At 46.4% G+C, this 72089-nt stretch overlaps 2 protein-coding genes and 1 pseudogene across 5 annotated transcripts; 1 reads left to right on the forward strand and 2 right to left on the reverse strand.

The window, feature by feature from the left end:
- Positions 1-25302: 25302 nt before the first annotated feature.
- Positions 25303-36968, reverse strand: LOC119165636 (uncharacterized). Of its 3 annotated transcripts, none has more exons than XM_075873575.1 (4): positions 36564-36968; positions 36446-36463; positions 36233-36319; positions 25303-27839 (listed from the first exon to the last, which is right to left on the reverse strand). In XM_075873575.1, the coding sequence occupies exons 1-4, from the start codon at positions 36629-36631 to the stop codon at positions 27623-27625; spliced, it is 390 nt and encodes a 129-aa protein (XP_075729690.1). In that variant the 5' UTR covers positions 36632-36968; the 3' UTR covers positions 25303-27622. The 3 variants fall into 3 exon arrangements, with proteins under 3 accessions (XP_075729690.1, XP_075729692.1, XP_075729691.1); XM_075873577.1 differs by lacking the exon at positions 25303-27839 and adding an exon at positions 30858-31004; XM_075873576.1 differs by lacking the exon at positions 25303-27839 and adding an exon at positions 35352-35509.
- Positions 36969-40136: 3168 nt separating this feature from the next.
- Positions 40137-41181, forward strand: LOC119165013 (pyridoxal phosphate homeostasis protein-like; annotated as a pseudogene).
- Positions 41182-42065: 884 nt separating this feature from the next.
- On the reverse strand, positions 42066-58208 carry LOC119163775 (uncharacterized). 2 transcript variants are annotated; one of them, XM_075873578.1, is made up of 4 exons: positions 57879-58207; positions 51117-51251; positions 50761-50833; positions 42066-42365 (listed from the first exon to the last, which is right to left on the reverse strand). In XM_075873578.1, the coding sequence occupies exons 1-4, from the start codon at positions 58117-58119 to the stop codon at positions 42152-42154; spliced, it is 663 nt and encodes a 220-aa protein (XP_075729693.1). In that variant the 5' UTR covers positions 58120-58207; the 3' UTR covers positions 42066-42151. The 2 variants fall into 2 exon arrangements, with proteins under 2 accessions (XP_075729693.1, XP_075729694.1); XM_075873579.1 differs by lacking the exon at positions 50761-50833 and having other exon boundaries at positions 57879-58208.
- Between the last annotated feature and the right edge of the window lie 13881 nt (positions 58209-72089).

Consider the following 72089-nt stretch of genomic DNA (forward strand, 5'->3'; position numbering starts at 1 on the left):
CTAGGCTACAGTAGAGAGGCCCCACACATGAGAAGCTTCAGTAAGACCTATTGTCATCAATTACAGAACTAAATATACGTCAATTCAAAACAGAAACATGTACGAAAGCTACATGTTCCATGCAGTCACAAAGAAGCATGTGCAGGCACACTATTTCGTTGCATAACTACATCGCCTTGACTGAGATGGCTCCGTAAAATTTGGCGTTTTGCGGTGCTTTCTTCTAGGCTACAGTAGAACTTTTCCGAATAGCGTCACGATAATGTAGAGCGCAGCTGTTAAACGACCGTTCTTGCGTTTAGCGGCGTCGGCGTCGTCAAAAGCGGCAAAGCGAACGAGGGCGAAAGATAGCGAAAGAGAGACTGCCCCGAGGAGTTCTCACCATGAGGGCTGGCGAGCCACTGGGCTAGCGTCTGCAATGCTTCGTACCTGCTCGCGCTTCTTGTGACAACGAATCGAATGTCTCTCGCGCACGCGCGCGAGAAAGTACATTGACCTGCGATGCTTGGGAGAAGACGTGCGTTGATGAAAGGCGCACTGTGTGTAGAGTGCTCTAGCTCAGTCATAGACACGTCATCTAGATTTCCTGACAGAAGTTTGCTCACAATAAAGTTTTAGAGCACAGCTCTTATGTCCTGACCAAACGTAGGCGTCGCAACGTGGCAGCACGTGGCTTTTTGGCGCGGTGCCATGCCCTCTTTCCCTGTGGAGAGGGGGCACGTGACTACGCGAAAGGTGCATTCAGACGACGAACCGAATCCGGATTTGTCGTGGACTCGGACAGCTAATCCGCGGATGGTCCGCCTGCAGGCACATCCACACGACTGACGGTGTCCTAGGGGAAAACAGCCGGATTACCCTCGACAGCAGATTCGGCGCTCACCTGCGCCCGCTGAAAGCAGACCGGTTTGAGAGTATTCAACATGGATGCCCGCAGTAGTGTTAGTCTTTCAGGAGAAAAGGGAGTTGCTAGCAGGATATTCTTTCAACTACATTATTCCCCACTTGTAGAACTTCTAAACGTGTCTCCCGGCTTTTTTTTTTTTAGAAGCGGCACGTCGCCGGTTGCAGAAGTTGGAAAATTTCGCCACCATGACGGCTAAGAATCTCGCGTGTTAAGCGATGGCGGCGACATTTCCCGAACCACCAAAAGATATTTCTGCATAGTTAATCACCTGAGAACAAAGTCTCCGGAAACTAAGTAAACAATGCTCAAGCGTAGATGATGCCGACCAGTCATGCAGCTGTCCGCGAGCCATGGAGGACATGCCGCGAGCAGACGAAAAGTGTACTGTTTGCCACCGACCCCAAGTTATTCCGCTGAAGTACCGGCTCTCCCCCGCCAGAATCCCGATGTGAGAAACAGGTTGGGTTCATCCGTCCGCGAGCCGCGCGGACGAGTCGCGGACGAGGGGAATCGCTGATGTGAGGTCACGTGACGCGCCGTCCGTCCCGCCACATCGGTATTCGATCCGTCGTCTGAATGCACCAGAAGCTGCGTCTCTTCCTCTCTCTGTCCATAGGGAGAAGGTGCGGCGACGCGTCAAGAAGCCGCGCGCTGACACGCTGCGACGCGTACGTGTGGCCAGGGATTGAAGCGCTCGTTTCTGCGTTGAGTGGCACCGGTGTCGTCGTAGCTGGCAAAGCGAACGAGGACGAAAGAGGGCGGAAGCTTAGCGCAGTGGAGGATGAAAGACAGCGGTAGCGAGGTGTTGAGGACTGGTTCGGTGGAACAGTCGCGATACGGTGCTCGGCTGCTGACGCAAAGGTCACGCGTTCGATCTCGGTCGCGGCGGTCGCATTTCGATGGAGGGGAAATGGTAGAGGCGCGTATAATGTGCGCTATCAGTGCAAGTTAGAGAGCCCCAGATTGTCAAAACTTCTGGAGCTCTCCACATAATGGCCTCTCTCATAATTATACGGTGGTTTTGGGACGTGGAACCTCCTACAATATAGTGATTCGAGTTGCTATCACACTTCGTACACTCGTTCGTCTAGCAACTAGCGCAAAATAGAAAACGCAGTCTAACTTACAGAATCGTGCGCAGTAAGGAACACCTCGCGATGGAGGTTCTTGTGCTTGTTCACCTTCTTCTATGGCTAACACCCACTTTGGGTGTGAGAAATAAAGGGAATCGAGGGACTGACCAAGAATCGTGTGGCAGTGTGATTTGAAAAAAAACAGGGAGGGATGGGTTGTGATAACATTTCATGGAATTTTAGATTAATCTTACCTTTCTTCCTTTTCGCAAGCAGCGATAGATAAGGGGTGATAGTTAATTCACATATTTCAATTCTGAGCACTAATTGGAGTGCGAATATAGGTATCAGATTACGCGTATATATCGCCCTAAGGAAGAAAGAAAAACGCAATGCATAATTTGGTGGCAAGACCACAAGAAAGTTAAAAGATTAGGTGTTCATGAAAATTATGAATAAGACTGAATCATTAACTCAAATGAAAAAGGCAAGACAATTACAAAGTGCGTAGAAATGAAATATATACAGAAACCTAAAGTAGTATGTTCAATCTGCTCACTTTAAGTAAAAGCTGTAGAAAGTAGCGCGACAAGACACCATACAGCGAAATCGTGGCGTCAATAAACCCAAACGATTGTGCAGCTGGGTCACATTATTATTTTTCCTCATCCGTGGTTTGCCATTTTCACCTATAGCATGCGCACATTATAGGATTCGCCCCTTTGTGGTGAACCTCTGGCGGTGTCACTGTTTGGCCGGCGGAACAGAGCACAGCGCTTGGCTGCTTTGTCGTCACCGAGGGCATTTTCAAAGCGAATTCGCTGTTTAGTGCGTCGGTTTCAGTTTCGTCTGCTAAATTGAGCAGATTTCATCGCGGCGTGATGATTACCAGAGGCCACCTTTCAAAAATTTTCAAAATGGCTATGGACTATTCGCAGGAAGGGCTTGAATTCGTTCATTGGACTCGGTAGGCTGGTTCCGATGGTTAGAAAAAATAATCGTTTTATTTCCATGATTGCAGCAGTATGATTGTTTGTGCGTATCTAAAGATGCCTTATTTGGTAGTTAAGAGAACGCCGCAAAAAGCGGCACACAGATGCCTCGTTTTTGCACTTTTTTTAAATATTATTGGACACATTTATTGACACGCCTTGCATATATGCAGTTGTATAACGACGTCGCTTGTGCTTGCGAGGATGGTAGCTCTGGCCAACTTCATTCAGTGGATGGCACCTGGGTACACAAACTGCGTTAACCCTACAAAACTCCTGTATCATGCATGTACATGTATGTTTGTAAAGTTAAATAACCGGATCTTGCAGTCACAATCGATGTAGCACCTGCATTACACCTTTATTGGGTCTTTGTACAATGCTCTTTCAAGACGTGGTGTGGCTCTGTAGTAGAGTGAACCTGACTGCCCCCTAGAATGCTTTGGTTCGATTCCATGCTGAGATACTGTCCTTGCATTCCTCGGATCAAGGCTATACCGATGTCACTTTTTCTTGAAGCTGTCACTTTTGAAATGCCAATGTATATTCTGACCGTTCTTGGGTAAATATAATGTGCACTGTCAATAGCCTGTGGCGCATACTTACGTATTTCGGCGCGTGCATCGTAAACGGCATGGGCGTGCAAGAGGGGCCCCTGTCCCTCCTCAAGCCACACCAGAGCTTGCCCCGCACTCAAAATATACCAATGACTTTCCTCTACCCAAGCCACGATGTAAAACGGTTTTGCATCTACCGAGACAATATTCTGGGGAGACTCATGGTATACGGGCATATGTACCACTGGTGTCTGAATAAGACAGGATATGATGGGGTAGGCGAGAAGATTTTCATTTTATTCATCTCATGGCCAGACAGTCATACTCATCGCGCTCGCTCACTTTGCACCAAAATCGATCGAGAATGTATATATATATATATATATATATATATATATATATATATATATATATATATATATATATATATATATATATATATATATATATATATATATATATATATAGTGTTCAAATAGCAATACACCCTTTTTGTAATAAACGACTGCAAACTAAGCGAAAAAATGTTAAGGTCAAATTTCTGCATTTTTATTAAAAAATCTACTAGACTATGTATAGACTCGAAATATAATTGAACGTAAGGGAAAGTACCTCTATATTTACTAAATAGTTTAGGTACTAGCGTTAACATATATATTTTGTAATTTATTGTCAAATTAAACAACAACAAAGCAGGTAAGCGTGGCACTCCACCTTTTCTTCATTGATTGACTGTGCTTGTCAAACAATTTTCACAGCAAAACCGATTGTGGGTCTCTTCTTTCCACTGATGAGGCAGCAATAATTAAAATTTTGAAGGAAATTCAAGAGGTCGGCCAGTCATGCATTGTTCGATCTTGCATGTAACCACCCGCTTAAGGTTTGATCACTCAAGCTTTGCGGTTTACCTGTCGATAGTGCTCAGAAAGGTATTCTCCACATGTGAACACTGTACCATGAATGGTTATGTGCAGTCTATCCACCGTGACGTCGGGTATACGTTGTGTATCTAAAAGCAGGTGCGTCGCATGTTGCCATGATTTACAAGTTGCTGGATTTAGATTACAGCTTTGATACAAGCCATGAATGATCCCCGAGGTTCGTGTATTTCTACCAGCCCTTGCCCCACCAAAGATGACGTACCCAGTAGACCACCCCAGAAGTATTTTGCCTGCTGGAGCCACTACGCTCCTCCTTTTGCCACTACGTTCTCTTAATAAACCTTTACTCGGCAATCTGCAGCGTAATTAAGCCCACGTTGAACTATAGAGCTGCAAAGGTAGAAGTCAAACAAGGAAAGACTCAACTCAGCTTGTTGGCGAAAAATGCAGACGCGTATGCATATATCTAGGCTGAGATCGCACATGCTCTACAGTAATTGAGAGTACTAGAAAAGAAAGAACCTAGAAAAATACCAACAGTATGCAACAGAAAGTGCGAAACGACCACATATTATAGAAGAAAGCGAATTCGCGGGTTAATTATTTCAGGGGCTCACTTCATACCTGCATCCCTCTTCATGTAAAAAGCTTTGGTTATAAGATCGCACGCTAATAAACAGTTGAGTCAGTGCTTGTCTTCTTTCATTTAGTCTGTTAACTGTATGCATTCTGACTTTGCATGATTTTTCTTAAATATCCAACTTTTCTATACGTTTATGAGAGTAATGTCCGAAAATTGAGATGCGAAATATCGGGGTTAAGCAGTGCACAAATATCAGTTTCAAGTCCTCTTGTACCACACAGGTGAGATATTGTTGTGAGCACCAGTCAATATTACCTGTAGTAGCCGTACATTCTTCATCGCATCATGCAGTTACTATAGCAGTTGCACATGCTAGTTGCAATATGCCTAAAGGTTTTGAGGTCTTTTCAACCCAGGAGCATTGGACATCGATCAACCAACAAGACGGTGGCTGACTTTTCCTTCCAACTTGCCAATCTTCGCACTTGGCACACGCAAGTGACGATCCCGCAGGTCCTTGTTCACCATCCAGCCCTTGCTCCATGGAAGATGTTCCCCAGGAGGCAGCGCCTTAACTTCCTGCTAGAAACTACGGCGTTCTTATGGACCTTTGCTCGAAAATATGCAATGACTCGTGTAAGAATATGTACTGTACCCGCTGGTTCAAAGGGTACAGTCTAGGGCTAAGTACCACACATTATTGTTTCCGAAGTCCTCAGTTTCCATCTTACAGGCGTAATTTCGACTCCAACACGTACATCGGCGCCAACAGTATCATTGCAGACCAGATTTGTCACGACATGACGTGGTTATCATAAGTAACCAGTTTTTATACTGAAAAAAAAAAAACTTCATGCCGCCATGTGACTTTGAGTAGCGTACATTGAGTAACAGCGCTCACTGAATACACAGCAATATCGGGCTAAGTAATGAGTTTCAGGAGCCTTAGGTTCGTGATAAGTTTACGTTATTTCAACGAGAGCCCTTGCGTTAGCATTGCCTTTAAAAGCCAGATTCAAAGTGAACTGATATTGTTATCTCAAGCAGTGTTCCAATTGAAACGAAGCAGCAGCTTAGCAAAGCTGTAGATGCCATTACATTCGTCAGGGTGAAAGCATAGTACATGGTAGGCATAGGTGTGCACCCGAGGGGGACGGGGAAGAAGGGAGGGGGCCCTCACCCCTTAGTCGCCTAAAAGGAAGGGCGCAGTCTGCCCCATAAATTGAAAAAAAAAATGACAGCATATCCACGGAGTGAATGATGGAGAGTGGGGCGAAGCATCCGTCCGTCCATTCCTTCTTGCTTCCGTCCGTCCATGCGTCCGTCAGTGTGACCGTCCATGCGTCCATCAGCCCGTCCGTGCGTGCGTCTGTTCGTGCGTCCGTCCCTGCGTTCGTCCATGCAGCCGCCCCTGCGTCCGTTCATGCGTCCATCCATGCATCTGTCTATGTGTCCGTTCGTCCATCTATTCAACACTCCAAGTACCACCACCTCGCATCTTTTCATCATATATTCCCCATATAGAAGCACCGCCATCCAGTGGACATTCCAAGGACTAAACGAGAGGTGGAACACGCACACTTTCTTACGGCTTGCGCTTCGGGTCCACTTCCCACCTTTAACCACCTCGAGTTCATGGTATATACTAGTTCACTGTATTCATGGCACTGCGGCCGAACGCTCGCTAAACCTTTCGAAAACCAAGGAGGTTACGCCCAGCGAGTATGACGTAGCAAACTTTTTTCAGTCAGATAGTGCTCAATGTACATGCCAATGGCTGCTAATAAGAAATGAGAGGCGGAGAATTCGGCTTTTACTTTCTTACGGCTTGCGCTTCGTATCTACTTCCCATTTTTAACCACCTCGAGTTCATTCATGGTATATACAAGTTCATTGTATTCATGGCACTGCGCCTCAACGCTCGCTAAAGCTTTCTAAAGCTAAGGAGGTTACACCCAGCGAGTATAACGTAGCAACCCTTTCTTGTGAGATAGTGCTCAATGTACATGCCAATGGCTGCTAATGGTGATCGCAGCCTGCGCGTTAACTAAAAGCCGAATGCCCCTGTCTCTCATTCCCCATTAGCAGCCATTGACATATACATTGAGCACTATTTTTTATTGTTCAACAACGCACAGAAGTCTCTCACCGGCAGCACGTTGGAGGTCAAAATGTTATACTTGTTACATACTACGGGGGACGAACGGGTGCCGCTATAAAGAGCTTCGCCCCTAAAAAAAAAGAAAGAGGGGGAGTTAGGAGCACTGTGACTTTGGTTCCTCGGGCGCGCGCATCAAGGAACCCTAGCATCTATGGCTCCCTCTCCCCCCTCCCCCCCCTCCCACCACCACCACCACCAAAAGAGTACTCTGCACTTGCTTGAGTGCTGGGGACTGATTTTAATCAAGCGCAGAATCGAAATGGGCAGACCACTTCTATTCTAGAGACGGGCTTAGCCTCTTGGTAAAAGTTTTATCGATGTACTGTACTACCAAGTGCAACATTTAACACAGCATATATTTTTGTAATGAATAGTACTAATGCAGCAATTGAATCTCCTTTCCCCTCGTATTTTCAGTCCGCTATCTATTGAATACAACTGCAGTCTTGCTCCTTTGCAATGTATGAGAGCATATGTAATTGATCTCGCTTAGCCGCATGATGGTGTTCCAAACTTGGTGTTTTGAACACCACCAGATGCGTGTCTATCAATAGATGTCAGTGTCTATGTGCAAATTTGTAAAACAGGTGCATCATGTCACGCGATTAATATATGCGGCTCTATTTTCTCTTCTAGCTTTCCAATCATGGCGTCTGGTTCGTGCAACTGACAGTCTCGCCCGTCCCTTGCATACATCGCCAGCCTTTGCTTTCGAACCTTGTCGGTCGAACGTCCTTCATAAGAGCATTTGGCCACTTTGCTTGGCGGCCTGCAGTGACTCGGGCAAGTGGATTTCTTTTTCTGGTGATTGCTTTCGTAGGTTGTGTTTGCATAACCCCGATCATTGGGGAGCCATCAAGCAATCAAACATTCTGCAGCAATTGGTATTATCATATCTTGGAATCACACCTTAGAATATCATGTTGAAGACGAATTGCGGAAATTTGGTGGTCTGCGCAAGCCTAGACACTTGCAGCATTGTGGTAGGGGTGGGATCGAAGGCATGCACATGGGGGGGGGGGGCAAAGGGTGGCAGTTTTACAGGTACCTTAGGAGAGGGGGTTGCGTGAAGTCTACCATCATACATTGACTTAATCGTGGAAGGGTGCGCCGCACCCCCCCTTCCCCCCACCTGAAAGGGAAACCTGCGCACGCCTATGGGTGAGTTGTTAAAACTTCCCGGTGTGAAAGCGGCACCGAGAATGGTTCGAAATAGTAATTAGGCGCAAAGAAGGCGACGAACGAAAAGGGACACGCACGGCACCTCCCTTTTCGTGGGTGCCGCACTATTATGTCGTCTTCTTTGCGCCTTCTATTTCAAGTCATGCAATACAACATGCCCAGTTGTTCACTGTTGCACTGATAACGGACATCGAAAGCATGTGCGTGTGTCGACAAGAAGACGTCCACGCGTTTGCATACCTGTACCCGCTGTTTGCTGCCTGCACTACTCATCATCATCATCATCATCATCATCATCATCATCATCATCATCATCATCAGCCTGACTAAGTCCACTGCAGGACAAAGGCCTCTCCCATGTTCCACCAGTTAACCCGGTCCTGTGCTTGCTGCTGCCAATTTATACCCGCAAACTTCTTAATCTCATGTGCCCACCTAACCTTCTGTCTCCCCTTACCCGCTTGACTTATCTGGAAATCCAGTTAGTTACCCTTAATGACCAGCGGTTATCCTGTCTACGCGCTACATGCCCGGCCCATGTCCATTTCCTCTTCTTTATTTCAACTATGATATCCTTAACCCCCGTTCGCCCCCTAATCCACTCTGCTCTCTTCTTGTCTCTTAAGGTTACACCTACCATTTTTCTTTCCATTGCTCGCTGCATCGTCCTCAATTTAAGCTGAACCCTCTTTGTAAGTCTCCAGGTTTCTGCTCCGTAGCTAAGTACCGGCAAGATACAGCTGTTATATACCTTCCTCTTGAGGGATAGTGGCAATCTACCTGTCACAATTTGAGAGTGCTTGCCGAATGTGCTCCACCCCATTCTTATTCTTCTAGTTACTTCAGTCTCGTGGTTCGGCTCTGCGGTTATTACCTGCCCTAAGTAGACATAGTCTTTTAAAACTTCAAGTGCACTATTATCTATCTCAAAGCGCTGCTCTTTTCCGAGGTTGTTGTACATTACTTTCGTTTTCTGCAGATTAATTTTAAGACCCACCTTTCTGCTCTCTTTGTCTAACTCCGTAATCATGAGTTGCAATTCGTCCCCTGAGTTACTCAGCAATGCAATGTCATCGGCGAAGCGTAGGTTATTAAGGTATTCTCCAATAACTCTTATCCTGCACTACTCGGTGTATGTTTAACATAATGTGAGTGGGTGTGGTAAACATCACTTGTCAAAATTTGAAATGGTTTCGTTGCTACAAGGCGATCGCGTTGGCAGCAGTGTCCCGTTGCCCAAAGGCTCACTGAAAGTCGGCTGCCGCGACTTGTCACAGACAGCCGGCAAAATAGTGGGGAAAACATCGAAATTGACCTTTCAGATTTGAGCTTTTGCAACAGGAAGAAGAGCGCCAGAATCGCATCGCGGCTGATGCATTTCTGATTGGAACTTTAAGATAAGCCCGAAAGACGAGTTTCAACGATGATCCAGCCATTTAACATCCGTAGTCTCGAAATAACAGCAGAGAATCGGAGCGAATTGGCAAAACTAAAACATTTTGTGCAGTCATTCAGTTACATTACTTTTACATCACTGATATCATCAGCCGAAGGAAATACATCACTAGAGATTAACACTCTAAACACAACCTCAATATTCCAATACGCTCAATAAACATGATGACAAACATAACGTGAAGGCAGCGCCGCCGATGAGCAGCCCTGTTTCGCGCGTGGCGGCTTGCGTGGATTGTTGTCTTCTGATGGGGTCCCGCGAACCGTCTCCCGTGGATCCCGTCGTGGCGAGTCGGACATCGGCGACACCCGTCGCGTTACCTTGTGTTTGTTATGTTCATTGCGTGTATTACAGTATCGTACGAGCGTGTTTATCACTATAGTGATGTATTTCATTAGGCACGACGATATCATCGGTGTAAAGTAATTGAATAAATGTACACGACCTGTTTGCTTAGCCGACCGTGCCTGACAGGTCTGTTTGCTCCGTGAGCGAGCTATCATTTCGAGACCTCACACTTGTTAATCAGCGACACTTATACATGGTACCTGTCTTTCGGGAGCCGTAGGAGCATATAAATTGTATTAGCAGTGGCGTATCTATGCCACTGCCAATAGAATCTTTAGAAGACGTTTTTTTGGTGCGTAAGGGGAGTTTACTCAATGAGGCCTAGGTCACGGGATGCACGCAAGACAACCTGATGACACGATGATGTTCTTTATATCGAACGAGGGCACGATCACACACGAAGGAATCTCAGAACGACACATGGAAAGTCTACAATAAAGTTCCTTCCACGCGAGACGAAAGTCTGTCGTTATAGTCAGCGTGCTTCATTCCCGCGATACCAAGTCTATGCCCACACTCACGCGTACCGTCGTTGCGGTGATCGTAGCACCGGCCAACGTGCCGTCCTGGTAGCATCTATGGTGCAAAGACGTCTTGAAGTGTCTCACCGGCTGTAATTCGATGTAGATGTCTCGCACTCATGAAATCTTGCGGCCGTCCAGGTCACGCTCGACCGGGGCGAGCGCACGAGGTCGAAAGCCCCGACAACCATTGAAGCTGGTCGCACACGCAGCATGAACCGTCGTTTTCTCCCGTTTTAAGTGTGAATACACTTTATAAGCGACCCCAAACCATCCACCTCCGTCGGCGGCGTCCGCAGTCTTTTCTCTATCTTTAAAAGAAAGAGGACTTGGCAGGCCGCAGCGCGACGCTCTACCGATACCCCTCCCCCTTCGCTCTCTCCTCCGCTCTCCTCGCTCGCTGCAGCTGCGCGCGCACCCCTCTCTCTCGCGCGCCCGCTTTCTCTCTCAGTCTCCCGTCGAGAGTGGGTCGTGCGATGGATGTCCTGGAGGCAACGCTACCATCAACAACGAATGCAGTACAACCGAATGCCAGCACTGCACCCGTTGTTGGAGGTGACGGTAGGTACCGCGGTGGTTTCGCCGACGTTGGAAAACAAGGCGGCGCTGCGAAGGGCTCGTGAGACCGAACGTAAGCGGGCGAAGCGTGCAGCGGATGCCGAACTGCGTGCTCGCGAGGCCGAGTGCAAGCGGGCGAAGCGTGCAGCGGATGCCGAACTGCGCGCTCGCGAGGCCGAGGACAAGCGGGCGAAGCGTGCAGAGGATGCCGAACTTCGCGTTCACGAGGCCGAGGACAAGCGGGCGAAGCGTGCAGCGGGTGGTGAACTGCGCGCTCGCGAGGCCGAGATGAGGCGTCAGCATCGAGCTGCGAACGCGGCCCCAGAAGCGGAACGACAACGCAAGCGTCAGGCTGAGAAGGGCGATCAAGGCCGGCGTCAAGACGCCGCTCGCAGTCGTCAACGGCGAGTGGACGTTCCCGAAGCCGTTCGAGCCAGTGAACGTGCCGCGCGGGAGAGGGTGCGAGCCCTGGACTTTGCTCGTCCGGGGCTCGCATGCTATGAGGGGGAGTAAAGTTAAAATCCGTTGGCATTCGCCAGTGAGTTAACGTAAACTCCCCCATGTGATCAAACTGCGATTCCCAGGAACCATTACACCATAAAGGCACCATAGTGTGAATAATAAATATAATAGTGCGAATTAATAAATACCCCTCATAGCATTACCGCATGCATTCGCACTTAACCATGTTCACCCTCGGGGAAATGCTTGGGAATTTTTCGTTTTAACGGCGCGCTCAGGGTTTGCACCTACGGCTCGCTCATCACAGTCGTAACATTCTTCCCCCATTTTTTGAGAAAGTTGCACGCACTTTGCTTTCTGCTGTTGAAGTAGTTCACCAAGTGTGCAACTTGACGATGCCGAATGATGTGGAGCTGCTTTTAGATTGACACTGTGGTTGCAGCCATTCATCTGCTTCAAAGTCCATTGACGCTCAGACGCACACGTTAGAAACAGAGTCGCAGCAATGTGGGAGGCTAGAATGTCGAAGTGTTTCACGGACACTTATGGAACACTCCCATATACACTCTAAGATTTGCCGCTATTGCAGCGCATTAATTGCAGCATTTGTTCCGGTGTTACATTGAATATTCTCTCTGTTTCACCAAGGAGCATGTCGTGCATGAATTTGACGCGAGCCTATCTCAAAAATGAAGAGCGATGCAACTATTTGTGTTGTCATATGACATGTAACGATATCCAAGAGGCGCAAATGAGCATCTCAAGTTTATAGGCTGATTCTTCTTTCTTCCAAGTTCTCGCGCAGAACCAGCATTCTTCTTTTCGGCTAGCTTCTGGGTAACGCTGAGCCTTGTAGATGTTGCTGATATCCAGCCCCTAGCACTGAACCATGAAATCTGTACTTGAGTTCCCAGCTGGGTGGTACCCACAACACAAGCTTCATCTTGGTCGATGCCAATTTTTTCTGGAATGATACCGATAGCCGTACATTGGGCCCAAGGCGTTCCTAACTGCGCTAGTGCTTTGGGGGTTCAGTTTTTTTTTGCCCGACATTTGTCCTTGCGGCTCTATTTTAGGAATGTTGACAGGCATGCCTTAACTTGAGCTTTTGAACGATCATGTAAGCCGGCAAGACAGTTGTCTGGCTTGGGCCTAGCATGCATTGGCACGCTTTCGCGGTAAAACCAAGCTTCGCGTAGCTAAACAGTACCATGGTTACTGGCTGCGCTTTCCTTGACATCACTCCTGCTACCACGACCACTTGGCAGATCTGAAGTCAGACTGAGATCTGTTTGCAACCACAAACCGCCGCAAGCTGTGTTGTCGTCACATGCCCGCTGAGCACATGTAGTTGCAGACTGTGTATATGGCGCAACAACGTCAAGATGTTTATCATTCGTGTTTTTACGTTTGCCGGGCCAAATTTCGCCAAAATATGCGATATGTCTCGTATTGGTGAGGGTGAACCCTATCCACCTGATCAGCCTCGTTACGCGCTGCCTTACGTTTTGCAATCTTTTGTATGTTTGAGACAGCCGTACTTATCTGACACTATCTTTTCTCCTTCCCGTCTCACACGCTCACAGTCATTGTAATTTTTGCATATGTACTGCAGTTCGAAACCAATCCTCTCACGTAGCTCTTCAAGATCCTCTCTCAACATTCACTCTAAATCGGAGCAAAACCAACCGCCCTCCTCTCCAAAACGATGTAGTACTTGCATGTTAACAGGCATCTTGAGTGTGTGTGATTTTTGGCGGGAAGATGGTAAGTGCCGATCCTGGCAAGTTACGACCCGTAAATGAACTTTGAACCGAATGAATGTCAGCAACCAAAGTGTCACTGTAACCGCACCTCGATCTACATCCTTCGGAATCGTCGAGTTGCACGTTCTGGGGACTACTTCAACAGCAGCAACTCAAGTGCGTCCAACTTTCTGAAACAGGGGGAGAAGGTTACGACTGTGACGAGCGAGTTAAAGGTGCAAACCCTGAGCACGCCATTGAAACAAGCACGCGCGAGAGAAAAAGATGGTTCTTGCAGTGCGCGGCCGGCTTCGATGGTTGTCGAGGCTGTCGGTCCCGTGTCCTGGGCACTCGCCCCGGTCGAGCATGACTTGTACGTCAGCAAGACGTCGTGGTGCGAGGCATCCGCTTCAAATTAAACCGGTGAGACACGGCACGACGACTTTGCACCATGGATGCTACCAGGACGGCACGTTGGCCGGTGCTACGGCCACCGCAACGACGGTGCACGAGTGAGGGCATGTAGACTTGGTGCCGCAGGAGTGAAGTATGCTGACTGTAACGACAGACTTTCGTCTCGAGCGGAAAGAACTTTATTATAGACTTTCCATGTATCATTGTGAGATTCCTTGATGTGTGATCCTGTCCTCGTCCGATATAAAGAACGTATTTGTGTAATCAGGTTGTCTTGACTGCGTCCCATGACCTAGTCCCATTGAGCATACTCCCCTTACTCACCACAGTTGGAAAAGGACAGCAAAAAAGTAGGCCTTAAAATTAATCAGCAGAAAACGAAAGTAATTTACAACTACCTCGGAAGAAAACAACGCTTTGAGATTGATAAAAGTGCTGTTGAAGTTGTAAAAGACTGTCTACTTAGGACAACTAAAAACCACGGAGCCTAACCACGAGACTGAAGCAACTAGAAGAATAAGAATGGGTTAGAGCACATTTGGTAAGCACTCTCAAATTATGACAGGTAGATTGCCATTATCCCTCAAGAGGAAGGTATATAACACCTGCATCTTGCCGATACTTAGCTATGGAGCAGAAACATGGAGACTTACAAAGAGGGTTCATCTTAAATTGAGGGTGACGCAGCGAGCAATGGAATGGAAAATGGTAGGTGTAACCTTAAGAGACAAGAAGAGAGCAGAGTGGATTAGAGAACAAACCGGGGTTAAGGATATCATAGTTGAAATCAAGAAGAGGAAATGGACATAAGCCGGGAATGTAGCACGTAGACAAGATAACCGCTGGTCATTAAGGGTAACTGACTGGATTCCCAGATAAGGGAGGCGGGTTAGGAGGAGACAGAAGGTTAGGTGGGCAGATGAGATTAAGACGTTTGCGGGTATAAATTGGCAGCAGCAAGTACAGGACCGAGTTTACTGGCGGAACATGGGAGAGACCTTTGTCCTGCAGTGGACGTAGTCAGGCTGATGATGATGACTCACCACAACGGTGTATATGCCCCCATCCGAACCTTAATATCCTCTGATTGGGTCAAATCAGTTCATTAACGATTCCAGCCTCCCCACTTCATGGACTCATTTCTACTCCTGCACTTTATATTCAAGTACCTTACTCGATTTGTACTACCAGCAACTACACTGAAATGTACATAAGATCAAGCCAAGTGCAAATGCACGCTTTTAGCCTGTAGAATAATTTCTAAGTATACATGCGCTCAGCACTATCATTGCACTTAGTGTTCCATAGGTGCAACTTCTCATACGAAATCCGTGTAACTGGTAATTTACCCACTGGACTATATCGTCGCAATTGAGTGCACACTGGTGCAGACACATACTGATGAGACTCTGACTCTGAATTTGTTCTGCTGAATAATTGAGTTGCGGAAGCTTAAAAAGACTGAATATAGCTACTATTTCTAGGCTAAACACATTTGGCTTTTGTCTTATAGTATTCCCCGTAAATTTGTGTGTGCCTTACCAAACAAATTAACAGAGAAGCCAAGGAAAGCATAGCCGTCATTATTTGCTCAACTTCAGTGCAGTAATGTAAATAGGACAGAATTAGAGTGGACGAAAGAGCACCCATTCCCTTTGTTGGACATGACTTTACAACCTTCAAAGTACGTCTGACGCTCTACCAATCTAACTTATCTGAGTGCGTCCCCATTAACTTAGTCGGTTATCTCTGGAGGTGTTTCCAGGTTATCTCCAGAGGTTGTGAGCTGCCTTCACAAAAACAAATACAACCCTCACTGGATTGACCGACAGTGCCGAATGCGACCTCTGTGACACTGAAGACGACATCGACCATCTCCTATGCCGTAGACCTTGATTTGCCTCCGAGAGACAACAGCTTTCTGACGCAATGCGACGATTGACAATAGGCCACTCTCTGTGCAAATGCTGCCGGAGCGCCGTCCTGGTCCTTAGTCGGCTCAAAAGGTATTAAGTCGTTTTGCCGTTTTTGAGGACTACAGGCCTATGTGAACGCCTCTAACTTATTGTGTAGTGTCACCACTGCATATTCGTCAGCCTATTGACTGCCTTTTTCTTTTCCCGCTTTCTTTCATCTTTATACTCCCCTTTCCCATTTTCTCAGCGTAGGATAGCAAACCAGGTATATGCCTGGTTAACGTCCCTGCCTTCTTTCTTGTTCTTGCCCTTCCTTCCTTCCTTCCTTCGTTCTTTCCTTCCAGAAGTGTTATCCAGTGCCAATTGTAGCCAAGTTGGACAGTGAGGAAAGTTTTCGCCAGAGGGTGTCACGTGGCATTTGCATCTAGCGGCTCATATGACTACTGTGCTAACCTAAGCTGTTAATTCTTTTGTTCATCCGTAGTGGCAACCTCGACCTTGTAGATTCGTTTTCATTGTGGCTCATTTCATTGTTAGACGTAACCAAATCTGACGATGAGACCAAAAAAAAGCATAGTGGACACTGCCTTTAATTGTCGTGTGTTGCAATTATGACATCTATTGAAGCAAATGAAGGCAGACAAGGAATCCCCCTTTCTGTCTGTACGCTTCAAACCAACTTCTGAGTATCACCTCTGATGCTGTACCGGTTGTGGAAAAATCTTCAATCGTGCATTCCTAGGCAAAGCAGAAATTCGGAATTGTCTCAGATATTGCGTCCCCCGCGATCTTGCGCATCTGTATGGCATATAAACATTAATTTCTAGTGTTTGCAGCTTTTCGACCTCTGTTGGAGACTGTGGCCATTCCATCCCTTCGTCTACAACGAGTTCCTGCCTCTTGCTTGCCTTCTTGGGAAGGCGTGGTGCAGCAAAGCCTGTCAACGTGGCCTGCCCTTCAGTCTTCACTTCGTTAATGGACTCCCTTCTATGCAGCTGCTCATCACTGCACTGTCTACAAAGGCGGATAAAGAATGATTGACGGAATGGATCTGGTCTTGCTTCCGCGAGGCATGCCACCAAACTCCGGACCAACCAGCTGCCCTAGAAGTGCTGTGAAACAATCTCACGTGCGCTTACGTCAATGTTATCGTACAGTGCTGCGCCAGTTATAATCTCAAAGCTTAGATTAGCTCTAAATTTTATGCTGTTTGGCCGCCACATGTAGAAAGTATAGTGTTTAGCGACTGTCAATAATGTTGGACCCATATTGTTGATTAAATTACCCAATAAGCGCGACGTTTCTCGCAACGCTTCGCCATGTTTGTATTTCACCACCATATTTCACTGCAGTACATTTGGTCAACCTCGCTGACGTTTTTCTTGGCCATGATAGACATCCATTCACATTGTTCAATGTACTGGCATATTGATGCTCTTTTGCTTTATTCTGCATCGAAAGCGGAGCAACTTGGCTAAATTCATCTGTCAATCTGTGTTACAGGGAGGTTATCTTCTATGTGTGCATGTGCATGCTCGCGTTAGTGGCGCATCTTACGCTCTTCCATTCCACCCAGTAACTACTGAACTCGGAGATCCCTTGATTCCGTCTTGATGATATTGTGTGGACGAGCTCGGCAGGTTCTCGTTTGCCCAATCAAGAGATTCAGCTGAAGTATCGTCATGTGTGTGTGGGTAATGGACTTCATTTCTTTGGAATCTGTTTTCTTCTGGTATCCCGGTTAGAGAGCGTCTGCAGCATTTGTATATGGTCCGTTGCTAACACTTAGTCGCCTGGCTATGGTCCACGAGCTTTGCCCAACTACATGTAACATCCTTCAATCTGTTTCTACTGGTATTGACTTTCAAAAACGGCAGTGCGCTTTGCATGAATTGGTCTTGCTTTGCCGTGCCAGTAAACATGCAAGAGCATCAATATGCCAAAAAGAGCACAATGCGACTGGAGGGTTATATGGGGGTGGGCCATAAATACGGCAAACAAAAACAACTTGCAGTATTATGAGAATCTGTTTCGACATGTATGGTACGTAATGCTTGTCATTGTTATTCCGTCTGTTACAGTAGTGTTCCTCTGTATTCTTTTTGTAGAAAACACACGCGCCCGAGGACAATATGCACTGTGGGTGCGTATGCACTTTTTGAGTAAATTTTTTCTCGGGAAAGTTCTAGAATGTTAATTGTCAATCAGGGGATCGTAAGTACGTGCTTCTTAGTGCCTGTGAATGTCTTGAAGGAGGCTTTTTTTCGGTTAGCCTATAGGATGTTATGTGTCTGGTGGATCTAGCCTTGCATAATTAAGACACAATTGCCCCACCCGGTTGGGTTTTCCAAGCTATACATGTTCGCCATTGTTAGTGTAATAAAAATAAACGGGGTGAATACATTTTCTTAAATCAATTGATCACTATGTAGTCGGATGACACTAAATGACGAGAGAAGTGCCGCCCAGGTAACTGAAACACGGCCTGACTAAAGAAAGTCCTGTTCATGCGCCTGGCAATGTCCTCGAACGAAGTGACCGGTTGTTAACAGCCGGAGTACATACCCATTGGTGCAGGCTTGCGTGCGTCCGCCTTTGAGGAGGAAATTCTGTTGAGTTGTATCGGTCCAGTAATAGGCAAAGTTTTCTTTGAGGTTCTTATTAGTGCGGCATTCTTATGTTCACAAATATTGATTGCATAATTTATTATTATGCTGATCTGCACGTTTGCGGTTGTACAATGTCTTCTATTGTTGCACATTTACCAAGTACTTTTAGGTCTCTACTATTTTAGCACTTTTCTTCCATCTTCTGCCTAAGAGATATTCTTGCTATATAACGCTTGTTCGATCCATAGCATGTAACAGTATACAATATGTGGTCCATTTTAATTCATATAGTACTACCAGATGCCGTCTTTACACAGTAAAGTGTGAATTCTTATATAGAGCTGCCATATCTGTGACCTGATTATTTGTACTGGTTTGTGAACAGAATCTTTGTAAACGAACACAACGCGGGTCGCTTGACATTCTTTGTTTCAAATTTTATGGTTGCTGCGATTCATCCAATTAAAACGTATTGTGTGTTAAGTTTTCTTATTTAGCGCTCTCTGGTACTCAGCCAGTTGTGCTCCTGTGCTACCTTGACTACTACGCCAAGCCTGATGGCTTAAAGAGCATTACTCTGTGAGTCGTTCATGAAACAGTTCGCCAGACTTTGGAACGATAGGTTCTCAAATGCAACGACATATTCACAAAATAGAAAGCCAGACCAGATGTTCAGAAGATGGAGACTTCGAGACACAAGTATTCAACACTGGGTGTGGCTGGCGTTGTTTCGACCAGTGGTGGTATCTTCATAGAGAAGGAGGGGGGACTTGACAAGACTGCTTGTTGGAACATTGCTTCCAGCGATGCCCAGTGTTCAATACTGTCCCGCTGCGGTGGCGTAGTGGCTAAGGTACTCGGCTGCTGACCCGCAGGTCGCGGTTTCGTATCTCGGCTGCAGCGGCTGCATTTCCGATGGAGGCGAAAATGTTGTAGGCCCGTGTGCTCAAATTTGGGTGCACGTTAAAGAACCCCAGGTGGTCGAAATTTCGGGAGCCCTCCACTACGGCGTCTCTCATAATCATATGGTGGTTTTGGGACGTTAAACCCCACATATCAATCGGTGTTCAATACTATTGATCTCTCAAAATAGAACACTCAAGGTAAGCAAAATATTTTGTTCGGCCTGCGCATTCCTTTTTGTGGACACGTCAAGCTCTTTACCTATTGTTTAAAGTACCGATTGTATATTGTCCGATACAGATGTACTGTGGACAATTAAGTCTACAACTTGAGGTTTATTCAGTCTCGCCACTTTTAATCAACATGTATACTGTGATGAGGTCTGATATCCCACTACGGTAAGCTGTCCTACTATGGCAAGCAATCCTACTATGGCAAGCAATCCCACTATGACAAGCAATCGTGCTTTGACCGGTTGGGTGTAAGCACGCACACTTCAAATCCAAAGTTGGGGAGGGTGCGACGGACAGATACATTCATGCACTCACGAATACGTCATAGAATGCAGCCTAGTCATAACGGAGAGGAATGGCCGGTGAGCCAAGAACCAGGAACACTAGAACACATTGTAGGACTATACATTGATCCAAAAGCACCCGCCACTACTCCTCCCTCAGCCCACCCCCAATTACCTACCCTTGAACTGTCCCACCTTTTATAGGTAGTCATGAAAGATCTTGCTGTGCGCCCTGGAAGACCAGTAGTGCCTCGTTACGAGGGGCCAGGTGGAGAGAAGCGCATATGACTTCCCCTCAAGAGGGGACTGCTTCCTTCCGGTGTAACAGCCGGATAACTCCGTAATAATGTTTTTCCTTTGTTTATTTAAATCTATAGTGGCGTGTTCACATCACACGAGCTCGCTAGACGTCGTACAGAGGTCACCCTGCCGAAGTTAGCGAAGCGGTGGCCGAGTGCCAGCGCAGAATCCGAAATGCGCGTTCGTGAAGCTGGGGACAGACGGCAAGAGATGGTTCATGGTACTACTGAGGGCACCAAGGGTCGCTGCAAGGAATGCCGCAAGGAAATCGTGGCGCATACAGACTTTTGGTGTGAATGGGCCATAGACTTTCTCCCTCTGCATCTCTTTTAGTCATGAGTACAGCTGCCGCATGATAAATGTGTGGCACGTCTACCGCAATTGAAGCCAGTTGCAGAAACCACGGTGCAGCCCTGCCACAAACTGACATCGCTCGTACAGTAACACAAGACGCACAATCAGTTGTTAAGGCACGTTTATTTCGAGTGGCCAATGTGACATATCCTTCCGGGCAATCGACTCATCGGCTTTTTTACATAATATACCTTACCACGGTGGTTGCCAGAACACATCATTTACTAATGAAGTGTTCTGCTGACCACAAGGTCGCAGAATCGAACCCCGGTCGCGGTCACCGCATTTTAACGGAGGCGGAAGGTTAAGATGACATTCATAGTGTTTCTTCCTAAACAGTTTCCAGCAATGACGAGGCTCTGTTGTCGAACGCCTGCTTGACATGCGGAGGGCCTGTGTTCGATACTCACTTGAAACGAAATATATTTTATTACATATTTATTTGAACCTTTCTGAGGTTTTTGCTCATATCCAATGGCGCCGACAACGGAATTTAATGTTTCATGCATTTACTAACAGTGACGTGGGCGTTACGTGACAGAGGGATGTGCGGGCTGCCAATTTTCTCGTCGACATTGTGCAGAAAGTGTTATTATTATTATTATTATTATTATTATTATTATATTTGTTTCATCAGTACAGTGCAGTTGCGTGGCTAAGATGCAATCGTGCTTTGAAGGTGTCGGCGTATAGCGTATCGGTTATGATCGTCACCTTCAGAGAGCAGGGGCTATGTTCGACTCCTAACTCTGCATGGGATTTTATTTTTCATCAGTTCAGAAATAAACAGTATACTTTCTAGTTTTTTATTGTTTAAGTTCGTTCTATGTAACATAAACACGGACGGACAAGCAAGCTTTGCCGATGATTGCGTTATGTGCTGACGCTATGCGCATCTACGCTGAAAAACGACAGACCGTACTACAAGGTTTTCAGCATAGTGAAAGTATGCGTTAATGTGCCCAGTTCGTTTGATAAAACAAACGTTCCACCATGCACCATTGCATAGGATCTTCCGGTCAAAGGCGTTTTCAGTTGGAGGAATCAGAGGCAAGGGCTCCCATGATGCGTTGGCTTGCCCGCAACAGATGATCAATACCAGTGAAAAAAGTTGAGGTCCTTATCACCCTTGATAAGGTTAAACCTTTGTCTGACGTCACGCCTTGTCACGTGGGCGTACTGTATGGTTGTTTCGAGGTAAAGTACTCCCTTAGATGTTGGTACCCACAGTGCACCGTCAAAACCAGTGAAAAAAGTTGAGGCCCTCATCACCCAGAGTAAGGCTTAACTTTTGTTTGACGTCACACCTTGTCACGTGGGCGTACTGTACGGTTGTTTCGAGGTAAAGTACTCCCTTAGATGTTGGCACCCGCAATGCATCGTCAAAACCAGCGGAAAAAGTTTAACCTTATCAAGGGTGATTAGGGCCTCAACATTTTTCGCTGGTTTTGACGATGCATTGCGGGTGCCAACATTTAAGGGAGTACTTCACCTCGAAACAAACGTACAGTACGCTCACGGGAGAAGTTATGATGTCAGACAAAAGTTGAGCCTTACTCTGGGTGATGAGGGCCTCAACTTTTTTCACTGGTTTTGACGGTGCACTGTGGGTACCAACATCTAAGGGAGTACTTTACCTCGAAACAACCATACAGTACGCCCACGTGACAAGGCGTGACGTCAGAAAAAAGTTGAAGCTTATCAGGGGTGATAAGGGCATAAATGTTTTTCGCTGGTTTTGACAATGCGTTGCGGGGAAGTCAACTTCTCAAGGGAATCTTTAGCTTGAAAGAAACGTACAATACGCCCACGAGACAAGGCGTGACGTCAGACAAATGTTTAGCCTTATCAGGGGTGATAAGGGCCTCAACTTTTTTCGCAGGTTACGACCATGCATTGCGGAGAAGTCAGCTTCTCAAATGAACCTTTAGCTCGAAACAAACGTACAGTACGCCCACGTGAGAAGTGTCGACGTCAGACAAAAGTTGAGCCTTATCAGGAGTGATAAGGGCATCAACTTTTTTTTTTGGTTTTCACCATCTGTTGTCGGCAAGCCAGAGCATCAGGGGAACCCTTGCCTCTGATTTCTCTTACTAAAAGCACATTTGACCCGAAGATTCTAAGCGATGGGGTATGGTCAGGCGTTTGCTTGATCAAACGAACTGGGCACATTATCGCGTACTTTCACTACGTTTAAAACCTTCTAAAATGGTCTACCGTTCTACAGCGATGATGTGCAGAACGAAAGCGCCCAATGTAATCAACGACTAAAATTGCGTGTCTGTCCGTGTTTGTCACCTAGAATGGATATAAACAATAAAAAAAACTATAAAACTTACTTTGTAATGTTTAATAAAAAAATAAAATCTCATACAGTGTTCGAAGTTGAACCTACCTCCTCCTTTCAAAAGGCAAGCGTCTTAAGCGTTAAGGTATGCGCCAGCATCTGTAGAGCGCGAGCCAGTAAGCCAGGTAACTGCACCGTACTGATAATAATATACTTCCTACGGCTTCTTTGTGCGTCTTGTGCTACTGTACAGGCGACGCGAGTGGGCCAGCCAAGATGCACCAGGGTTTCTGCAACTGTTTTTAATTGCAGTAGCCGTGCTATAGCTTAACCATGCTACACCTCTACTCATGACTCGAAAGAAAAAGAGATGCCGAGGGGAAAGTCTATGGCCCATTCACAGCAAGGAAATAGCCGTACACCGAAGCTGTCCATGAGTGATGATCTCCTTGCGGCATTCCTTGCAGCCCCCCTTGGTGCCCTCAGTAGTACCATGAACCCTTTCTTACCGTGTTGCCTCGGCTTCGTGACCTTGCATTTCGGAGCCTCCGCTTCCATCAACACTGCATCTTTGACACGATGACGTTCATACGGTGTCTAGCGAGCTCGTGTGATGTCCTGAATACACCACTATAGATTTAAATGAAGGAATGAAAAAAAAAACTTTATTGATGAGCTCTCCGGCGAACGCGCTGGAAGGAAGTGGTCTCCCCTTCACGGGAATTCACATGCGTTTCTCGCCGCCTGGCGCCTCGTCACGAGCAGCAGCTGGTCTTCTAAGGCGGAGCTGCAAAGCAACATCTTCCACTGCTCTCCAGGGGACGGGACAGCGTGGAGGAGCATGCAAGGGGTGGGGAGAGAGAGGAGCAGTGGCGGGTGCTTTTGGTTGAAGTTACGTACTCCTGTCTTCTAGTGTTCCCCGTTCGTGGCACACTGGCCATTCCTGGCTGTGTGCCAGGAATGGCCCGTGTGCCACGAACGGGGGCTGCTGCATGAATGGCTCGGCTGCATTCTTTAAAGTATTCTGGAGTGCAGAATGTCTTTGTTTCTATCTCAGTATTGCTCCCGTTTTTCTAACTGTCTATTGTTGTCTCTATTGCTCACGCTTAAGCACGTGTACGGCATGCACACTTCACATGTGCGCCCTGTCCCTTCATACATAAACGCGACGTGACGCCGTATCCACACGCCACACATGCTGACGCGTTGTAACGCGTACGTGTGGTTAGAGCTTAAGACCGCTAGGCTATAAAAAAGATTCACCTGTGCCTCCCCGGCAATGGAAGAGAATAACTGGAAATCTGCTACACTGTACCTTAATAACAGCGATACTTGAAAGTAGCATAAATGAATTTCGCTGCAAATAATTACACTTTACAAGCTCCATGCCGACGGAACTTCGTTTTCCGGTTTCCTCGAAGTGGCGTCACCGACTTAAGAGGGGACGAGGGGGGGGAGGGGTTCCGGCACACTAAATATAATTTGCTTAGGACTAAAGTTCTTGTGTTGTCACAAATGTAACTTATTAACAGTAATTTTTCCTTCGCGTAACATGACAAGAGTATTTTTTTATTGGGTGGGTTGGGGAACCCGCTTCAAGAGAGTTCATACGGGGGGGGGGGGGGGGGGTTGAGCGGAGACAGGTAGCTTGGGAACTTATTCTGTGTTTTGAGCGTGTTTCTATAGGGGGAGGGGGGTTAGTGGCAAGGGGAGGCAGGCAGTAATATTAGGGGGGCAGCTACTTCTCCAATGGCAGTGCCCCTGATTGGTAACATCTTGTATGAGAGGCGAAGATCACCTTTGCTACGGCTTTGCCGGGACATTCGACAATGGATTCGAAAGATTCTGGGGCATTCCAGCCCACGAAACATTACTTCCAGCACCTTAACTGCTTCTTAACTACTCTAACTACCATTAACGTTGATTCCTTACGAACTTCAGATCCTTACGAATGCCTGAACCAGCATCAACTTCGCTCTCCAACCCAAGATGCTCCATTCGATAATTTCAGCAGGTATATAAGAGCGGCGCGACATCAAACAAGGCCCGAAAAATCCAAGTATTCAGGTACGCCTTGACCAAAAACAGTTTTTTTACTGCTTTACATGCAACCACTGTTTTATACCAGAAAAATGACGGGATCGCATCTGCATGCTAAGTTGTAAGCTCGCCTACGAAACATGTACAATTACTACTTTGAGCGGGAATGTCCGTTTCTCCACTTGTTGTTCAAAGGGGTACATATGACAAAAAATATTGGGTTTAAACAGACATTTTCGCAAGCGTACTTGTCCAAGCCCCCCCCCCCCCCCATTTCTCCATGAAGGTAAAAGCATTTGTCGAAACAACTCTGCCAACATGCCATGTTGAATATTCATCTCTTGAAGCCTTTATCTTCTGCTTTGTCTGAGGTTCCCTCTTTTAAGCACGTTTCATATGTTATTCCGACGTCTAGGTCACTATTTTAAGAATGAGTTACAGAGCAACGCTGTGTGCTCCAACAGGCTTCAATCACGGCAGCAGAGAAGAACTCGAATGGCTGAGCACCAGCGAACGCCAAGTAAGAAAACGTAACGCACAATCTACAATTTATTTTTATGTGTTGCAGTAACCACAAAATTTATAACAAAGAACGTAAACGAACACAGCAGCTCAAGTCCCTGGACAAAGAATCAGTTCAGAAACCTGCACGTGAAGTCGGGTCTGCTATGGAAGCTAGATGGGAACTCTCACTTTACTGGGCAAAGACAGCATGGGGTGGTAATATGAATTAAAATGAACGTATTGCACACTGTTATGGTAAATTGAACCAGCTATATGTAAGCAACCATATGCTTCAGCCAAAAGAAGAAAAAAGCACTGAAATGGTAGATGCCTAAAAGTACTTGTACAATATCTTTCTTCTATTGCTCCACATTTATTATCCGCAGATGTGCAGGGCAGAATATAATAAGAAATTAAACACAATCCTCCATACTTCTGAAAATCGGTATGTTTCCTAATAAGACCATTAAATATATTTTCGCCCTCTGCTAGACTGACTGATGCAAGTCAACGGCATTGCTTCCTCAAAGGCGATTCCTCACAAGTCAGCACCAATGGGCTTGTACTCCGGCTGTCAACAACTCCGCAACTCAACAACTGGTCACTTTTTTTTTTTTGGAGAACGCCACGGAGTGCATGAGCAGCGCTCCTTCTTTAACCACAGGTGACCGGCGGCCGTACTTCACTTATTTAGGCGGGCTTATGTGGTCCTCTCAAGTTTTACCCGACTGCACATTGATGAACATGGTTAAGAAAATATGCTGACTGCATTTATCTATTACACAATGGTGGACATGTATATATATAGCTAGAAAGTAAGCGACCGGGTGGGGCAATTGCCTGCAAATTTCGCAAGGTTGGTTCCGCTGGCCACCTAAAACATTCTCAATCCTAGCTGGCAAAAACATGCCCTGTTCAAGACAACCAAAATTCACTAAGCGGCACGTACTCATGATCCTCTGATTGACAATCAACATTCTAGAACTCCTCCCCGCCGAAAAAAAAAAAAAGAATCACAGCACATCCACGGAGTGAATGATGAGTGACGCGAAGCGTCCGTCCGTAAATTGTACGAAACCGTCAACTATACAAAAACCAATAACGCCATCTAGCGATGTTAGTTACAAAGACATACACACAATGCAATCTAGTGAGCAATTCTTAAACTAGAAGCGGCTACTACTGCAACGTACCGCTGCGAGGGACAGGACCCCAACCCTAAAATCCACGACCCTATAAAAATGCACTAGCACACCCAGGGTGCTTATTGTCCTCGGGCCCGTCTATTTGTTTTCTACAAAATCATATACAGAGGAACACAGTAACAAACTAAATAAAAATGGGAAAGCATTACGTGCCATACCTGCTCTCATCATAGCGAAAGTTTTTTTTTCTTTGTCATGATTATGGCCCAGCCCCACATACACTCCAGTCGCATTGTGCTCTTTTTGGCCTATTGATGCTCTTACATGTTTACCGGCACGGCAAAGCAAGACCAAAGCATGCAAAGCGCACTGCCGAGTTGGAAATTCAATACCAGCAGAAAGAAACTGAAGGATATAACAGGTAGTTTGAAGCTTGCGGACCACAACCAGGTGACGAAGTGTTAGCCATGGACCATATACGAATGCTGTGGATGCTCTCTGACCAGGATACCAGAAGGAAATAGATTTCAAAGAAATGAAGTCTATTACCCACACATGACGATACTTCAGCTGAATCTCTTCATTTGACAAACGAGAACCTTCCAAGCGCGTCCACACAATAGCCTCAAGACCAAAGCGAATTGGAGTACAGAGCTCACAGGTGAAGGGGCGAAATGGAACAGCGTAAAATGCGCCAGTAACACGAGCAAACACATGCACTCACAGAAGAGAGCTTGCCTGTAACACAGATTGACAAATGAATTTAGCCAAGTTGCTACACTTTTGATGGATAAATAAGCAAAAAAGCATCAATATGCCACTGCAATGCACAATGTGAATGCATATGTATCGTGGCTAAGAAAAGCGTGCAGCTGGATTGACCAATTTAACTGCAGTCAAATATGGTGGTGAAATACAAAGATGGCGAAGCGTTGCAAAAAACGTTGCGCTTGTGTAATTTATTTTAAAGTATGGGTCTAACATATCTGACAGTAGCTAAAAACTATAGATTCTACATATGGCGGCCGAACAGCGCAACACTTAGAGGTGTGATATAATCTAAGTCTTGAGATTATAACTGAAGCAGCACTGCCCGATAACACTGACGTATACACCCACGTGAGAATGTTTCACAGCATTTCATGGGCAGAATGTGGATCCGGAGTTCGGTGGCACGCCTCGCGGAGGCAAGGCGAGATCCAGTCCGTCAACGATTCTTCATCCGCCGTTGGCGACAGCGTATAGTGATGAGGAGCTGCGTAGAAGGGAGTCTCTTAACGAAGTGAAGACAGAAGGGCAGGCCACGTTGACGGGCTTTGCTGCACGACGCGTTCCCCAGAAGGCAAGCAAGAGGCGGGAACCCGAAGCTGACTTGATCGTTGTGGACAAAGGGATGGCATGGCCAGTCTCCAACAACGCATTTACTGCATGAGAGCGCGAGTAGAGAAGCTGTAAGCACACCGAGAATTCATGTTTGTGTGTCGTGCAGATGCATAAAGTACGCACAGCAACGCGAGGAACGCAATATTTAAGACAATTTGGAATTCCTGCTTCGCCTAAGAATGGACGAACGAATGGGGATATTTTTCTACAATCGGTACTGCATCGCACGTGATAATCGGAAGTTTGGGTTTTAACCCCACGCACAGAAAGGGAGATTCTTCGTCCGCCTTAATTCGCTGTCATAATTGCTACGCTTGACCATTCAAGACAGTGCCTGCTACGCTTTCTTGGACTCATTGTCCAATTTATTTGGTTGCGTTGAAGAATGAAATAATCCACAATAAAAACAACTGTACCAGGGTGAGGTTTCCACTACGAATGAACAATAGAATTAACAGCTTAGGTTAGCACAACATCCATGAGCTGTCTCATGCAAATACCACGTGACAGCCTCTGGCGAAAACGTTTCTCACTGGCCACCTTGCCTAGAAGTGGCGCTGGCTAACACCTTTGGAGATACCCGACTAAGTCGATGGGGATACTCGTATCAAAGAGTGATAGAACGTCCGGACGTATACTTTGAAGGTTGTGGGGTCAGGTCTAACAGATCAAATTGGTGCTTTTTCGTCCACTTTCATTCCGTTTTATTTATGTTACGCTACAGTTGAGCAAACAATGTCGGCTATGCTTTCCTTGGCTTGTCCATTCGTCTGGTAAGGCGGCACACACAAGTTTACGGGAAACACTGTATACATAGGACAAAATCCAAATGTGTTTAGCTTAAGAACAGTAGCTACTTTCAGCCTTTGTAAGCTTTGACAACTCAATCATTTACGAGGACAAAGTCACAGACAGGGTCCATGTCCCATTACCATATGTCTGCACCAGTGTGCGCTCAATTGCGACGATATAGTCCAGTGGGTAAGTTACCAGTTACACGCATTTCGTATGAGAAGTTGAACCCATGGATAACTGAATGCAATGATAGCGGTGATGGCATGTATACTTGAAAATTATACACCAGCCCAAAAGCGGGCATTTGCGCTTGGCTTGACCATATGTACATTTCAGTGTAGTTGCTGGTGGTACAAGCAGCGTAAGGTACTATAATATAAAGTGCGGGAGTAGAAATGGACCCGCGGATTTGACCCGATCAGAGGATATAAAAATTCAAATGGTCACCTGGGCATGTATACGGTCTTCTAAAGATTCCGTTGGCAGTGGCATAGATACACCGCTGCTAGTACGGTTTACACGCTCCCAGGGCTCCCGAAAGTCAGGTGCCGTGAATACGTATCGCTGACTAACATGTGTGAGGTCTCGAAATGATGTCCCGCTCACGGAGCAGACTCGTCAGGCACGGTCGGCTAAACGAACAGATCGTGTACATTTGTTCAATTACTTTACACCGACGATATCTTCAGCCGAGTGAAATACATCACTAGTGATCAACGTGCTAAACACAACCTCATACGATACTCCAATACACTCACCACAAGAACAAATGAAAAATAACGCGAAGGTGGTGTAGCTGATGTTCGACTCGCCACGAGGGGAGCCACGAGAGACTGTTCGTGGGACACCATCAGGAGACAACCACTCACACCAGCCGCCACGCGCGAAATAGGGCCGCTCATGGGCGACGCTGCCTTCGCGTTATCTTGTGTCCGTTGTCATGTTGATTGAGCGTATTGGATTATATGAGGTTGTGTTTGGAGTGTCGATAGCTAGTGATGTATTTCACTCATCTGACGATATCGGCCATGTAGAAGTAATGTAATTGAATAAAGGTACACAATGTTTTAGTTTTCCTCCACCACACCTCCATGCTGTGCCCGTTCCCTCCAAGAGTCTGCTTTCATTTCGAGACTACATATGTTAAATGGCTGCAGCATCGTTGAAACTCGTCTTTAAGACTTATCTTAAGGTTCCCATCAGATACATCAGCCGTGATGCGATTCCGGTGGTCTTCCTGTTGCCAAATCCCAAACCTAAAAGGTCACTTTCGATGTTTTCCCCATTATTTTGCCAACTCTCTGTGACAAGCAGCTGCAACCGACTTTCACGGAGCCTTTGGGCAAGTGTACCCATCTGCCAATGCGATTGCCTTGTAGCTACAAAACCACTTACAAATTTGACAAGGAATGTTTACCAGACTGACTCACATTAGCTTAAACATATACCGGGTAGTACAGGCAGCGGACAGTGGGTACAGGTATGCAAACACATGGGCCGGCACACGCAAATGCTTTTGATGGATTTATATGTCGGGTTTAACGTTCCAAAACCACCATATCATTATGAGAGACACAGTGAAGGAGAGCTCCGGAAATTTTGACCACCTGGGGTTCTTTAACGTGCACCCGAAAGCACGTGCTTTTGAAGTCCGTTATCAGTGCAACAGTGAACTACTGGGCGTGTTGGCGTTGCACGATTTGAAATAGAAGCTTGCGCGAAAAATACGACAGAATAAAAAATACACCCACGAAAAGGGAGGAGTCGTGCGTGTGTCCTTTTTCGTACATCGCCATTCTTTGCGCCTAATTAATATATCGAACCATTCTCGGTGCCACTTTCACAGCGCGAAGTTTGAATAACCTACCCATAGGTGTGAGAAAGGTTCCCCTTCAGGTACGGGGGGGGGGGGGGTGTAGCGCCCCTCTCCACGATTAGGTCAATGCATGAGGGTAGACTTTGCACACACCCCTCTCCTAAGGTACCAGGAACACTTCCACCTTTTTGCCCTTACGTCCCCCTCCCCCACCATGCGCACGCCTACGAACCCACTCCTAGCACAATGCTGCGAGTGTCTAGGTCTGCGCAGACCACAAAAATTGTCGCAACGCACCTTCAACATTATCTGCTAAGATAGGATTACAAGAGATGACAGACCAAATGCTGCACGAAATTTCATTACATGATGGCTCATCAATGCTTGGCGATATGCAAACACGGACTACGAAAGCAATCACCGGAAAAAGAAACGCACTTGCCAAAGTCACTGTATGCAGGCCGCCAAGCATTAAGATTCAATGCTCTTATGAAGGACGTTCGACCGAGAAGGTTCAGAAAGCAAAGGCTGGGCGATGTATGCAAAGGACAGGAGAGATTGTCAGTTTCATGCACCAGGCGTCATGGTTGGCAAGCTAGAAGAGAAAATAGGGCCACCTGTTAACCGTGTGACATAATGCACCTGTTTTACAAATCTGCCGATATACACCGACATCTAGCGATAGACACTGACATCTGGTGGTGTTCCAAATACCAAGTTTAGAACACCATGCGGCACAGAGAGGTCAATTATATATGCTGAGGGATAATTCTAGACGCCTAAAGCACCACGGGAAGAAATAACCACAGAGAAAGAGCGTCAAACTAACAACTGATTTATTTGCAGGAGAAACGCAGGAAATATATAGCCGCACACGCATGTGCAGAGCACACTACTTCACGTAGTCACATGATGAGTCACGCAAGATATTTGGCTTTCTGCATCAACAGTGGAATAGTTCCTCTTGAAGTGCAAGCCTTGTTCGGAACAGTCAAACCTTCAATGGGCCATTCGAAGAGGGTATGCCGGATCGGGAAATCTGAAGTTTGGAGGCAAATCAGGTTTCTGCAAGAATGTCTACGAGCAAAGTGCTTCGAGGTGGACACGGGGTGGTACGCTCATCACAAGTTAAAAAGGTATCATCGAGTAATCGCCCAGACAACGGAGTTTTGGTGACGATGCACACTAAACTTTTTGCCGAAGAAACCCAGGAGGGTACCTGCCGATCCAGTCGAGCTTCATTTGCCAGACAACGTGGAGCTACCTGAACGAATTTCTAGCCTGTTGAAGAAAGGAACGAAGTTTTCGGTACCACCGAACCTCCGGGTTCACGAACTACTGGCTACTACTAGGAGGATAGCCAAGTGTGCGTTCGGAGAGGACGGAGAAAGGTGCCTATTGGATGGGGTGGACGTTCTTTTGAAGAACGTTCAGCGAACGCATCTTCACCCTAAGGACCCTACTAAGGCTGTTGTCACGCACTTTCGGAGGAACCATCTACAGCTCATGCAAGCCGACAAGGAAGGTGGTTTCGTGGTACTGACAGCCAAAGCCTTTGGTGAAAAGGCTATTCAAGCTCTACAGAAGAACTTCGTACCAACGACGTCACAAGCAAGCAAGGTGAAGGCTAAAGCTATTCTGCTATGTAAAGATCTTGAACTTTTAAAAATTTCTAAGGCTATTAACACCTCCAGGCAAGCAACCCTGTCTGTGTTGTTCAGTGCAAAAACACACAAGGTTTACATACCTTTCAGGTGCATTGTGAGTGAACGTGACTCGTGGCAGTTGCATGTCAGTAAATTTTTACTCAAGCACCTTTGCACAGTTAAAGTCAGAGACCCGTTTGCAGTGAAGAACTTGAATGACGTTACGCAGACTCTGCACTGCCTCCAGGGTGGTGCGTATGGCTTTTCAGTCGATGTTGAAGACCTTTTCTATTCTGTGCCGCACTCGGAGCTATTCAAAATCGTTAGAACCTGTATTGAAACGAACGGAGTTCTAGCGTTCGAGAGGGCCGCAGGCGTATCTCTAGATAACTTTATGACGTTGTTGGAATTTTATCTTACCTCAACCTTTGTATCACATGATGCCAATCTTTACGTTCAGCGACAAGGAATCTGCATTGGCTCTTGTGTCGCTCCAGCGCTGTGTAACATGTTCTTATCCTCCTTAGACACTGTTTTAGCTCAAGCAATTGACGATGCAAAGGTGCTGATAGTCTTTCGGTACGTGGACGACATTTTAGTAATTTTAAGCACTAACCCTCTCACGACCACCACTAGTTCAGTGGATGATATTTTAGAACTTTTCAGACAACATGCTAACGGCCTTTCGTTTACGCATGAGCTTCCCACTGACAATAAATTGCAGTTTTTAGACTTGAGCATCATGTTCTCGGAACAACACGTGTGCTGGGAGTATCATCCACGTTCGCGCAAAGAGCTTTTACCTTCTGATGCAGCTCATTCTAAACTTGTAGAGCCATCGCAACCAAAAGAGCCATTGCAACCATGTGTCTCGACGGAGTGCTAGTGAAATCTTGCCATCACATGATGCAGGATAGCTACTTGAATCAGGTTAGGTGGCTGCATTCAGCTGGCTATCCTAATTCTGTCAATGTATCCGTTTTGGAAACCCTCTTTCAAAAGTTCAAGGGCAAACGAAAATGCAGGCAGCCGAGGGATAAACGACCTATGGTTGTTCCATATGTTCATAAGGTAGCGCACAACCTTAAGAACGTGGCGAGCAGGTGCAATGTATCTGTTGTTTTTTCTGCGCCACGAAAACTGGCTGGCCTATGCCCACGCGTATTTCTAAAACACCGAGCGCCTTCACCTGCGGAAAAATACACGCTTCGATGTATGTGGTTTGCGTAGTGGGTGTGGTGTACTTAATCCCACTTAGTTGTGGCCAGGTTTACATCGGCCAAACTGGACGGTGTTAGAACTTTAGAATTAGGGAACATGAGCTTTCAATTCGAAATAATTCCGGAGCACATTTGCCTGCGCATTGCCGTTCCTGTTCTTGTGAGGCAAGGTTTTCAAGCGTTTCTGTCCTCGCCAAAAGCCCAGATGCTCTGGCCCGTCAAATAATGGAAGCGTTCTGGATAAAGAAAAAAAGGTGACTTGTGTATAAGTGGCACGTCAGTCGTCTTGCGCAAGTCTGAGCTTGATTTTTTTGCTTCGTTGCTTGATTAGATATGCCGGTTGAACGTCCTCAGTTTATGTCTGTGGTCATGTGACTAGGTGAAGTAGTGTGCTCTGCACATGCGTGTGCCGCTATATATTTCCTGCGTTTCTCCTGCAAATAAATCAGTTGCGAGTTTGACGCTCTTTCTCTGTGATTATTTCTTCCTGTGGTGCTTTAGGCGTCTAGAATTACCCCTCAGTATGACGAACCAACTAGCCCAACAACAAGTACTTCTAAGTTACAATTATATATGCCATTTTACATTTGCAAAGGAGGAAGATTGCAGTTGTATTGAGTAGACAGCAGACTCAAAATACGAGTGAGAGGCAGATTCAGTTGCACCATTAGTACGATTTATTACCAACATACAAGATGCGTTAAAAGTGGCTCTTGGTAGTGCAGTACATCGATAAAACTTGTGCCAAGAGGCTAAGCCAATTTCTATACTAGAAGTGGTCTGCCCATTTCGATCCAGCGCTTGATTAAAAACCGAGTTCATAGTACGGAAGCGCGCGCAGAGTTCTCCTTTGCTGGGGGGGGGGGGGGGGGGAGTCGTCACAGCTATGGATTCCTCGATGCGCGCGCCCTCCTCCGCCGCGCGCATCAAGGAACCTTATTAGTCGCAGCCCCCCACCCCCTTTTTTTTTCAATTTACGGGGCACAGACTTCGCCTATCGTTTTAGGCGACTAAGGGGTGAGCGCCCTCCCCCATCTCTTCTTCTCGGCCTCCTTCAGGTACACACCTATGCCGTTACTATGCTTTCAGCGCTAAGCGAATATAATGGCATCTACAGCTTTTCCAAGCTGCTGCTTTGTATGATTGTAACACTGCTTAAGATACCCACATCATGCCACTTTGAATCTGGCTTTTAAAGCCATTGCTTACGCAAGCAACACTCTCGTCGAAAACACAAAAACTTATCACGAACTGAAGACTGCCGAAACTCAGGGTTTTGCATTACTTAACGCTAAATTGCTATGTTGATTGCATGAGCGCTGTATAGCCTTGTTACTCTATGTACTATACTCACGAAGCCACACCGGATAAGAAGGTTTTTTTTTTTTTTCAGTGTAAAGACTGGTTTCTGAGGATAACCACGGTAAGTCGTGGCAAATCTGGTCTCTAATGATATTGACGGTAAGTCGTGGCAAATCTGGTCTCTAATGATATTGTCGGATCCGTTGTACGTGTTGGAGTCAAAATTATGCCTATAAGACGGAAACTGAGGACTTCCCAAACAAAAGTGGGCGGTACTTAGCCCTAAACTGCCCCGTTTGAAACGGCGAGTACACTACATACGCTTACACGAGTGATTGAATTTCATCGAGCAGAGGTCCATTAATTAAAGTCCTTGCTGCATACTGCGTCTTCGTCCCCACCATCTGCGCTGTTCTCTTCACGATGATCCAAGTGTGGGGGCACACTGAATGTGCCACTTGTACGCAAGTCAGCGCCGTTAGTAGCCGTGGCGGCGCGTGTTGAACACATTTGTACGTGCTGGCATCACAAAACAAGTTCTCGTTACGAGCTGGCAACTTCCATTCTGCCAGAACGAAACTCTCACTATGGTTCATATTCTAGGGACCATACCCTCACTATGAATGAACGAAAGCCGAAATTCGAGGGGCCATTGAGCTATGATCGCCAGCTTTAATTAGAACTAATAGACTAGCATCACGAAAAGGAATTTCAAGTGGCAACACGCAATTGAGTAGCCATCAATTTAGAGAAAAAATTGACTTGAGACCCAGGTGCTGGCATTACTGTTAGCATTTATGTACAACACAGTGTAGCGAGAAACTCATTCCCTGGTAAGTGTACACATTCCATAAGATGAACCCCATTTCCGCTTGAGTACAGCCACCGGAAGCCTTTGATAGCTCTGCAGTGCGCCTGTGTTGATGAACGGACTGTAAAGATTAGCAACTGTTAGAAGCGAAGCAAAAGACAAGAAAACAGGCAAATGAACCCATTTTGAGAAGTACAGCCGGTCGAACCTAACTATCGCACGCCAGCGATAGTTAGGTGCGTTTTCTGTGCGTCAGCGCCGTACGACGGAACAGAGTTTGATAACAGGGCGAGAGTAAGCACTTGGCCAAAAAGTGAGCTCAGCTTGCCAGTCTATTCGTTGATATCAGCGCGCTGCACATTAACCGCGCTCTACTGCTTATCTCATCAGCGCTGGCGTATTTTGCAATGTTATTTCCTTGACTTGTGGTTGCAACGTACAGAAAAGAAAATACCGAAAGAAAATATTCGCCCGCCCATGCTGTTGTGCAGAGCTGAGCCCGCTTTCGGGGGCACGCGCGTACGCCTTTTTTTTTGCGATTCGGCTGCGTCATACGGCGCGCTGACGCACAGGAAAGTCACCGCGCTCGCCCGCGCTTGAATTCTACCGCGCGGAAAATTGCTATCAACCAAACACGTCTGCCTACCATGGTCGGCAACGGCAAGGCCTAAGTGCTAGCTTTATCAATGCAACGAGTAAGCTGCCAGGTCACTGTGGTGGTCTTTTGGCACGGCTATTTTAATCTTTCAGCGAACGATGGCCGTGATTGGCAAGGCGTTCGAAACCAGGTGGCCCTACGCGTTTAATGTAGTACTCTCCACGGAAATACGAGAGACATGCTTACTCGACGCAATGCAGGCAGCACGTTCGGCACAGAGTCAAGAAGCACTCAAGTGGCACGGGGCGCATTGGTACGTATACGTTGGTGCTCCTGGAATGAAAGCAAAACTCGCAAAGACGAACGAAAGCAAAGATGAAAGCACGCGTATAAAAATGAACGCGGACTCGCGAATAAAGCTTGAGCGCGAAGCCATGGCTGGCACATGTGAACTCTTACAAAGCAGCCAAGTTGAAGCTGGAAAGAAAAAAAGAAGGCAATTAACACTGCAAAGCGACCACGCAAATCGTGAACAACTCTTAACACGCGTGAAGGCGTTACGAAAACGATAACCCACCTGCGCTCTTCCCGTAGGAGGTACTCGTCGTGACGCGCTGTGCAGACCACGGTGTTAGGTGCCGACATGAAGTTCAGACGTTGCTATTTTCTTGAAGTGCGGGGACAAGCCGAGGTTAAGTACCGGGGTGCCACGTTGAAACGCGAAAAGGTTGAAACGCGACATATACGTACTACGACTATCGCCCGCCCCGTATCTGAAGCAGACCATTTAATATGGCGCCAAAGAACTGCCGTCTGCAGAATGCACAGCGCGAGTGGCAGCGAATGAAAAATGAAGGCGGGCAACCCACGTGTAACATTTTTTTTAACGGTGATTCTACAACATTCGCGCATGCGCTGTTGCAGCTACATCTTGTAGCACTATAATGTCATGAAATTGGTCTTCGCCGTGTCATCGACGAGATCTGCGCGTGCCGTATGGTGTGGGGAAAAGAAATCAAAGAACATATGTACGTACACGAAAAGAAAACCGCAGGATACGGCCCACAGAGCGTGTCATCTTCCGTCTCGGAAGGCGCCTCTTCATTGCTGTCGCCTGTTCTCGTACACCTTGCGCTCTCGAATTTCAACCAAACTACCGGCATCACTTGCAATCACGCGACGAACGTCGGCAAATAATTAAGCTACTTATATTTGTAGTCATTGTTTCAACTTTCGTCACGCCACACTTTTTTCCTTAGTTGTTGCAATAAGAAACCACGTATACGTTGTTTCTTTTACTTGTACCTCAAGTCCGCCTTTTGGGGACATGGCTACAAACCTCTGCCGATCTCCCGAAGGTCGCAGGCTTGATCCCGGCCATGACGGTTGCATTTAGATGGAGGTGAAAAGCCGGAGACTCGTGTACTGTGCGCTGCCAGTGCGCGTGCATGTAGCATGTAGACAGAATAACCACTGGTCATTAAGAGTAACTAACTGGATTCCCAGATAAGGCAAGCGGGTTGGGCGGAGACAGAAGGTTAGGTGGGCAGATGAGATTAAGAAGTTTGCGGGTATAAATTGGCAGCGGCAAGCACAGGACCGGGTTGACTGGCAGAACATGGGAGAGGTCTTTTTTCAGCAGTGGACGTAGTCGGGCTGATGATGATGAAAATCCAGAAACCCGTGTACTGTGCGATGCCGGGGCGGGCTAAACAAAATGGTCTAATTTCCAGAGCCTCATAATCATGTATATCGTGGTTTTGGCTCGTAATATAAATGATATATTAAAATATTTTAAATCATGCCGCAAGGTTCTCACAAATTTATCACACGCGGGATAGGCATAAAGAAAATAAATAAAAAATGCTGCTAGAGTTTCACGGTCAGCACGACTCGTAGTGACTTTTGATATATCTGCTTTCATTTGGTTGCAACTTGGTTACGACGCCTCGGCCGTGAAATACAAGGCAGCCTTGGTATAACGATCCGGGCAAGAAGGTCGTTGAAGTCTTGGGCTGAATTTCAAAATAGATGAAAAATGAAGGACTTCCGGAAAGTCCTAAATTGCGCCAGTGGATGCTATTTAAAACTCTGTCGTTGTTTGCCGCTCTGTCGACCGTGGCGTCATTTCCGATGAGGTCAGATAGAATTGGAGAAGATAAACTTTAGTGGAGCCTTGCAAGGAGGTGGATCCCACGCAGGGACCAGGCGTGGCGGCCGCGTTGTGGGCTCGGTGGACTGTACGGAGCTGGTCGAACAGGTAGGATTGCAGCCATGCACCCATCTGGCCGAGATGGCATTGGGGTTATTGCTCGTGCACCTCACCTTGCAATAATTGAGCACCTGTTTGAGTGTAGCGTCGCTTTCGTTACGCATAAGGCACGTGGCGTTGGGGCAAGTGTCTGGATATATGACGTGTCCGATGAAATCGTCGGCTTAATTACGCTGTCCTACTCGATCGAATACGAAAAAGATCTTTCGCAATACGTTGTCTTGTGAAGCAACTTAATGTGTCCAATGCCACATTGCGAAAACGGTTAGCCTCTCACATTGGGCCGACGCTGTTGTGGCACTACCTCTTTAACGTTATTGGTATTCGACATTCGCGTTCGGCAGCCACTGCTTGAAGGACGTGCTCCCCTTTTACAAGTCAGCACTTTGTGTTGTTTTCGCGTGCTACTCCTCTGTAGCACTATTCTTATATATACTATGTCATACCAACATGTCAAAGTTACCACCTTTCGAAGCTTAAACCTTTAGCAGAGATGTGCGGGAGGGGGTCCTTTTAATCACAAGCTGATTGGAGAATTGCAAGTGACGTCATATGCTTGGAGCGCTAGCGGCGTCCGCCGCCATCTCAGTCTCTGTAGTGGTGCAGATGTTCTCTGGTAGCGAGCTTTATGCGTTCTGTGAAAACCGCGAGCGGCGATGAGGGGCTGTGTGCGTGACAGTGCGCATGACGCGGCAGTTTGTACTGGTAGAGTGCGATTGAGCACGCGAAGACCACCAAGATGGACGCGGTGCCGTTTCGACACTGGCGCCATCTCGGGGGCTCCGCCCCCGTGCATCAAGAAAAGGAGGGGAGGGGGGGCAATCCCCATGTCCTTATTCAGTCCACGGCCGGGCTAGACTGCACCTGCGCACGCTTCGAGCGAGCAGTTGCAGTCTAGCCCAGCCGTACTCAGTCGGACCTGTCTCGTGATTTCACAGGCTCCTGGGGATAATGATGACCTAGACCCCCAGATAAGGTGGCAAGAATTCTAGCCACTTTGCCCTAGAATTTTCCCTTCTAGACAAGTACCGACAACTGTCGCTCCCAGCTCTCTCTCACGCCCAGCAAGCGTCTGCTGCCATCTTATTCTTAACTTGGTAGATTTACGAAAGCCATGAACGTCAAGGCACGTTATCCACGCATCTTTCAGCATACAGTATGCTACCTTGAAGCGCCTGTCTACTGCCCGACCCCGTTCATTAGTGAGTGAGGGGCGCGTTTCATCGGTGTTAGGGCTAACCCCCCCCCCCCAAAAAAAAAAAAAAAACGAGCGTTAGCAAATGTAAGATTACTCGGTGATGCTTCGATGGTTGTAGGTGCTTGAGAAAAAAAGAGGGAGACATCTGGAGACTTTAATGATGACCAAAAACCTCTCGCGTTGAATTCGAAGAACTGGGACTGTACTAACTTCTTGCCGTGAATTCTATAATTTGAACTGTTACCACGGGAACGCTTTGAGGCAGTAGAGAAGGTAGATTTTTTTTTTATGAGCGCGCGCTAAACTGAAACTTTTCAGGTGCAGGATGAGTGTCGATGGCCGCATTTCTCTATGTTCGCCAGCTCCGTCTTTTTTGCGCAAGATGCGCCGCTCACTAGCATTGTGTGAAACTACACGCAATTTTCGCAACGTAAGTGATCATGTGCGACTTTTGGTTACATCGCTTGCGACAGCAGCGCATTACCCGCATCATTCTTCACTAGCTCTACTAGCGCCGCAGTGTCAGAATGTGAGTGATATATGACACCATCGTTAACATACCGACTTTCGTCATGCTTATTATGATTGAATAACTCTGGACTTTTGCGTGTTTTGAATCGCGGAGGACGCATTTTATTCATGCGCTAAGATATGGTAACGCAAATAACGAAAAAGAAGCATTTATGCGATGGTGCGAATACAGTGCCAGTTAAACGTAGATGTGTTACAAAGCTTTTAGCGGCAACGTCGCTTGCAGCAGAATAGCAGAATGCACTAATAATGTGGGCCGGATCGACAGCCGCAATCGGAGCTGCAGTGCGTCATCTTACCTCCGCGCTGCTTATTCCGGCTGTTCGTGCTGGGCGTTAGGAGAGTGAATGAATTTTCTCTGAATACTTATGCGAAGAATAATAAGTGAAGTGGACATTCGTAAGGCTTTGCAGTTCGTGTGCGATAAAATGGCGGCCACCTCTGCGGCTTTGGCTGGCCCAGCATCACGCCTCGTAGCTGTGAGCAAAACGAAGCCCAAGGAGCTCGTGATCACCGCTTACAACGAAGTTCAGAGGCATTTCGGCGAGAACTACATTTGAAAGCTAGTGGAGAAAGCTAACAGCGCCAAGATTCTGTGCGACTGCCCATACATCCAGAGGCACTTTATAGGCCACCTGCAGAGCAACAAAGTGCGGAAGTTCCCGAAGACACCAAACCTGTTTATGGTGGAGACGTTGGAATCTCAGAAAACTGCTCATGCTCTGAACAAACGCTTGAATGCGAGCGGACGTTCGCCACTCAAGGTCATGCTTCACGTGAAGACTAGAAGCGAGGAAGAGAAAAATGGCATCGAAGCAAAGGACGCAAGCCAGCTCGTAACGTTTATTGTAGGAGGGTGTCCTAGTCTAAAGTTTACCGGCCTGCTAACGATTGGCATGGTGGATCATGTCAAGAGCGGCCTTAATCCAGCCTTCGTGTGCTCAGCGAAATGCAAGAACTTTGCATGAAGTTGGGGTTCTATGCATCAGATTTGGAGCTCAGTGTGGGCATATGTCTGCTGATTTCAAGGAGGCGATGCAGAGTAGTACAAGTGTTAGTGACCGCAGCACCATCTTCGGGCATCGAAATTATCCGCAGAAAATGCCAATTCCCAAAACCAAACAACACCAAGACGAATCGCTGCCTCTATGGCAGCTTCTCTTAAATGCGATAATTATGACACATTGTAGTTGATTGTCGTCCCTCTTGAAATGAATAACGCATACTGTGTACAGTATTGCCTTCATGAATTCTTGGTCTGCAATGAAACAGAGCCCAAGGTCTCCCGAAAGTGTGCGTTGGCACCGACAAAATTAACTTAATGCTAATTGTCACGTGCGACGCAGGCCTTGTGTTTTGAGTGGGCCACCGTTCCTGTTGTTTTAGGAGCCAATCTCTTTAGGCCCCACCCCACTGTCGCAAACATGGTCATCGCCGTCAAAGTTCCCTGGCACGGCACCAACTGTGGGGTTTCCTTCTCACGCGGGAGACCAAATGTGAGAGCCTTAATGCGTCTGCAAGATGCAAGAAGGGCAATAATGCGATAACGCATGCAAAACAAAAATAGATCTGCCTCGTCGGTGATGGACGCTTCGAAACCCGAGATCTAAACGCAGTTTTGAGCAATTTTTGTCAATATTATTAGGCTGGCATAATTTGGCACCTTGTGGCGTACGAGTGTACTCACTCCATTTGTAAGCTGAATATTGTGTGCGGCAAGGAAATATTGCAAAGGAAAACGAGGAACGCAATGGATATTATATACCTCTCACAGTCAGGCTGTTAATAGTTTTACTTAGGCATTGCCTTCAACCTGGTCATAAGATACAAGGCGACCACTTAAATTGTACATGATCATGCTTTTAGACGATGTGCAGATAACATAAGCAGTAATGACTCAGGCAGGCTTCTTCTCACAAGTTATCATATAGTGGAGAAGACAGTTTTACGTAAGATTTAGGCACACCTTTTTTAGTTAAGAAGTACAAAAACATGTTCACCGCCATCTCAACCATACCTAAATCACTTCAACAATGTCAATTATCTCTGCAAATCTATACATATGAAGCAAAAGAAACTACAAAACAAAAACATTTTATTCCATATTTCGGTGTCCAATTTTTACACATGTGTTATTCTCTCCATGCTCTTGTGGTCTATGAGGTTAACTTCGCAAAGCATCAAGTATGGATTGCAGCTGACACAGGAAAAAGCATGCTCTCCTGTGCGAGTGTGAATGTGCCTCATAAGATGACTGAGCGAGGGCAGTTAACACAGGTGGCACTGGAAGAGGCTCTCGACCAGGTGGAAGTGAAGGTGTCTTTCCATGTTTCCCTCTCGCTACCTTATGTAGGTGCACAATGCCAAGAACGAGAAACCTGAAAAGCCAAAGGAAAACACCAAGGCAATTCGTGTAAGCTGCATAGCACACTTGCATGGAAGCTTACTGCAGCAACAAGCAATCAAGATCTACTGCACCGGTAACTGAGGTACACACCAACCTCGCTCCATCCACATGCTAGTGCTGTGGCGACAGTGCTGTTTCACTACATGTCTTATTCAAGTTCCCATTGTGCTGTACATATTATGCTCACGTGAGAAAGCATGCTGGCAATACACAAAGGCCTGACTAGGGTGCAATTGAGATGCTATACTTAAACATCCGAACTTATTTATATATGTCGCAAGAAATTGGGCACTAAACCATTCATTAAGCTAAATATCACTTTTTTTTTTGCACATAAAGGTACCAATACAGTATGCACATAGCCAGCATCCCATGAACTATATGAAATAAAATGCTAATTTAAAATGTTGATGAAAAAAAGAAACAAGAAATGTGGTAAGAACGAAAAACTCATTTACATGGGCTACATTACCATCACAGGTTGTGGCGGTGAAAAATACAGGCACATTTCTGCGTATTCTTGCTCCATATGTGATGGCACTTTTGGCCACAACATCTGCTATATTTTTATAGCACTTAAAGACAGCTTGACATTATTACAAAATAATGAAAGGGGCTACTTGCCTTTTAATGACATAAGGGAACAGACATAACCACATACCATAATAATTCTGGAACAGTCTACTTTGAACAAGTAAGATGGTCATACTTTGAAGCTACATTTGAAAAGCCACTTTGGCATGCCTGTATGTTAAGCCCTTTAATGTCTTACACTGAACAATGCACTCACCAACTTCACCAAGCACAATATGCATTTGAGGCATCAAATTATCCTTCAACATACCGTAATTACTCGAATCTAGCGCGCACCTTTTTTCCAATTAAGCGAGTTCATAAATCGCATGCGCGTTAGAATCGAGTACGAACAAAAAAATTACGGTCAATCTATTGCCATCGGCAAATCCAAAATGGCTGCCCCCACGTGCGTCGGCCATTTCTGCCTATGTGTTTCCCATGTGCGGCACTTCGTACGTGTGCTGAGGAGTTCGTCATCTAGTAGTGCCTTAGCATCGACGGCGTGGAAGGGCCGACTCCGGAAACCCGAGTGCACCACGATGCCGCTTTTAAAAGAAAAGTCATCGCGTGTGCAGAAACGGACGGAAATCGGGCCGCATCGCGGTCGTTCGGAGTTCCCGAAACGTGCGTGCGGGACAGGCGGAAACAAAAGCAGAAGATTGTCGACAGCAAAGCTTCACACAAAGGCTTCAGTGGACCACAGCTGGGTCGGTTACCGCTAATTAAAGAGCTGCTTGGCGAGTATGTGCTTGAGCAGCGAGCGGCACAGTGGCCCGTGACGACAGAACTGCTCCAAGTGCGGGCTATGCAATTAGTCTTAGAAAAAGGTCTAATGCGGAGCCAGTTTAAAGGGAGCAGGTGCTGGCTAACTAACTTTATGAAGAGGAAAGGCTTTTCCCTCCGAAGGGGAACATGCATATGCGAAAACTTTTGCGGAGGAGTACGATGAAAAGCTTCACAGTTTTCAGAGGTTCGTCCTAAACTTGCGGCGCAACGGCTACCTGCTTGGGCAAATCGGGAATGCCGATCAGACGCCTCTTTACTTCGACATGCCTGGCACCACAACCGTTGAGAAGAAGGAGGCGAAGCAAGTTCGCGTGCTGACATCGGTCCACGGTAAAACTACAGTGACGGCAATGCTCTGTTACATGTCAGATGGGCACAAGCTTCACCCGTACCTCATGGTTTGGCACAATTTTCGGAGCAAAAAATTTTTTATTTTAAGCACTTTTCCACCCACCTGTGGAGAAAGTTCCCACTCATCTGTCATTGCAATGGAGCGAGTGTTATGGCAAAGTGGCCCAAGGTTGTGTGGATACTCTCATTTTATAACAATGACTTCTCCAATCGCACTCTTTCACCACTTTTCTTTCTTCCCAGGAAAACATGCCACTATCACTTGTGAGTTATGAAACTTGAGTTACTTTCCAAATCTCCATTTGCTTGCTCTCTCGCCGTCATCTTTAATCAGCAAGCCCTCTCCTTCCCTGTACACCGTTCTCTTCCTAATAAAACCTTGTGGACCACTTACTTTTTATGCCTTTTTTGTTTGCATGAAAACAAGACATGTGTTCCATGAGGCGGAGCTTCTGCAGAAAGGAGGCATTACAGTGGTCACAGGAAAAGGTACATTCTCAAGTGTGGATGCGCATGTGTTTAAGGAGGGTCACTTTCTGCGAGAATAATGCATTGCCCTTGCAAAATGCAGACTCCTTGCAAAAAGAATGGCAACACTGGGTGGCAGCGTCCATCATAAAGGAAGAAAAGGGCGCATTCGTCGAGCTCTGTTCTTGTATATTCCGCCTTCGTCATGGCAGGGACGTCCCATGCAGTTTTACGCTAAGTTGTAGCTGCGCTCTATCTGTATGAGGTGTGATTCCATCTGTATAAGCGCTATTTATACATTTCCCATTTGTGTAAACCCTACTCCATTGCAAGCATGTCATACCAGAGTATAAAATTAACCTATCCAGCGTACAATGATTCACACATTCACACAGCTGTACACGAGAAGATAGCCCCGCCACAGTGGCCTAGTGGCTAAGATGCTCGGCTGCTGACCCGCAGGTCGTGGGATCGAATCCCGGCTGCGGCAGCTGCATTTGGAGGCGGAAGTGTTGTAGGCCCGTGTGCTCAGATTTGGGTTCACGTTAAAAAACCCCAGGAGGTCAAATCTTTGGAGCCCTCAACTACAGCGTATCTCATGATCACATGGTGGTTTTGGGATGTTAAACTCCACATATAAATCAATCAACACAAGAAGATATACCATTTTATAACAATGTATAATTTTACACTAAATAAATACAATCATTATGCATTAATCTACCTTTAGAAAGCCACCTTGATATGTCAAAAAAGTTATTTAAATACCTTGGATATACTACAAAACATTGCACTAATTGTTTTTCATGCATTGCCTATAAACAATAAGATAATGTGAGAAATAAGTGATTGAATTAAGAATGGTGCAATGTTCCTTTGATAATGGAACAGAACAGAGACACATTCAAGTGAACCTAAATAGTTGTTGCTGAACAAGTAGCAGTGTGAAAAAAAAAAGAACTTTGCCCAGGTTATTTCAAGATTTCGTTAAGCACTATAAGATTCTAGAGAGTACAATGCATAATGTAGTAGTGCATAATGTAGTAGTGCTAGTAGTACAAATGAATGCATTAAAGAGCTCGTTACGCAGGATTTTCAGTATCAGTGTCATTGGTTGTAAACAAAAATTTCAGTGCTGTCAGCGACTATCAGCAATAAATCTAACAAAATGAAAATAAAAAAAAAACACCAGGCCTGGATAGAAACTGCAGCACTGCCACAGAGAAAGATGAGAGCGCCATTGCTTCATTTATAGAACTTCTTGTAAGCTAGCTTGAGTCTATGTGCTTGCAAGGTATCCACTATTCCACCGATTGATTTGGTGGCTGATGAAGAATTAGGGCTAAGCCCTTTATGATGGGTTGGAAACATGCAACGACCCACTCATTAACAATTCATATTGTATGACTAGTTACACGATTCACACTCAGTAACACTTAAATACTACTTTACTTTTCTACCCTGCCACATTACTTATAATAACGTGGTTCCCTCTTGACATAACAATTGTACAGGGTTTTTGTGCGCAAGAGTTTTGAGCACCAGCATGGCTCTGTGGCAGAATACTTGTCTTCCACGGAGAGGACCCAGGTTCAAACCTCATTTCCCTCTAAGCATTCTTTCTTAATTAGATTTTTTTTTTCTTATTTCACGCGATAGCTGTTACAAACAGTGGTGGCGGTGGACAACTATGGCACTCTTGTATTGATCTCGTAACAGCTGTCACTGGTATATAGCTGTTACAAACAGTGGTGGCGGTGGACAACTACGGCACTCTTGTATTCATCTCGTAACAGCTGTCACTGGTAACATTCGGTACGAATGAGGAGCAAACCAGAGAGCTTTTAAATGGCAAGAAGGTGTTCTACCACAGAGCGACACCTTTGCTTCAAACTGCTTCACAAAAGCACGATATGAAAGTCACGTCAGTTTGCCAGTTGGCTTAATGACAAATGGGGTGCTTTTGGCTAGTTCGCAAAAAACAAAGAAGTAGACGTTCGGGAAGTGAAACCATACTTGGGAGGCATTCTGAGATAGTTCGAAATGGCTAATGCTAAGTGCACAGTAGTTTTTTTTTTGTGTGTGACACGGTTAAAGTGTGCGCCAAGAATAAAAGCCAGACTAGCGATAGTGCAGGCGAGGTACGCTTTCCTTGGTTATGCTGTCACATTGCAATCTTAACAGCAAGCTCATGGTCCTCCAAACAGACGAGGATCCCTTTTCTTGCGTCCATCGTAACGAATCCTTTTCTTGGAAAGAGAACTTGATGATCCACATGTGATATTGTCTTCAAAGAAGAACCCGCTAAAGGTCAGATGTGTTTTGCATTAAGGTGGGAACATAAAAGTAACGGTTTATTCAAACTTTATTGGTAACATCTGAATTGTGTGAAATGTTCATTTGGTGCCTGTGCAATTGAGTTTTGAGAGCAATCTGCCAGTATTCATGAAAATTGAAATGGAAAGGAAGCTAAGTGCCTTTGTGTGTTTTTTAACTATTCCATGATCGTGGTTTGATTTCTCTTGAATGTTGATTAGCTAAACACACAGACATGACCCACTGAAGTAAGGCTATTCAACTGTGTCAAATTCTTGCCTTTCTCTCAAGTTTATCAGCACACGGTCCTTTCCTTTGAGTTTTATATGAGTTTTCTCTTGAACCTGGAAGTAATGTTTCAGTGTATTGTTTTCAGCTTAAGGAAAGATGCGGGTCGAAAAAACGCGAGTTTTTTCAAAACTACCTATTTTTTATTTCCTCCTGTTTTGATAAGATTAGTACCTCTACTGTTATGAAAAAAAAAATAATACAGGTCGAGACTTGACTAAAAATGCTTTAAAGTTTCATCTAAAAGGCACAAGGTGCCTGTTAAAAGGCCCAAAGTGTGTAGTCTTCAAGCACCTTGCCGCCGATAATGCGCCGCCACTAGCCATTGTTGATCGCATGAGTCGAAGAGTCGGGCCGCACTCTTCAAATAACAACAGTTTCTCTCACTGATGCAGTGCAAGAAATAATAAAAAGAATCACTCTTCTGCGCGTTTTTCGAGCGCCGCGACTGGTTTATCACAAGGTACGAATCGGGGACCGCCACTGGCCGCTGCGCGTCTGTATCTGCTGAGAAACCTATTTGCGGGGTCCATGTCTTGTCGAGCAGCGCAGATGAACATGCTTTTCTCGAGTAATTATCTCCACTATGAATGAAAAAAGGCATTGCTCGCAAGTGAAAGCCGTTGTGCGGCGCGCTCTGTAGGAATAGGCTACGAGCAGCTGGTCCGATTTGCGGCAGTTGTTGGCTTGCAAAAGCCAATGCATCAAAGTCATTCACATTCGTCAGCCGGAAAGTTCGTGATGGGGCAATGGATGATCTCAGCGCCAATCTTGAAAGTTCGAAAGAGCTCGCAGTGAGAGAACTTAGCAGGGACAACATTGCCATTATGTACGACAGTATGTGGTACAAACATGGCTACAATATGGCATGACACTGGACTTAGTTTGGATTTCACAGTCTTGTCGAACTTCTTCCTAGCTTGCAGTTGGCACAAGGCTCTGCCAGATGGAGCGGACATTTGGCAAGCGTTTCATGGCCCTGTCTGTGAGCAAAATGTCTGTGAGGAGTCAGCTCAAAAATGCTGAGAGGGACAAACTCATGGTGCTGGCGTATTTTAGTTGCAGTTGCCACTACAAGAAGGATTGTTCTTTTTGGTGTGCAAACTTCATCTGATTTAATAATGCTAAAGAACTTATCGGGTCGTCTTGGCCGCTGAGTGCTTCGTTTAGAAGAGCACAACTTTGATGTCGTCTACAGGTCTGGTAAGAAGCGCCAAGATGCTGTTGCTCTCTCTCGCAGCCCCTCTACCCAACCGTAATAGCCCACCGTCACCAATTTCCACCGCAGCATTACCCATCGCAGGTCTCAGTTGGCTAAGATCCAGCCGCCCTTCTACCCTTGTGTCGCATCAATGCGTTGACCCTTACTGCCGCTCCATAATAGCACGCTTAGAAGGTACGTCCACTCCTCCGAACGCCCGACTTCGCCGACAACTGAAAAAATTGAAGCTTCACGATGATGTTTTACATCGCTATATTTACCATGTTGAAGGAAACAAATGGGTCCCCATTATACCACGTTGTCTACAACGTCAGGTTCTTGTGACATTCCACGATGATCCTGCTGCTGGGCATCTCGGCTATCTCAAAACGTACGACAAAATACGCAATCGGTTCACCTGGCCTGGCCTCTCATCCGCGATTGCCAAATATGTTTCTTCGTGTGCCTTATGTCAACGGCGGAAACGACCCACTACTGCTCCTTCTGGCTTTCTCCAACCTCTTCCTTGTCCCGCTTTGCCATTCGAAGTCGTCGGGATAGACTTGTACGGCCCCCTTCCCGTGACCTCCAATGAAAATCGTTGGATTGTAACGGCTGTTGACCACCTCACTCGTTACGCGGAAACCGCCTCACTGCACGCTGGTACAGCCACTGAAGTAGCTGATTTTTTTCTGCGTAACATATTTTTACGCCATGGAGCTCCACGTGTTCTGCTCAGTGACCGCGGCAAGGTCTTTCTTTCCTCTATTGTTGCTGAGGTTCAACGCGCCGCCAACACCATCCACAAAACAACTTCTACTTATCATCCTCAAACAAATGGCTTGATGGAATGCTTTCATCGTACCCTCTCGGACATGATTGCCATGTACGTTAACCCTAACCACACGAACTGGGACGCCATTTTGCCATTCGTAACGTTCGCCTACAATACAGCTACGCAACGCACCACCGGCTTTTCTCCCTATTTTCTGGTCCATGACCGCTCTCCAAGTGTAACTCTGGACGTCTCCTTCCTTTCGGCTTCTGCTACCTCAGCAAGCCTTTTATCCACACAATTTTTGTCTCGCCTCGAGCACTGCTGTCATCTAGCCCGAATCAACACCGGCATCTCTCAGGAAGCTCCCAAGTCTCGCTACGACTCAACACACCGTGCTGTCACCTTTTCCCCAGGAGACGAAGTTCTTCTGTGGACTTCCGTGCGCGTGCCCGGCTTATGTAAAAAATTCCTCAGTCGTTTTATAAGGCCTCATATGGTGATTGAACAAACGTCCCCCGTTAATTACCGTATCTCACACCTTAACGCTCCCTCCGACCACCGTTGCCGTGGGACAGAAATTGTGCACGTTTCTCGGCTAAAACTGTACACCCGACGCAATTCCTAATATTGTCTCTCGCGCGGCCAGGAGGCCGCTTCCAGCGTGACGGGGAATTAGCGTGAGCGCAGTCACCGACTCTTCTAAAATGTGAAAGGTGGAAATTACTTGTGCCCGGCCAGAAAAGACAAATGTCATCAATTCAGAGCGGCATGCTTTTTGGGCACTGCGAAGCTGTCGGCCGTCTCTGATGCAGCGGAAGTGTAGCAAAGAGGATTTTCCGTGGTTTGTAAGCTTCCGTGGTCGACTGTACATTTCTTCTTTTACACTGACACTCAAGAAGTCTTACCAAATACGGGGAGAGGTCTTTCTTTCATTTTATTTTAACATTAATATATTGCGTATCGCTTATGCAAAATCCAACATGAGATTCCCTCTACCTCCTAATATGTGTGTGTGTGTGTGCGTGTGCGTGGTGTTTATATGTGTGTGTGTGTGTGCGTATACATATAGTCTTTGGGTTCATTCAAGCTAAGCTACATTTGCATAGTTCAATAGACGTACGTTGGAGTGGGCTAACGAATAAAATCAATGCAGCTTTTAATAGATATGCCATCTTATGCCATCAAGGTGAACACATTATGGCAGACATAAAAAAATACTGCATTATGTTGTACATCATACACGTAATTTGAAAACCATGACATTAATTCCCTTGAAGAGGGAATATTTTTTTACCCCATTAGGAATGCACAAAACTTTACTTCCATGTACCTACAGCTACTTACGAATTTTTCTAATGAAGCTAGTGTTGGTTCAAAGTGAAGCACGGTTGTGTAAATAATCATTTCTCAAGGTGGCCTCTCATTGCACATTCTTCTATGGCTCTCCTTTCCTCTTACGAATTTATGACACTTTCCCTTGCAAGCAGCCAAACTAAGTTACTTTTTAAATCTATATCTACTCTTTCACTGTAACCCCCGTCAATAAACTCTCGCCAACCTGGACACCTCCTTTTCTTTCAAGAAAGCCTGTTGACTACTCACTTGTTACGGCCTGTTGGTTTCATGACAACGGGCCACGTGCTCCATGAGTCGCTGATTCCGTGAGAAGGATGCACTGCAGTGGTCACAGGAATAGGGACGCTCTCCTGAGTGGGTACGCATGTGTTTAAAGAGGTTCGCTTTTTGTGAAAATGATTTGTTGCAATGGTCACAGGAAAAAGGGCGCTCTCCTGTGTGGATGCGCTTGTGGTTCACGAGGTAGCGTTCCCGTGAGAACGATGCACTGCAGCAGTCACACAAATAGGGACGCTCCCCCGTGTGTGTGCGAATATGCGAAGAGAGATCTAATTTCCTAGAGAATACAGCTGGACACAAGTAGCACTGGAAGGGGCGCTCACCCGTGTGTGTGCGAATGTGCCTTTTCATGTTTGCAGTGTACTTGGTCACATAAGTGCACTGTCGGCAGGAATGCAGTCTGCCTTGGACGGACACGAGTGAATGATACCGCTCAGGGGATGCCGAAGACAAGGAACCTGCAAAGCCACAGGCAATACGGAAAGGCAATGAAAACCATGTCACACAGATTTTCTGCAAATAGATTACAGCACCAGGCAATGACAAATGGTTACTACACTTGTAAATAAAGCATAATATGGAAACCACATATTACTGCAGTAGTAATCATGCAATGACACACAGCATGTTTTACAAATGTTGCCATCTCACTCTAAATATTTCATTCACCGCTTTGTAGGTTGGCTCTATATCTTTGTACTGATAATGTAAAAATCGGCTGTGGTATAGTAATACATACTATAAAAGATAGTTTAGGATGAATCTGATCGCAATCAAGCCATTCGTGTGTTGCAAAAAAAGTCATGGGAGTGTTTTCAAAAAGGAGCAAAACAATGTCACACTGTCTCATTAAGGCCCTATCTTGCAAATGCATCAATGGGCATTTGGGATGAAACAGCCAAAGCAAGGCGCACAGGTTATCACTTTTCGAGTTGTGCAGAAGGAAGTTATGCAAACCTCATTTCAGCACGAAACACCAACTGAACCTCTTGTGAGCCTTCATGGCGCTGTGGTATGTTCTTGTAAAGCTTACTTTACCGCAGGCACCCACCACTTTTTTTTTTTCTTGTCCGTTGTACGGAGCCTGCTTTTGCTGTCAAAACTATCGACTACAGCTGTTGTTCCTGAACATGTGCAAACTTTTCCAAGAGGTACACAATATGAAGCAAGATATTTCCATGCACCAATATCCACAACGGCGCTGAAGGTTGAGCGGGGTGATTTGGCAGCAGATCGTTCGATACATTTATCGTTCAAGTTATTCAGGATATTTACAACAGCCCATAATGACTGGCCGCTATGAAGTCATCAACCCCCGGAAACAAGACAAAAAGGCGGCAGGTCTGGAGCGGAGAAAAATTCAGACGCTATCATTAAAGAAAAATTGAAATCAACACAATATCACACTAAACCCACCCTTTGAAAACATGATAAAAATATTTCCTTGAGATTATAAAGATTTAGGTAAGATATGAGAGACTGAGGTGTTTCACTAATTGCAATGGGTGATGTTGGAGAAAGCTTTTCTAGCGGATGAGAGTGGGACACATATGTAGATGTCAACAAAGGGTTGACACATGCAAAATATACTGCCAATGCACAAGGGCCTTATTTAGATGGAATTCTGATACTGTGCCTAAAGAGCTAAATTTCTCAGTTTGATATGAATACAATTGGCACAAGCACATTAAAGTACTTATTGTACTTCCGTTTATTTTTTTTCAAGTCGAATGCTGCACAGCAACTATGTTCATTGTTCAACACATGAAACATGGCAAACAAAATACAAGAAAAAAAGTTAATATAATAAAATCTCAGAAAAGGCGAAAAATTGTATGCGACGAATTGTTAGGCATCACAATTTTCAGTGGTCAACATTGATGGCACATTTTACGTGGATTGCAGAAAAAATTTATTCCCTATAGCACCATTCACATATTTTCCATTAAAGGGACACTAAAGACAAATAACAATTGATGTCAGAGTAAAAGCTAAAGTGAATGACATCGTTTAAAACAGCAAAATTATCAACAGCAGTGTCCTACTTACCAAGAAATTAAGCTACTTGTGCCACAGACATGCGCCATGAGTGGGATATTTTCAATATCATTGCGATGACGTGAGAGCATCCAATTACAAATAATCGCTAGTAATCAAACGAGCTGCAATGAATGAAGAACCTTCGGTGCATTAAGAGATGCAATAAAATTCCGCTTGTTCATTTGTTTGATTTATAGAAAAAAGAACAGCCTGACGTTTACGGGGATCGGCATGAGAGGTTCAGAAGTTCTGTTCTCGCCTGGTGAGGCTGGACAGGTGGTGCCTTCTGGCGGGGCCTAGCGGAACCAAGCAACCGAAATATTGTTCAGTGGCTGTTGCTGCTGTGGCTCCCGCTACCTTTTCTCTGCTGCTAGTAGTGTGAGAAACCTCACGCAAAGGCGGGCAATATTGGGCAGGGCAACAGTGACGTGAGAAAGAGCACTTTCAGGCAGGTGGTTTGAAGTGCACCGACGCGATGCGGCCAGCAGTGCGGCATGCAACATTTGCGCCGGCGAGGAGACGCGTGAGCACATTCTATGCCGCTGCCAATCATACTAATCTGAACGATGGGCTACACAAGTCAAGCTCTCTCATTTGGATTTACAACTTACGCAAAAAAAGATCCTGGGACCTTGGTCGAGGGTCACGCGTACGAGGAAAGCCACAAAAGCTCTCTCATGCTTTTAAATAACCACCGGGCTTCCCAAGCACTTGTGAAAGAATATCACGAGACCATGCTGTGTAGTCTCGAGCTGACTATTTATCCATTCTCTCTTACTCTTCTTTCTTTCCCTTCTATTATTCTCATTTCTCCCACCCCGAGTGGAGGGTAGCCAACCAAGCTAATCTTGGTTAACCTCTCTGCCTTTCCTCTCTCTCACTAAAACTTGATTTTATTTCAAAATAAGCACTTTCTTCGCACAGAAGTAGCGCTACAAAACTTCTGGACCACTCTTTTAACAATCAAGATTGATTTTGTATTTGCTTTTAGTGTCCTTTTAAGGTATCCATCCTACTTGAATGGAAGCATAATGATACTATAGAATACAAAGGGAGATATTCACTACATGTTGTTTCAGACACATAAATGACCAAACACACATGTAGATATTCCAACTTATCGTAATATATAACTTATCAAATGGAATCAAGACAATTGCTATAATTTCATCCTCACTTGGACGGTCATATAAGCTAACATGGTACCTTGGATATATTCTGAAACAATGCATTAAACTTGACACACTAACTACTTTTAGGCATCATTTCAGAGGAAAGCTATATAATGGGAAAACCAATGACTAAATTAGAAATGGTATAACATTAGGTGATGGAAGTGAGTAGTGGAACATTTCAGCAAATTTGAGTGACTAAATGGCACAGTAAAAAAATAAATGAAGTTTGTTGGTCCATAATATTTGAAGATTCTCTTGAGCAATATCATAGATACTCATAGGTTTTACAGCAAAAATGACAGCAAAGTAACACCAGACAGCTGCTGCACATCTATAGCATTATTATTATTCATTTATTACAGTGCAAAATCAAGATGCCACTGACAAGCATTGCAGTTAATTACATAGCAAGCTGTTTCTCTTAGTGCATAGAAATAGAGACATGTAAAGACATGCATTAATCAATACCTAACTTGAACCAGAGTTTTGTTAGAGAATTTCTTTACTCTGACTCAGACACCCACACTGCACCGAACTGTATCATCCTCTTCGCAGTTTCGGGTTGGCTAACGCTACAAAGGTCTATCTTCAGCTTCACTCGTGCATTACATCATTCAATTCTTAGCAGAAATCTATCAACATGGTCACATCACCCTTACACTCTACTGTTCATAGCGTATTAAGCTGTGACATTAGCATAAAATGAAGTATGATTTGTACGAAGAGGCTGGTTGAACGCATTTTTGGAAAAATCTGAAGCAGACAGCATCTTCACTTGTTCATAGAAGGAGTGGACACATCTGCAACAGCACAAATACCACTGTTAAGACCAGCACAAAAAACACAGCAAGCTCAAATATATTTTTACCTATTGCATCAACAAAGCTTGATGGTTGAAAGTTCCTTACTAAATTACACTTTCTAATATTGCAATTCAGTGACCACTTCTTCAGTAATTAACAAGTGATACAAATTTTAGCACTGCATATTTAAGAGAAATATGAATTTGAAAAATTGATTGCTGTAGAATATAACATGTGAAAAAAACATATGCACAGCAAAACTAAACCAGCCCAAAGAATATTTGTTTCCTCTTTTTGCAGACTATATATGAACCAAATATAATAAACAAGGCTCCTGAAACTAAACAAATAATCGTAATAACTGTATATGTCATCAACTATAGATTCCAGAAAACTGAGAGCGTAGAATGCTTCTTTTGCACATTGTGGCACATTCTGGAAAATGTTTTTCTCGAGCCTTATCAATAACGAAGTGCTCGATATCAGAGAAAATGCACTAGCCAGGCTTAAATCAATGAGTAAATACAGTTGTGTGCAATATGCTCTCGTACCACACTGTTCCCCTTTTCAATGGAAACATGCAAGGAGTTTTCAGCATTATTACTCAGAAAGATGGATCTGCAAAAATTTTCAAAAACACATGTCAGTAAATGGAAACAGCACAGGGTTGCAATGAATTAATGCACTGAAAAACAAGCCAGATTGTTCTGTGCAAAGGAAATGTATTACATTTCACTGGTTTCCTTTAGTAGTGGAATTTAATGGTGCAAAATCTACAATTACCATAGAGCCCCAAGGAATGTAACTAAAGTGATTGCTTGGGCATGTTGGTAAGACATACTGAAGAGAAACAGTGCGAAAAATGAGAAACCACACAAAGAACACGTACAGTCCGCTGACTTGGAACGAAAAAAGAAGAAACAAAAGTGATAGTCAAAGATAAACGAAAAATGAACATGCTTGTGTCTTCTTGAAGGGCGCGTTTGCCTCATTGGCGCGCCCTCATGGCCATCACAAGGTGACGGCGCACCAGCTCCCCTGCAGTGCGATACATAGCATTTGGGGCGTCTGGGATGTTTGATGGGAAAGTTGGAGTCTGTACCCATGCTGGAGGTCCTGGCAGTGGACCTGGATGCTGCAAGGTCATAAGATGAGGTAGCGTGTGCTGCAGCTGTTTTTTTGTTGCTTCTGGGGGGGGGGGGTGCGTCTGCATTCTTCGGCGTAGTCCGGTTGTCTTGCCACTTCCGTGAACTTTTCCAGTGATAGCGTTGTGGTGTCTGCAGCCTGGGTTCCCTGTTGCCGCTGCGGTGCTGTTCTGAAAAAGCTTGAGCCACGTTACTGGTTTTCCTGGCCACTGTGTTGTGTAGTGTAACCCGTCTTTGTCCATCACATGTGGTTTTCAACTCTTGTTTATGTCGAGGAATCGGTGTATGCTGCGCTTGCACCATTGCCGCAACTGTGCATTGGCCAACTGTATTGCAGCCCTGATCTCGTTTGTGCCAGCTCCTTTTGAGCGTCTGGGTGATTAGACACATATCTTGCCTAAGTAAGCCTGACGTGTACTATGTATTGATGGAGCACATTTCTTGCTTCTCCCTCATAAGTACCAACATAGTGCATCGCTTTTTCACTTGTGGCTTTTTTCCCTAACAAGAAACTGACAGCTTTGGGGGGATCCACATTGGTCTGTACATTTGGCACGATTCTTTTCACATTACCATCACCCACAATTATGACTTCCCGCTCAGCTTCTGGATCTGGCCGTACCCATCTCTTGTTTAATTTCGGATATGCTCTGGTTGATGAGTGGTCTGGAGGCTGCTCCCATAGTTTCCTAATATACACTAGAAGGAACTCTGGCGCTAGTGCCTATGAGAGCTGACACGCACAGCGCTTCAGCAAACATGGGAATGATGGATGGTACACATATTTGTCTAATCTTCGTACTTCTGGCTCCGTGTGTGTTCGTGTGGCTTGGAGCTGTTTTGTCAGAAAACAAAAATCAGCAAATGTTCAGCGGTTGCGCTTCACAACCTTATTTTTTAGACTTACCTTTCCGAATCGGGTCACGCAGTTCAAAAAGGTTGAGTCTTTCTTTCAAAACAAAACCGAAACACAGCAATAAACAAAGCCGCAAGTACGATTCACCGCCCGCAAGTATGAAGACTAGGCAAATCCGTGTACTACCCATCATTCCCATGATCGCTGAACGATCGCCGCGCCAGAGTCCCCTCTAGTTAATTTTAGGAAACTCTATGGCTACTCCGATAGCGTACAGCGCCACCACCACATGCATCGCCAAACGGCGGCGGTGGACCATAGTAGTACCAACACTAGGAAATTAAAAGCCACTAAAAAAGTCTCACCGAAACATTAGCCTTGACAGAAATCTTTCAATTATTAAATAGGGTACTGCTAGTGTTGTTGAAAGAATGACAAATAGATGTAAATGTTAGGTACATTGTTTTATCACGCTTCCAAATACACATCTCCAGCACATAAACGAATTATGTTACTCGCGTTATAATTACCCTTCGCAAGAGTGGCAATGGGTCACAGCAGCACTGCACTAATAGTGGCTGCAACGCTCGGAGAAGACACGGTCAAAAAAAAAAAAAAAAAACTAAGGACACACCATTGAAGGGTTGAGGTCTTCGGCCGGGTTCGCAAACACACAGACACGTAATCGTAACTCGATACAAAAATAAAGTCAACAAGAGTGACAACGTTAAAAGCTAGTTTAGCGGCACACGCTCACACGCACTGTGAGCGTGTCTCGGGGTTCACATGTGCTCATTGTTGGCGCTACAGTGACTATGCAAATGATATCCCTTCATTTCGAAGTTGAGCTGATACGTTAGCGCTGTAGCAAAGCCTTTATTACACACACTGCTACATTTCAACAGCATACCGCGTTTTCGAGATTACGCGCGCACACGGGGAAAAAAAAAATCGATGCGCACACCATTTTTCGCGACAAGAAATGAGCAAAAGTACCTCCCTTGGTTTGCAATTAAGACAAAAAAAAGGAGAAAAAAAGAACACAAGCATCCAGTACGTCACTTACGAAAGTTGGACTTGCCGGTTGATGCACACGTGAAAGTCGTTCGCATGCCGTCCTTTGTGAGCGTTTGACGTTCCGCGCGGCTATCAGGAGAGTGCACCCGAGAACACTTACCATTGCACCCATCAACATCAAATGACACCATGACATCTTCGCGAATCTCCACACTGTCAATGGCAGGTTGCCACTTTACTGACCCAAACACAAGTTCGGAAAATGAAAGTGGCACGTCCGTCCACCACATGAACGAAAAACAAACACCACTGTTGACACAACCACCACACAACTAGAGGCACAGATTGCCATTTGCACAACTGTAAATTCCAGTGCTGTCACGTGACCATGACCTACTACACTCCTGACCTGCCCAGAGAGCACCTCTTCCAGCGCCCACGTTCTAGTTCATACCTTCTGCCGCTAGGGCCGTCACCTACGAGCGGCGTGGCGCTAGGCAGCACCTGTTCGCTGACGTCACCTTCACTCTTTGTAGTCAAATTTTAACCAACAAAGCACTCGTAGTGCGAATTTATGATCCACAATTTAGAAATATCCAGAAATAATAATACTAAAAGACATTCAGAATTTTTTTTGCAATAAAATGCACGCGACAACGCATAGGCTGTCCAAAATCATGTAAATCCACGGGTTTCCACGTTTGTCAACCAGTGTGCTATAAATTCTTAAGCGCACTGAACAGCTTACTTGACCAGCAATGTATGGGAAGAAATAGTCACATATATGCCGACAGTTCACCACAGAAAGCAGGCATTCTTATACCAGCGCCTACAAAACAACCGTAAAGAAGCAGACGAACAGGTTATAGGTAGCGCCACCTACGGCGAGCGATTGAACGAGAGCGGGGACACGCGCTCCCATAGGAACCCCGCTATCTGAACAGGTCAGGAGTGTAGTAGGTCATGCACGTGACAAGCACCGTTATGCAGTTTCGGTTTCGAATTTGATTTTTCACGCAGGCGATCTATTTCTTTTTCAAAAAAGCAATAGGCATGTATAATTATAAAAAGTACAGGGCACGCGAGTGGCTTCATATATGTTCTGGCACTTCTTTGCGTGCGACAAGTTCTATTTTATCTCTTTTAAAAGTTTACCGCATTCGTCTTGGGTAGTTTTGAGCATTGAACTTTTCGAACAGGTTGTTGTGTTGGACGTGCGCGTATGTGCAGTCATCCAAGTGACTCGGGCGCGTTTTCTTTGTTTACTGCGTTACCTTTCAACATCAAAACTTCTTCGCCAGCGACGTTGGCGGTGTAACGCTGGCCACAAGATCTTGCGGTATGGCGAGTGGGGTTCGGTCAGAGTTGTTCGATGGGTTCGGTAAGAATGGGGAGGACATAAAGTTTCGGCAGTGACAAAAATAACAATGGTGACGGGGCCTGTCATAATAGCGATGCAGCTATAGCGACGGCCTTTGTCTGTAGCTGTCTGTAGCTAGCGTGAGATATTTGGAAATGCTTCCACTAAGCCGCCGGCTTGGAACAGTGAAACTGGACGATATTGAAGACTAATCTGATTGCTTGTAGGCTGTTTACAGGTCTTGTCCAGATGAAGCAGGTTCTACGTTGGTTCTGGATTGTACACTAGTTTTTATAAACACGAAGTATCGCAGTACAATGGCGTGTTTGATGGTCGGTGGTGTGTACTGCCGAGCAGGAGAAAAGAAGTTCGCGGATCGACTACCACTGGAGGTGGTGCAATTGTAAGCAGCGTACAAGTAGGTGGTATGGTAGCCCACATGATTATTCCAGCAGGAACGGCCCACATGACCCGTAACTCCACCTTTGGTGGAAATGTGTCACTTGGCCATTGGCACCACCACTTGGTGAGGATCGTCACGTCATTTCTTGTCCGAAAAATGTCACGTGACTCCTTGCTATGCGTCATGTTATGTCGTCTTATGCTTAAACGTGGCGTCCCTTTACACTTCGTGAGGGCAGCCATTTGTTCGGCTAACTGCTGCCTTCTTCATTTCTGTTAATTGGACCAGTGGCGAGTTTTAGAATTATCCGAATTTCTGTGACAAATATCCATTTATTATTGTAATAGTTTTCTGGTAGGACGCAGGGGCACATATATACGTTAAAGTGGTGATAGCTTTCTGTGATAGACTCTTAAATAACGATTTGATAAACAGCTTCACTCTTAACACTGCTCGCCAGTGTCTGCTACGGAGGTGGAAAAAGCCCCGCTATCTTACAACTGCTCCACTAACAGTTAGGTTGTTTGTAATTATCCCGAATGTTTGTTGCGTTTTGGAAAAGCTTTTCACGATAATCTGTCGCCAATTATAGGCACGTCCCACTCTCTCATCAATAGTCCACTGAAGATGACGACGCTCTTTTCATCTAGCCTGAACATCCACTGCATTCGAGCTCCCTAGCCTTGTTTCTCTCTAGAGGTACTGGGTAAGACTCACTACTCGCCATTTAACCACTAAAATTGGAACATTGTTCGCGGGCAAACACGCATGCTCCACAGCTGGTCCATTCATTTGGAAAGGACATAACGAGCCGTTGTGATATTTGCGGCGAAATCGCTTTTAGTTGCGAAGCATTTTTTGCCTACAGAAGACACTGAGTATCTATCTATCTATCTATCTATCTATCTATCTATCTATCTATCTATCTATCTATCTATCTATCTATCTATCTATCTATCTATCTATCTATCTATCTATCTATCTATCTATCTATCTATCTATCTATCTATCTATCTATCTATCTATCTATCTATCTATCTATCTATCTATCTATCTATCTATCTATCTATCTATCTATCTATCTATCTATCTATCTATGCGTGCCTGCCCTGCCCTTCCCGCCTTCCTTCCTTCCTTCCTTCCTTCCTTCCTTCCTTCCTTCCTTCCTTCCTTCCTTCCTTCCTTCGTTCCTTCCTTTAACTTCCAGATTTGGGTGCACGTTAAAGAACCCCAGGTGGTCAAAATTTCCGGAGCCCTCCACTACGGCGTCTTTCATAATCATATGTGGTTTTGGGACGTTAAACCCCACATATCAATCAATCAATTCCTTTAACTTGGCAGTATATCAAATATAACATTATTTTGCAGCATGGTTTGATGAATATCACTGGCTGGTCATGACATGAATAATGTGACAATCAATGGACGTCATCAAATGTGACGTCATCAAGCCCTTTCCACCAGACGTGTGGCACATACCTGCATGCGGATATGTGCCACAGGTATACGGGTATGTGCCACATGTGACTGAGAGTTTATATCTATCTAGGAATGGCGAGAAGAGGTAGAGAAAATATTAACGCGTAACCGTTAAGAAAAAGCTGACGTCACCACCATTGAAACGACGAATTTAAACAATGAATGTCAGGGTTTCAACAGAAATCGAACCCCAGTACCCTGCTTGGCCATGAAGTATTCTACCTCGGAACTACGCCAGGCTTCGCAACTACTTTTTATATAGACCCTATTATTCGTGAAACGTCAATCGTGGTGGCAGGTCTGGCTATCCATTACATGTGTACTCGCATGACACAGCCGTCGCGTCAGTTTAATGTCTGTAGTAGTTAGGTGCCATCCGCTGAAATTGATTTATGTAGCTTTCTCCAAGGCTACCATCTTCGCGAGCTCCAGCGCTTAATATCAGCTTACCTCTTCTGGTGTTGGTAATGTCCATGTCTCTGTTGGTATATGGTTACACAACTGTAAACTATTGGTTAGATAAATCATATATGGCTGTTTAACATATGTCTTTACGTGCCTTTGTACATATCTTTAGCGCTAATCCTTAACATTTCACTCAATAAAAATTACAACAATGTCACCTTCCATCGGCATGCTTTGCAGAACATCGATTCCAAAAGTACGCGGTACCTACCAAATTTTTTCGGTAATATATCGACACCAGTGCCATCCTCCTTAAGGGTTACCTAGTGAAGATCGCAAATGTAATATGCCCGACGCTCGGCATAATATGGGCGTCGAATGGGACACATGAGGAAATGTTGATATTATATGTGAGTTTACAGCGCTTAGCGAATGGACCATCTTCGCAGTGTACAAGGGAGGATGATTTTGTTTCAGCTGAAAGTTGAGACGCAAGATTTCAAGCAAACCAAAGTCGCAAAAGACCAGTATACGAGAAATTGCGAGAACAGCATATTATTGCTCCCATGGCCCTGCACCCTGCACAGGGCCCCACGTACACCTACATAAGCGAACCTTCTTCCGTGATCACACACGGTCAACTTGTACTGCATCGATCTTGATGTCATCGGTCACGAGATACCGTCGGACGTGTCTCCAGCAGTCCTCGCTAAGTGTCGGACGTGTCTCCAGCAGTCCTCGCTAAGTTCGTTCAGTTGCATGCAGCCATCATCGGCAGGCTGGCAGACCACTCGCTCCTTTACGACACCGATGAAACGCATGAAACCGTCCAAGGATTGTATTCCCGCCAGGCGGTCTCGTACCAAAACCTCCAACTCTGCCTGGTCGAGTTTAGCGCGTCTAGCAACTTCGTCCAAGAGGGCAGGGTATCGTGCGACGCGGTCCACGGCACTGGTGACGTACCTGCACGGTATGTAACGCTGGCTTGAGAAAGTCTTACTCTTGCAAGTGGCATCGCAGTGTAAGCGGGAAAGAAAGCGTAATACTTCTCATAAGAAATTTAAATGGCGCAAACCTCCAAGAGAAGATAAGACAAAAGTAAAGAACGTCACGCTCTTTTGCCTATTCTTCCCGTGTTTAGCTCTATTTTCTTAAACATGTATGAACAAGCCCAAAAGGTTTTAGTAACGCAAAGTGTTATGTTATGCACTTGGACAAATGTTCATATCCGCTTACAAGTATAATGATTGAGTGAAAACTGAAATGTGACAGTATCGCTTCAGAGCGGAAATCTTACTGTAGTTCAGCTAGGTGGGCGTTGGAACGAGTAGTTAAATTAATTTTGTGCTAGTCATGGTGTATGGATAACATTTATTGTGACGGTATGCGTATCAATTGAAGTAGAACTTGGTCAAGTGTAAGAGAGAATTATTTATCCAGATGAAATAAAGAATGTTCCCGACATGTGATAGATAACACTAAATGAGCTACGAGTTTGAGTGATTCCGCGTGAGTAATGTTTTAGTGAGTGTGAGTGAGCCCAGTTGAAGCAAACTTTTGCGAGACCGAGTCCGAGTGAGTCCAAAGCGCAAGATATGAATTATGAGTGAGTGAGTCAGCTACACAAGTTTTGCCTTCATATGACTCTAGGGCCTTCATCCGCACGCTAAGCAGATGCGTTCGTTCATCAGCGCACGTCAGTCGTGGCCTTGAGCACGTTCTTTTTTTTCTTTCCTACGAAATAATGTTTGGTGATTTCAATTTAGGTCAATGGCTGGCCCCTAATCTTGATGGAAATAAACGCACCTGGTTATGCACGCCATTTAAATGTTCTGAACCAGACATCCACGAATTGCCCTACATACGCGGAGTTGTCGAATTGATTCCCATTAACAATAGAACGAAATACGATTTGCGTTAGAAGAGCGACCGAATGCGCTTACCGGAATAAGAAGACGACAGCACGATTTCTGTGCACGTACCTGTCTGATTGCGAAGCTCGTTTTATCCGCGCCGCCCGTGGAACGAGACCTGAGTTCCTCCATGTTGTCTCCTTCACGGCGAGCCAGTGACTGATGCCATCCGTGTCTAGGCCACGCGAGAATGCCACCGACGCTAATGTGTAGTTCTCTTCAATGCGCTCCGAAAGGCGGCGAAAGAAAGCGGTGTTGTTGACCCTGGGTGTGCTGTCAAAGGACACCTCCCGCATACGCGTGTTGTGCTTGATTGAGTCGGCCAAGTCCTCGCTGTCCTGGATGGTCATGCTAGACATTTTGACAAACAGATTCTTCACGCTCTTTCCTTGACATATAGACTCAAGGATGATATGCCACCATTGATTTTGACTTTGTGCCTGTTGGGGACCACCGCCTCTGATGTGAAGATCTAGTGTATGCAACGCCTTAGCCGACCTCAGAAATTCGGCCAGTGCCGATGATAGCCTCATGTGGTCACTCTGGATGCGGATGCCGAAGGTTTTCAGGTGCTGGCAGTTTAGTAGTTGGTGTAGAGCACCTAACAATCGATCGCTGGAGGTTACTGACCACAAGTTTGCTTCCCAAATAGCCTTGCAGTGCAGCAGTTCGGTGTTTTCTCTGAACTCGGAATCGTATCTTAGGTAAACTTTTTCTTCCGCGCCACTATCTTTGAGCTCGGCGCAGAGCCACTGGATGTGAGAATAGCTCGATCTTGAAAAAATGTGGACCATCTGCAGATTTCGTTTCGTTGGCAGGGCCCAGAAGAAATCTGACCACCTCGTCGTACTGAGCACAGACGAAGGAAGCGTCACTTCTTCCAATACGTCGTTATCGATAAGGGGAGTGACCCAGCAGTCGTAGACCGAGGGCAGTTCAAGAGGTTGGTCGTGTGACGTCAAAATTGAGAGGGAGCGCATCGCACGCTTCTCCTTTATTATTCGTGATACGAGGGCCGTGCTGCCTGCTGTTGCTTTGAACATGCGCAGCGCGAGCTTCTCGATGCTCCAGTTCTCTAAAACGCCTTCGAGCACGGCCATCTGCAGTGACAAGTTACTCATGGACATGGTGAGGACCTTCAGCCCAGTGGTCGAGCCGAGATACTCCTTTAGAGCTTGACGATACGGGTCCCAATCTAGCGTTAAGTTTTCGAAACTCAGTTCTTCAAGAGTGGGCTTTATTTGGAACGTGCTTAAGAGCATGCCGACCGTCTGCTCGTTGGTGATTTTGCCCCGTAGGTGCAGGCCTCTCAGAGACGACGACGTCCGCAGAAGTGCGCACAGAGGGGGTAAATAGGCGTCCGGGTCGAGCCACCAGGTCATTAGATGTAGGTGTTCTATATTTGCCAAGGAAGGCAGAATAGAAGCGAGAGAGTTCATTGCAGACGCGTTGATGTCCCCTATCCTCAAAGTTTTGACGCCTCTGTTTTTACAGACTGAGCGAAGGAGACTCAAGCTTGTATTCTGATCGATGGAAAGCTTGATGCTGACGCTACCGATGCACCGATGTGTTGTCAGCAACCATTCAAGGAGTTCTGAGTATTGTTGAAGTGTCTGCGGATCATTGCTATGCGCGGGTTGTGGTTCGGAGATGAAATTCGTTAGGGAGTGTTGGTTAGACATATCGGCTACCTCTTCAATTTCAAATGTGGACCCAAGTAGCAGTTTTTTCCACGTCACTAGCTTTGTAACAATTTGACACGTTTCGTTCTCTGACGCCGTACAGGGAACAAGGTGATCTGCGATCTTTTCGTTCATAAATTCCATGCTGTACTCGAATGGTTGGTGAAAGCATTAAATCTCAGCCCACCGTCGGTCAGAATTGGTCATGCTTCTTCAAGTGATTGGCAGTCCACCTGCATAAAGATACAGTTATAGTTTACCGTTAGCGTAATAGTGCGGGTTAAGGGAATGGTGTCAGCGTGCACCAAACGTTGTATGCGGACAGCATCTTATGGTTTAGCGGGATAGCGTTTACGTGGTTTACGTGCCCCAGCTGGGATGATTGCGCCAATTGTCACAGGGTTGATAAGTTAAAAAAGTGAAAAGGAAAAGAAAACGATTTTGTTTGCTTGTGTCACTGTGCGAAGCATTGTTACAAGTTGATATTAGTGTGAAAAAGAAAACGCATCGTTGGCAAGCAACATCGCCTCCGCTTGGATACTGGGTCCTGGGCTTCGCTCGCTCGGCTCGTGCTGATCATCGCCGGCATCTGCTTGACCGTTGCTCTTTCCCGATCGTGTTTCATCGTAGGACCACCGTCGCAACAGTCGCCAATAAACCCTTTTTCAATTGGTGGAGGGTGCTGACATTCCCCGTCGCCTGAACGTGGGTGCTGCCATACGCCGTCGCCTAAACCTGGAGCTGCGCAACCGAACGCTACCTCCCATCATGGCTACCAACAACGCGCAACCTGGCTCTTCCACTCCATCCCCCAGCAACCCCGGCGTTCTTCGTTTGCGAGAGCCCAAGGTCTTTAGCGGAGCTGATGAGACCAACGTGGAAGACTGGTTCGCTAACTACGAACTGGTGAGTGCAAACAACAATTGGGATGACGTGGACAAATTGACTAACGTCATCTTTTACCTCACTGACGTGGCCGAAATGTGGTATAACAACTGTTCTGCTTTACGCGCTCAGCAAAGACACAACCACACGAGACGCTAGCTAGCAAGGGACTGTTTATTGATGGCCGCCGCGCCGCGCGCGCGCCCTCTCTCAAGGTGGCCAGGTGAGGTGGGATCATCCCGATTTATTAAGCGGTGGCCCGCCTGGTACATCCTCCTTTTTCTTTAGGTGATGTAGTCGGCAAAGCGCGTCGGTGCTCTACGTGGCCTAGTTGATCTTCTGAGACTCGAGTCGGCTGCTTCTTGTGCCTGGCAAGTGACCTTATGCTGGGACGGGACCACGTCGGGGTCCCTTGATGGTTGACTTGCAATGGGTGGTGCACGTGCAGCTGACTGGTTCAGTAGAGCATCCGATGCAGGCGCCTGTTGTGACGGATGTCGTTCCTTTCGTGATGCGGATGCTGTTGTCAAATCGGGCGCTGTATCTGATGTAGAATGTTGTCTATGCTGTATAGGCGACGGGATTATCGGTGCGACATCCTTGTCATCCAGTGGGTCTAAGTGTTCGGGCGTCCTTTTTAGATGCTGACGATTCCTTCGATAACGCCGGCCTTCATCTGTACAGACTATGTAAGATCTAGGGCCAGCAAGTTTCTCTACTCGGGCTTTCGGAAACCACCCCTTGTCGTTTCTTATTCTGACGACGTCCCCTTCGGAGAGAGGTGTGAGAGGTATGCCTTTGCCGTGATCCTGTGGATGTTTCCGCACTGACGATGTCGAAGCCGATGAGAAGTCTGGAAGTCGTCCCCGAAGCATCCGTCCCATAAGGAGCTGACTTATGCTTAAGTGGCGCTCGCAGTGCGTGTGGCACTTTCCTCGGCGGCATGATCGTGGGGCGCGCATCATCCTTCATTGCCAGCGAATATGGTCTACGGATGCAGCCCAGACCGTGGAATAACTCCGGGAACTCGGTGACCCAGTCGGTGCTAACGTCACTTCTTGAAGATACATCGTGAACGCGGGAAATCAGCCCGAAACGTTCTGCTGCATTCAATCCGAGTAGGACTTGCTTGCCTCTCTTGACCACAAAAAAACTGATATTCTCTTGCTGCTCTCCTAGACGTAGTGGCAGACTGATAACGCCCAAATGATGTATTTTGCTTCCTTCGTAGTTAGTAAGTACTGTGGTCGATGGCCGCACCATGGTCGGCAAACGCATCCTGCGAAAGTACGAGTACGGCAATATGTTCGCTTGCGCTCCTGTATCCACTTTCAGTTCTGTCGGGTGCCCGGCAAGGTCCCCTGCCACCGTCCAATCCTGATTTTTGGACACGTTTCTGATTTGTACCGTGAGAACTTGAATGTCTTCATCGGTAGCGTCCGAGGACTCCTCCAGTGCATCTTCTGTTGCAGCGACGCCTAACTCATGAACGCCGCGTCTACTCCTGCAGCAAGCTGCAAAATGGTTTCTTTTGTTGCACAGCGTGCACGTTTTTCCAAACGCTGGGCAGCGTCTTGGTCCGTGAATCTTGCCACAGTAGCCACAGCGTCGACGTTGTCCGCTCGTACGAGACTGTCCGGCAGCGTTTGCAATTTTTTCGACTCTCTGCACTTTCGCTTCGCTTTCAAGAGCCCGGTTCTGCGTTGCTGCCAGTTCCGCGGCTTTGCAGATTTCTACAGCTGATTCTAGGGTTAAGTCCTTCTCCTGAAGCAGGCGTGCACGTAGCTTCTTGTCGACGATACCGCACACTATCTGGTCCCTCACCATCGAGTCCCTAAGTTCGCCAAAATTACAAGTCTGTGCTTTCAACTGAATGTCGCGCAAAAACTGTTCGAAAGGTTCACCATCCTGTTGTTGCCGACTGCGCAGGACGTACCTCTCGAATGTCTCGTTGCACCGAGGCGTGCAGTAGTCTTCGAAGGCTTTGACGATCGAGTCATAGTCCTCTCGTTGTTCTGCTGATAGAGGTAGGGTGTTAAACACTTCAATTGCCTCTGGGCCCGCGACGTGTAGAAAGATGGCAGCCTTCTGTGCTGGCGTCCGTTTCTTGTTGGTCTCAGTAGCTTTGAAGTAGAGTTCGATTCGTTGGCGGAACTTTTTCCAGTTGTCGGCCGGAGTATTTGTCAGTACAAGTGGCTCGGGTGGTGGTAGGCAGTCCATCTTCAGCGCAGGGTTCGACTGTTACACTTCTGACACCATGTTCTGCTTTACGCGCTCAGCAAAGACACAACCACACGAGACGCTAGCTAGCAAGGGACTGTTTATTGATGGCCGCCGCGCCGCGCGCGCGCCCTCTCTCAAGGTGGCCAGGTGAGGTGGGATCATCCCGATTTATTAAGCGGTGGCCCGCCTGGTACAACAACCACAAAAACGACATTACGACGTGGTCCATCTTTAAAACCTTGTTTGCTGACGTTTTTGGCCGACCCGCAGTCCGCAAGTCCAGAGCCGAACAACGCTTGCGGACTCGCGCACAAAAGCCAACGGAATCTTTCAACAGCTACATCGAAGACATTATTGGTCTTTGCAACCGTGTGAACACCACCATGCCCGAGTCGGAGAAGATTCAACACATCCTCAAAGGGATAAATGACGGTGCATATCAGCTGCTCCTGGCCCGTAATCCTGCCACCGTTGCGGAACTTGTCACTTTGTGTCAAAGTTTCGACGAGTTGAGCAAGCAGCGCGCCCTGACACGGCCATTTTCCCCACACGTCGACTCGCTCTCCAGTCTCACTTCCGTTCCCGACCACTCACCAACCTTGCAAGAGATTAAAGACTTCGTGCGGGAAGAAGTAGCTCGGCAACTGTCGTTGATTCCCTTCACGCAGCAGCCGCCGTCCTCTCGTCTGCCCTCACCACTCTGCGACGTTATTGCCAAAGAGGTAGCTCAGGCTGTTCCCGTCGCTGCCCACCAGCAGCCTGTGGCCATGCCTGTTGTCCATGCGCCGGCTATATAGCCCGTGGCCGCACCACGAGTCAGCAATTCCTGGCGCACTCCTGACAATCGACCGATCTGCTACGCCTGCGGTACTCCAGGACACGTGGCACGATATTGTCGCCGTCGCTTCCAACCACTCCACGACGCTACTCGGCCGTGATCGTATGACCCACAGCCCATGCACATACCTGCTCCCTATCCCTCACCGCAGTATGGATACACTAACCTTCCCGAATCTCGGTCACCCCATCCCTCACCTCAGACTCACTTTCTCCGCTCCCCATCTCCTCGCAGGCGATCACTGTCCCCAATGCGTCCTCGACCCGTTTCCTCCAACCGCGAAAACTGAACGCTGCAGTTCCAGAGGCAAGAACTGCGCCGTCGTCGAAATGCTCAAGTCCTCGCACTTTACCTGCTAACGTCGTCACCATATCTGTTGATGGTGTTTCTACCTTTGCCCTCGTCGACACAGGTGCTGCTGTTTCTGTTATAGCCGCCCAGCTCTGCTGCTCCTTACGCAAAGTGACCACGCCGCTCTCTGGACTATCGCTTCGTACAGCTAGTGCACAACCAGTTCGACCTCTCGTTACCTGTACAGCCCGCATATTCATCCAGGGCTCTATGTACGTTGTCCAGTTCATCGTCCTTTCGGTGTGCTCTCATGACGTTATCCTCGGGTGGGACTTTCTGTCAAATCATCATGCCATCATCGACTGCGCACGCGCTGAAGTTCAATTTTCGCACCTGTGTGACGAACCTTTGCACGAAACCCTTGAGCGGTCGCCAAAACTTGTCGTGCGTGAGGACACTGAAATTCCGCCAGCCTCTCTTGCCGTTGTCCCGGTTTGCTGCGATGACTATAACGATGCTACGGTAATGTTTACACCTTCCGACATTTTCATGAGCCACAGAGCCGTTTCTTTGCCTTTCGCTACACTTGACGTCACTGCTGGCCGAAGCAATATTTTCGTCCACAACCCCCTTTCTGCACCGCTTACGCTACTTGCCGGCGAATGTCTCGGTCGAGTTGATTACCTTGATTCTTCATTATTCCTTAACATGCCAGACGAATCCTGCAGTAGCGCCTCGACCGAACTTCATGCCCTTTCCCCACTGGAATTCTCGTCGAGTGACACCTTCTCGAGTTCCATCGCCGACACCTTAACTGCTCAAGAACGCGCCGAGCTTCTTAATCTCCTCCAGCACTTTGCGAATTCATTCGACGTTTCTCAGCCGCAATTGGGTCGTACTTCGGCAGTGCACCACTACATTGACACCGGTTCGCACCAGCCATTGCGTCAAAGACCGTACCGTGTCTCTGCTGCAGAATGTCACGTCATCAATGACCAGGTCGAAGAGATGCTACGCCGTCGCGTTATTCAACCATCGCACAGTCCTTGGGCATCTCCTGTTGTTCTAGTTCGAAAGAAGGATGAATCAATTCGATTTTGCGTCGACTACCGGTGATTGAACAAGGTGACGCGGAAAGACGTCTATCCATTACCGCGCATTGACGACGCCCTTGACTGCCTCCAAGGAGCCGAATTCTTCTCCTCCTTAGACTTACGATCTGAATACTGGCAGGTCCCTATGGCAGAAGCTGATCGCCAGAAAACTGCGTTCATTACACCAGATGGCCTGTATGAATTTAGCGTAATGCCTTTTGGCTTTGTAATGCCCCTACCACGTTTGAACGACTCTTGGACAACACACTGCGTGGACTGAAGTGGTCTGTGTGTCTATGCTACCTCGACGACATTGTCGTTTTCTCTCCCGATTTTCCTACACATCTGCTTCGGCTCCAACTGGTTCTGACGTGTTTAGCCAACGCTGGGCTCCAACTGAACCTGAAAAAGTGCCGCTTCGCTGCGCGAGAGCTGTCCATCTTAGGGCACATCGTGTCCAAGCATGGTGTTCTACCCGACCCTGCAAAACTGCGAGCAGTCGCCGAGTTCCCAAAACCTACTACACTGAAAGAATTACGCAGTTTCATCGGACTATGCTCGTACTTCCGGCGCTTCGTTCGAAATTTTGCGTCGATCATGTCACCGCTGACCAACCTCCTACGCGGTGACGCAGACCTTTCATCCTGGTCTCCTGACTGCGACGTCGTGTTCGCCACGCTCCGTAGTCTGCTAACATCTCCTCCCATTCTACGGCATTTCGACCCAACAGCTGCAACGGAAGTTCACACAGACGCTAGCGGGGTTGGTCTTGGCGCTGTCCTCGCCCAGCGCAAGCCAGGCTACTGCGAATACGTCGTCGCTTATGCGAGTCGCACGCTCACTAAAGCTGAGGCCAATTACAGCGTCACTGAAAAAGAGTGCTTAGCGCTAGTGTGGGCGCTTCGCAAGTTCCGCCCTTATTTGTACGGTTTCCCATTCGACCTGGTAACAGTCCACCATACACTTTGTTGGCTCGCCACATTGAAAGATCCTTCTGGCCGCCTAGCTCGGTGGGCACTGCAAATCCAGGAGTACGACATTCGCGTGATCTATCGCAGCAGACGCAAGCATTCTGACGCCGACGCCCTGTCGCGTTCGCCTTTACCTCCCGACTCGGCCTGCGGAACCACTGGTACCAACTCCGTCGCATCTCTCGACCTCGACTCGTTTGCCAGTGAACAACACAAGGACCCATGGATCGCCTCCCTTTTTGACTGTCTCTCTGGATCGTCAACCACTGCGGTATCACGATCTCTCCGACGTTAAGCTGCTCATTTCGCCATTCGTGATCGGCTGATACACCGACGCAACTACGCCCCTGAAGGTCGTAAGTGGCTCTTGGTTGTCCCCCGCAGCTTGCGATCACAAATATGCACCACCTTTCACGACGATCCCCAATGTGGCCATACTGGAGTTTTCAAAACTTGCGAACGCATTTGCCGTTGCTTCTACTGGCACGGAATGTATAATTTTGTTCGAAAATTTGTTATGGGCTGCCCTGACTCTCAACGCCGCAAATCACCGCCTTTTCACTCGTCCGGTGCGCTTCAACCGCTTCCGTGCACTGCCAAACCTTTCGATCGAATCGGAATTGATCTCTATGGCCCTCTACCGACAACATCAGATGATAATCGGTGGATCATAGTCGCTGTGGACCATTTAACACGCTACGCTGAGACCGCCGCCC

The sequence above is a fragment of the Rhipicephalus microplus genome, chromosome 9 (genome assembly GCF_043290135.1).
Source record: "Rhipicephalus microplus isolate Deutch F79 chromosome 9, USDA_Rmic, whole genome shotgun sequence".
NCBI classification, from domain to species: Eukaryota; Metazoa; Arthropoda; class Arachnida; order Ixodida; family Ixodidae; genus Rhipicephalus; species Rhipicephalus microplus.

What these genes read in the sequence shown, in the direction of transcription:
- LOC119165636 (XM_075873575.1), bottom strand. Translation starts at nt 36,631, where the DNA reads ATGTCGGCACCTAACACCGTGGTCTGCACAGCGCGTCACGACGAGTAC. An exon ending in TGCTGCCTGCATTGCGTCGA is followed by an intron (nt 27,840 to 36,232) that starts GTAAGCATGTCT and finishes GCTCTCATGCAG; the next exon opens with TAAATGCGTTGTTGGAGACT.
- LOC119163775 (XM_075873578.1), bottom strand. Translation starts at nt 58,119, where the DNA reads ATGTGGTGGACGGACGTGCCACTTTCATTTTCCGAACTTGTGTTTGGG. An exon ending in GCACATTCGCACACACACGG is followed by an intron (nt 50,834 to 51,116) that starts GTGAGCGCCCCT and finishes TGACCACTGCAG; the next exon opens with TGCATCCTTCTCACGGAATC. An exon ending in AAACCAACAGGCCGTAACAA is followed by an intron (nt 42,366 to 50,760) that starts GTGAGTAGTCAA and finishes TTGGCTTTTCAG; the next exon opens with GTTTCTCGTTCTTGGCATTG.